Below are 72,089 nucleotides of genomic sequence, written 5' to 3' on the forward strand. Positions count from 1 at the left end.
TAAGTTCTTCATCGACCATAAATTTTAATTGTGTAATACTGTAGAGAAATCAAAAGTAATTCCCATGGAACTAAAAGGGCTCAGGATGTTCTTTCAGATTCTCGTTTGCTCTCCTTGGTGCTTCCCAGCCACATTGGCGCCGTTATCGTCAGCTTGTCCCCTGCAGTCTTGGAGAGATAACCCTGTATCGGCAAGATGGCATGTGAGCCCTTCAGTTAAATCAGATCCTGTAGGTTAACAACTGATAGAAAATCAGGGAATATTCTTCTATTGTGACGTCATCATTTGGAAATTCCATAGTTCTTATTATAAATGTTAACTGTTCCTCGTGACTGATATCTGTTAGCATCCAAAACAACGGAAGGATATTTACTTTTCTTAATGCGCTCCTTTATTTCGGGTTTTAGCAATTAGTTTGATCATTTCGCTCTGAATTTCCCTACTCAGTTAATGATCCGATATTTCCTTATTCGAAACTCTTCTCAAATGCTCATCCATAGTAAGATCAAATGTGGCTACATTTCAATAAGTCCAAGGAGTTTTCCATTATTTTCTGTAATTAATTTGTTGCTGGAACCACGAAAGGTGTCATTATGTTTCCCTAAATATTGAACACAATATACGATTCGTCGTAAAACTTGCGCCGATGTTCTTTTTCGGCATTTATTTGACGTTGTCAAATAGTTTGATGACTTTGTGATAATTTTGCAAGTTCAAGAAATTGCATTTGTGATGGATAACGGGACGAAGATGCTTCCTGCTCCTTTATTCGTGTGCCTCAATCACAAATCCATTAGTCAGGGTTGATCTTGATCAATTATTGGGAAACAAAAAACAATAAAAACAATATACTTTGTTATGGTTCACTGAATATAAAAACCACTTGTGTCGCACTTTTTCACTGTTCGGTTAAATGTTGTAGTAAATGATGTATGGAATTTCCTTCTCAAGGGGAAAGTTGAAGTCACTTATTTGAGTTGGCTTTTTCTTCACTAAAAAGACTTTTAACTTGCCGCTGATATTTATTGGCCACGTCCCGGGATCGCCATTAATGTTATCTTCATTCATTTTAATTATTTCTTCCACTTAGAGTAAAATTTTCTCTGTTCAAACTTCAATGTCGTTTTCATCAGACTCTGAATCATGTCCAGACCGGGCCGGGAGCGCAGTACATACACTGTAAAAAAATTCTGTAAATTTACATAGAAATTTAACAGCAAAATGCTGTTTTCATGCAATATCAGTGAGTTGCCATTTTTTACAGTGCATTGTGGGAAGACGTGTTCACTTCCGGTTAGTGGTCGAACAACAACAGTATGTCACTGTTATTTAACGGTATTATATCATATTTTTCGATTTGTGCGACGTGTATTATCACCACGAGGTAATTAGTTTCCACCTTTATCTTGTGGTGTTAAAAGAGGACCAACTGACACATATGGTTGTGTATGGTTTCAGCCTGATCTTCCTTTAGAGGAAACGGATGACTCAGCTGAGAATAAATGTCAAAAGCTGGAGGATATCTGCTCTCGCGAAGGAACAAAGGGTGGCGAGAAAGCTGAAGTAAGACAACTTTCTGCCTGCAACGAAGTCAATTAAATAGCATTCCAGCACCTTCTGTTGCAGAGGTAATGAAAAAGTGGCCATACCTTTTTCTTCAGAAAGGCCTATTTACACATTTTGAGCTTCTGACTGAGATCAATGTCCTACGTGTATTTGAACTTTCTGTCGAAGAGTGTGGGAGGAGCATTATAGAGTTTTTTAAAACCAGGCCAACTAACTCAGAAGTTAAGGCAGTTCTTTCCAAGGAGGAAGCCATTGATTCAGCCCATCTCATTGTTCAACTCGTAATGGCTCACTTTGCAGAGAATCAAGATGGGCTTATTCTTCAAGAAAATGTAAGTTTTTCTTTATATACATTATTATTAGTTCTTACTATGAACAAATATGTAGGAATGGTTCAATCAAATATGTTTTGTCGTACTTATAGGACTCATTTGACTACAAATTAGGATATTTTAATAAAGAAATTGTCTGTTTGTCTACACGGTGCAAGAAAATGGTTACCTTGAAACTACAAAGGCACCATTAAGTTAATATATAGGGCTTTGATGATTTATTGTCATAAAGCAATCTAATTCCATATAACTGAGTGAACAACCAAAAGAATCTTTTTTTTTTTTTTGTACTGTGCATCTAGAAGTCTTCCATTTTGACTTTTATTCTGTGCACTGTATACACCAACAGATATTAAATGTTGAAAATATGTATTTTGTGTCAACATTAACAAAAAGGTAAATAAAAGTTAAGAAGTATACATTTGGATAAGCTATTCTTGTTTTAATAGGTACATTGTCGAATATTATTAGCACATATGTTTTTTGGAGATGTTAATTTCTAATTCTTATCTTTACCAATAGATCTCTGCCACTTCTGCTGACCTTGAGAAGACTGGTAACCTACCTGTGACTCCTCGATTGATCCTGCTTGGTAAGTAAATGAAATATGACATGTCTGCATGTTCACTAAACAAGGATCACACTCTAGGCTGGCTGGCACAACTTTTTACCATTAGGAGAACATCCATCTTTATGTGCCTCATTCTGGCCACTGTATAAAAAAAGTTTGATTAAAGTGTAAACTGAAGAAAAATATTTTATGTGATGCCTGAATGAGTTTGTGCTGTTTAGTTTTAATATCATAACCTTAGTGGCTTGTTGGCTAAAATATTGAAACTGCAAGGTTTGTTGTCTTGGGAGATATGAATATTATATGATTTTGTCAGGGCTTGCATAATTTTCTCACTGCCTTTTCTATGTTAGCTCTCCAAGGATAATACGTAGCTTATAACATAATCTGTACACTCCTTTAAGGACCAAGTGATACTCAAGGGCAGTGGATGAAACAATGGATGGAGGGCAGAATAATCTGTGAGGGTGTGCAACCAACCTTTCTCTCTGGACTTGCTGCTTTGTTTTCACTGTATTACATCTTCAACCTGCAATATCAAGAGGAAGCAGCACCCACATTGGAATTCCTTCAAAGGTAAATTTATTTTTGTCTTTCAATAATATGGTAATAATAGTATTTTTAAAAAGTAAAGTTAAAGTTTCTGAGTCTTTTTTTTTCTGCTATTGTGGGCTGCATCAGGAGTGGGCAGGAGGAGGAGTACAGGAAGCTAATCAAAGACTTCGTTAAATGGTGCGACTCAAACCACTTACACCTTAACACCAGCAAAACCAAGGAGCTGGTGGTGGATTTTAGGAGGCCCAGGCCCCTCATGGACCCCTGTAATCATCAGAGGTGACTGTGCAGAGGGTGCAGACCTTTAAATATCTGGGAGTGCAGCTGGATGACAAATTGGACTGGACTGCAATACTGATGCTCTGTGTAAGAAAGGTCAAAGCAGAATATACTTTCTGAGAAGGTTGGCATCCTTCAACATCTGCAGCAAGATGCTGCAGATGTTCTACCAGACAGTTGTGGCGAGTGCCCTCTTCTACACGGTGGTGGCAGCATAAAGATGAAAGACGCCTCACACCTGGACAAACTTGTTAAGAAGGCAGCCTCTATTGTAGGATTAAAGTTGGACAGTTTAACATCCATGGCAGAGCGACGGGCACTAAGCAAACTCCTGTCAATCATGAAGAATCCACTGCATCCACTGAACAGGATCATCTCCAGGCAGAGGAGTAGCTTCAGTGACAGACTTTTGTCACTGTCCTGCTCCACTGACAGACTGAGGAGATCGCTCCTCCCCCACACTATGCGACTCTTCAAATCTACCTGGGGGAGTAAATGCTAACATTATTTAAAGTTATTGTCTGTTTTTACATGCATTTTTATTAGTCTTTAATTTAATATTGTTTTTTTTTGTATCAGTATACTGCTGCTGGATTATGTGAATTTCCATCCATTTTCTAACCCGCTGAATCCGAATACAGGGTCACGGGAGTCTGCTGGAGCCAATCCCAGCCAACACAGGGCACAAGGCCGGAAGCTAACCCACCGCAGGACACACACAAACACACCCACACACCAAGCACACACTAGGGCCAATTTAGAATCGCCACGTCTTTGGATTGTGGGAGGAAACCCACACAGACACGGGGAGAACATGCAAACTCCATGCAGGGAGGACCCGGGAAGCGAACCCAGGTCTCCTAACTGCGAGGCAGCAGCGCCACCGTGCCGCCTATGTGAATTTCCCCTTGGGATTAATGAAGTATCTATCTATCTATCTATCTATCTATCTATCTATCTATCTATCTATCTATCTATCTATCTATCTATCTATCTATCTATCTATCTATCTATCTATCTATCTATCTATCTATCTATCTATCTTTAAAGGTTTAAGCTGTAAGTTTGGTAACACTTCATAACATTAGCTAATGTATTAAATAACAAGGTGTTACACTACTGTGTAAATCTTTTAAGTCTTGTTTTATTATTAAAGTTTTAAGACATTGATCACAGAAAGTCTTCCCTTATTATTTTTCAGACGATTTGTTGGAATAAATCTGGAAAAAGGGACCAAGGCTGCAAAAGGAAAAGTGACATCTAAAAAGACTGGGAAAACTGTTCAAAAGAAGACCATGACAGTCAATCTGAAAGTGTCAAATCTTTTAAAAAGATTGATGGACTTTGAGTGGCACTTTATTTAAAATGTTTGTTTTTTTTTTTTTTTTTACAGTGGTTTGTATATACTGTTATATTTTGTTTTGTATTCTACTTTTTATATCCAGAAAGGGCTGGTGTTTAATAAAGCCTTTTGTTGATTTATTTTACTTATATATATTGTGTTGTTGTTTTTTTTTGTTCCTGAAGCTTGATTTAAAGCTTGTTTATTATTTAATGTCAAGTTGAGGCATTTCGAAATTGTGTTTGTTTTCTTAAGCCATCTTTGTATTTCTCCATGTTATGGGTGCTTATTTGTTGCACCATAGTTTATGCACTCAAAAACACGATGGCTTGCATTTTTTCACATTTTTTGGCACAACAAACAGCTTAACAATTAATATAATGTTAAATGGTAATAAAGAAGGACTAAAACAATAAGTTGGTCTTATTTATTTTGTTTTCCACAAATATAAAATGCAGGGTATAATAGCATTTGCAATTTAGAATAATTGGGTTGTGATTAAAATGTAAATTAACAGCTATATACTGCTAAATAACATTTGTATGCTGTAGCTAACAAAACAGCATCTTGCTGTTAATTTTAATAACAGTAACCCACCGTATTTTAACAGTGCAATGCTGGCAACCACAGCTGCCAATAGATTGCTGTTTTTTTACAGAATTTTTTTTACAGTGTATATTAATTGTAATAATCCATTTTTCTGCACTTCTTTCCCTTTTTCGGCTCTTTTCTGTGCTCCATTTTCATATTTCCTGTTTCTGTCTTTATTTCGAGTGGGACCGCCGTTCATTTTTAATGTCTTTCTATGAGTATTCGTTAACCTGTGGAATAAAACAACGAAGAAAGAACTAATTAGACCAGCGCTTACAAACGTTATTATAATAAAACACTTACCGTTCATTTAGTGCAGTTTTTTTACCTGATTTAAGAATTTATGAACATTTGAGCGTTGAAAGAGCATATATTAAAAATTCGAGGGGATTTCTCGGTTACATTCTAAGAAAAGAGATCACTCACAAAACTAGAAATTATCACTGTTTATAAATGTTTTAAGATTTATGGTAATAACTGATAAACTTACACTTACATTCTATAGCTTTTAAAACATTTGAAAACGAATATTAGTATCATCTGGACATTTGAAAGAACAAAATGTATAAAACTATTAGATGTAAGTTCAAACAAATGACCCAAAACTAAACAGACTGCTTACATGGCCGCAGCGAAAGACTTCACTGCCTCGGATTCAGCTCGTCTATCGATGTTAGTTCAGATTGTCGTCATTTCTATTCGGCCGCGCATATAAACTACTAATAGTGATCCTGGGCATCTCCAACATGGCGTGCAAGGTAGCGTCTTTTTTTATTTATTTATTTATTTTTGTTAAATATATTACAATCCGTACAAATCAATAAAGTTTTTACAAAAAGAAACATTGAGTTAAGAACAAATCGATCCCCACCCCTGAGAGAGAGAGCAAGCCGAACGGCGTGAAATTTAAGACCTGTAAACATATCTAAATTAATAAATTCTCTGCACTGTAAAAAAAATTGACTGTAAATTTACAGTAAATTACTGGCTGCTTGTTGCATTACTTTTACAGTATTTTACTGTATCATATTACAGTACATTACAATAAAATTGCCATACCACACTGTGACTTCACAGTAAACTGGGCAAGAAAATTAGATGTAGCAGTATGTTGCTGTTGAATTACAATAACTAACCATTTTCGATTTACATTAATCTACTGTATTTTTACATGCCAACTGTAAAAGTAATGCAACTCAGTAGCCAGTAATTTACTGTAAATTTACAGTTGCAATAACAACATTAAATACTGTAAAGGACATTAAAACAACCTTGATCACCCATCCTATTTACCAAATTTCCATCAAGTTAAGTTCTGAAGGTCTCTAAAGTCCCAATGTCCACCTCACTACTTGTTCACTTGTTCCTTGCATTTGTGGTTTTCTGTATGATGTTTGTACAAAATGTTTCCATCAGTGTCCCTGTAGTCAGGATTAGACTTTTATCAGTCACTTTACAACACATATAATCTTTAAAATTATTGAAAATTAATAAAGTTAAACAAAAATAAAAACAAAAATACATTATGTGTTTTGCATATTTATTCAGCAGTGTTTCTTCAAAAGTTAAATGCACAGAATACCTCAAGTACACACTTTTAAATTCAATAAAAGTCTTAACAGGCAGTTCAACTTTTTTTTTTTTTTAAATTGCACAAACAAAATGACCTAAACCTCACATACAGTAAGTATATGTACAATAAACAAAAACACATTTTTTACTGTACTGTATATCTAGTAAACAACTTGCCACATACTGTACCTCAGTGCCCGCAGTTATTATTGGCTGTCTAGTAGTCAACAGTGTATTATTTGTAAATATGTGCTACTTTCTCCAGATATGCAGACATCTGAAAGGGTCAAGTGCAGAAAAGCAATCAATAATTCTGAAAGCATGTCTCCTTTTAAAAGGTATATTTTAAGAAATTAAATTAAAGACATAAACTTCAGTGTTTAACATTTAAACAATAATGTTAAAAAACAAAAATGTAATTACAAAGCAGTGTAACATTTTTAAAGACAGCAAGATAGAAATTAAACTGAGGCAAAACAGGGGATTAAAACACTTTAAATCAATTTGAATTATTAGGAGTCCTTTCAGAAAATGTCTACATTGACATCCATTCAAAATCAATTAGTTTCCTCAAAAGTGTGCAGACTTGTTGGTTGATGTGTCCACGTTTCTTTTTTGATTTTGAGCCCGACTCTGGGTTAATACCCAAAAAACACCTGTAAACAAAATATAGAAGCTATTAGTTTTATTTGAGCTATTTCACACTGTTTTTCAAAAGACATTAAGTGCTGTTCCTTTCTACAGAATACTGATGCCTAACACTCCTCCTAAGTAGGAAAGCCAAACACAATTTCTCTGCCATTTTAACAATGTTGTGGTGATTTACTAGTCTCACTATTACCCTTGCTAGTGTTATCTACAATGTCAGTGTGTTAGTTTACCTTTGGATAAACTCCAATGTGGATGAGGCATCTTCAGGATACTGCAAGTTAAAGTTGTAATAACTTGCAAAGATTGTAGCAATACCATTGATGAAGTCATGATGTGGTCCCATGACCACTTGTCCTTCAATTGACAACATCCAGGCTTTAGGCTTCATCATGTCATCTGAAATAAAAAAGATATTCATCACGTACTTATGCAAAGAAGTGGAATTCTTAATGAACAACAGTGTGAAAGGAATGGGTCGCTAACACAGGGTCTTAGATTACAACTATTAAAGGTCTGCACGCTGTTCTTCTGGTCTTTGCAAAGTAAAGAGCAGCTGCACAGACCTTCAAAACATATATGAGAAGGTAATACAGGTTTACATACTACTAAAGTTGCTGACACTATAAGCTACATGTGTTGTTAACATTACCTTGTATAATCAAGCGGGGTGTGCTTGGTAGCATCATTGTCCTCTGAACATCAGCACCTGTGGCACATGTCTGTAAAATACAGTAATACATAACTTTAAAATATGCTGGATATATGTACAGTACAGTGTATACTGTATATTCCTTAGTGAAGAGTAAAAATGATGGCAGAAGAAAATCCCTTGACCCCAGTGATTCACAATTCTACAGTAGATTTAGCAAGGTGTGTATTTTACTAAAATTCAGTAGTCAGAGAACTGTGTGTCTACATGGGAGATTAAGAGTGTATGAATACAAGTATGAAGGTTAATATACTGTATTGTCTACCCGAGTTCCAGCATTGGCACCTGCCTTTTTTACTCTTAGTCAGGTTGAGTTGAGCCATCATATTCATCTTATTGTTTCTATCAAACTAGTTCTTCATATAGAATACTGAACATTTACTGCTATATAAAAAATCAAGCACATCCAGCACTCCTCAAGATACCATATTAATTTTCTAAAATTTCAAGGCATTAATTTTTAGAAAAATATAAAAAATAAATTCAACTCTAAAGCATTTTCAATGCCAGTTGGGTTCCTGATCTATTGTAAGCAAAACTCAGTTTTCTATCTGTAAAACAATTACTTACATCTGCTTGAAGTAGGATTGCATCCTTGGGCTCTTTAAAGTATGCCATCAGGAGGAGAAGGACACATGCAGCCTTAACTGAAACCTCTGGTTCAAACTTAGACAGGACATCCTTAATTCCTGAATGATGGCTTAGTTCCTGGCAGAACTTTATAATTGTACTGCCTTTATTGTCCAGTGCCTCTTGCAGCTTGCTGAGGATAGATATGTCTGTTAGAAGCCTAAAGTGGGAGTAAAGACATCTTTGAGAGAAAAGGAAAGGCCATTCCTTCTGAACTTGTGCAATGTGTGGTGCAGGCACTCCATTAAGGTATCGGCGCTGGAGGATATAGGTCTTCTCCATAAGAGGTTCAGCTTTCTCTGCTCCACTCATCCCTAACTCGGAGAATATTTTAAGTAGCTGCATTTTCATGTCATCTAATGATGCCTCCGTTTCTCCAGCTGGCAGTTCTACAGGACACCACCTCACACATCCATACTGATCTACAGGGCCTCTTGCCTTTCCTACTGCATTAGTGTGGGACCTTCTCACTTTGCGTCACCTTGCAAGAGTATTTTTTCTGTTTTTATATTCCACTCTTGTTTTAATTTGCTGAAGAAGAGAGTGGCAGCCCTCTCCAACCATGTCTCCTTTTTTTCCAACATCCGCAAAACTTTTTGGGTGTTCCCTTACAATTCCTCGGACTACGCTGTGACACATTGCTCTAGTTGGGTTAAGATCATGTTCAAGCATCTGATCTACCACTGCTTTCACCATATCTTTTCTGTCTCCTGGTGATGGTCTTGTTTGATTTGCCACTGCTTTTTGAATTGCTGCTGGCATCCTATTCCAATTGACTTGGAATTCTGCATACCATGGCCTGCCAGGATGTGGGGATGAAGAAACAGAGGAGTTTGAACTGCTTGAGGAGTTAGAAGATAGGATGAGTGGAGTGCTCATGGGGCTTGATGAGAGGGATGAAGAGGCAGCAGCATCCAGTTCACTTTGAACTGTTACAAGTCCTAGAGATGATAGCAAAAAAGATCAATGGAAAAAAAACAAAAAAGCAGCACACTAAATTAATTTATGATAAATTACATTCTTCCTGTTCAATATATTATATTGGTAGCCACTGAAAAGAAACAGAATGAAGGACACTAGTAAGAGAAAGACATGATTTTTCAGGTCAATGAGTTCGCCCTTCAATAATCTTTGAACTTGTGTTATTTGTTCAGCTTACCAATGGCAGTTATCAAAATAGATATTTACCATCATTTATGATTGGCCTGATGTGTTTCTCCAGATCCTTCTCTTGTACAAAAGCAAGGTCTTCCCTGCTTTCCACACCAAGCTATTCTAACCGTTCAAGAAGAGATGTTAAGGATTCATTTGAGAGGCTTGGCAAAATAGATAGCACCACTTCCCTTATGTCTTGACTCATTTTCTAAAAGAGAGTTGGGAGCAGACAGTCAAATATCAACCAATTAATTCATAAAACCCCTTGATTATTTGTTTATTATCAGTAATGCGTTATTTGCTACAATTTTATCTCTGTATGATTTTATGTTTTATTCAGGCACTAGTGAGTACTCCAAGAAGTGAAAGCATTCACAAACTACAGACTATCCCTATCTCAGTTTGATTTCAATTGAATTAGAAAATTTAACTCTTCATTTATAGGTAAATGTGCTGGAATCTTCAAAGGCAATTTCTGAATCATATCCTTCTATAATACTTTCACCACAATACAAAGATGTTATTTAAAAGACAAAGTCCTATATACATATATGTGTTCTTTAAACCAGACTCTTCCTACTCCATTATTTATCTATCCTTTCTACTTACACAATTTCTAAAAAAGAATGATGAAGAACAATTAGCAGTAGGTCACACACATTATAAGCCGGAAGTGGGTAGTAGTCAAGCAAATCATCTTGCTTTATACAAACATAATCCTTTTGGACTACTCCTAATTTACAATAGACACCTATATCTCTCAACTTCACAAAGGTATGCTTCTCTGTAACAAAGTATGCAGAATCATGGACAGTAAGGACCAGAATAATCTTCCCAACATAAAGTTCTTCATCTCTACTTCCAAGCAAAACAAACATTCCTTTCCTGTATGCTGTGCCTTTCACAGTCACTTCATTGCCTGCCACTGTAGACTGTGACTCAAAATTATAACTGGCAACAGATTCTCTGATTTTGTCATTATAATCATTCACAAAAAAACTGTGTACCCTTGTGTACCTGTACAACTGGAGGGAACAGGCTGCCTGCACTCAAGTAAGCCTTAAGAAGCTGATGTCTCTCTGCCAGTGTTTTGCACAGATTTTTAAAGTTGTGTAGCTTTCTGGCACATGTTTTGAAAAATGAGTGCTTACTTTCAAACCTTAATGTCCAAAGGCGAATAAGTGGACCAAAGTGGAGTATAAGTTCAGGATAATGGCACATATAATGATGCTTAGGTCATAAAGGGTGATTAGAAAAAAGCTTTTCCCTACTGTGTAGATATTCTTCAATTATGACTTTGAGATATGCTACTTGGCCTGCTGCAATAGCTGGTGCACAGACAAGCTCCACTACCTCTCTTAGTTGTAAAAGGAGTTGCCATACCTCGTTTTCACAGGGATCTTGAATTCTGTCACCTATCAAGAGAGGAAACAATCTAAGAAAACACCAATTTTGAACTGCATGTCCATTTAGTCATTCACTACCAGGGAAACATCTGCAGGTTTGTCATTGCCATCATTTCCTTGATATTTGAATTGGTTCTTACATCTGTTTAAATGCAAGTAAGTAAAGTGCTTCTCATGTATTAAATGACCAACAAACAAAGCAAGGTCATACGACACAATAACTTCAAACATGTCATGGGCTAGACACAGTGGGAGCCCAGGCTGGCAAACATGGAAAGAAGAAAGTTGGTTAAAAGGAGAGTCACACTTGATACCTGATACAGCAGGGTCTAACCCCTGAACATGACATTTATATGACTGTATTGTCCTCACAGCACAACACAAGTATGGTTCTTTAATAAATTTTGTTTTATCTATTTCACAGTAGCGGTAAAAACGATCAGCCCGACTGAAGTTTTCCAGAAAACCTCCAATACAATGGGATCCCAAGTTGTCTCCTGAAATGGCAATCAGAGTGCCTTTTACAAACCTGCCATCACTTATCAAAATCCCTCTCTCTTCTAGAAATTTGAGGTCCTTGATCAAAGGTTCAAAAATTTTGGTCACTCCAAAGTATTTTAAGTTCTGTTCCCTACATAAGAGAACAAGTTGCATGCGAGGTGTAGTGGATCTATTATGTGGCAAAATTTCAGCCAGGGTTAAGTATACAGCTAAAACTTTATGTTTTTTTCTCCCTGAACCAAGTGGGTTTACAACCTCAAAAAACAGTCTTTCTCTTTTGTTCTGTACTTAGAAGTTCCTTGTTATACATCTTAAGGAGATCCCCCCTGTTCATTTCATCAATTATGTCACATATAGTGGCCTCTGGAATTCCAAGTGCCTTCAATTTCTCAATCAGAATCTTAAGTAAATGTGAAAGTCCAATGTCATGGGCATTTTGAAAGTCCTTAATGATTGTTTGTATGGTACTTGCTGGTAACAATACCTTAGCTTGTAATTTCAGAAAAAGAAGTGTAATGTTTTGTAAAAACAAAGTTTCATCCACAGCCAGTGGCCTTTCTGGTTCACAATCATCCTCATCAAAAATATGTGAATCTGTCTGACTAGGAACACCAAAGGGATCCATGGGAACAGATGTATCTAGAATTGAATCATCTAGGTCCTCTGAGCCTCTATGTTTCCTTGAAATATGCGAGGCTAAACTTGACTTAACTGTAAAAATGCTCTCACAACCTTTGAATGGGTAGTTGATTTTCAGTCCTTGTTTTATGTGTGATTTTAAATGCTTTATGATAGAGGTTAAAGTATCACATGACTGAACCACACAGTTTAAAGGTGTAATGAACTGCCTGTAGTGCCGCAGAGTAGGAACTGCTTCCTTATGGTCTCTATATATGTGTGCTTTCAGAACACTGGCTTTGCGGTACATCCGAGAACACGTAGGCACACCACACTGATAATGATAATTGGGAGTGTTACTGTGCAGCTTTGTGTGTTCAATAAACTGAGTAACATTACTACAGACATACTGGCACTTACTAAATTTACAATGGAACATTGTGAATTGATAGGCAGATTTATTTAATGGCTAATAGAGTCAAAAATACTTTGCTAAGACTGCCTTTTCTAACACAAACCAGCTAACAATAACTTAAATGTGGAAAATGCAATATGGTTAGGATCCCAAAGGGAAATGTTAACACACACACACAAAAAAACTACAATATATATCTACAAAAAAAAGTTAAACCAGTAAGAAGCCATTAAAATACCATTTGAAGTCAATTTTCTATCAACCGTGCTTAAATCAATACATTTGCTTCCATGTATTACTTTTGCCTGTAGAGTTTACCATAAATTAATTTATTTATATATATATATATATATATATATATATATATATATATATATATATATATATATATATATATATATATATATATATATATATATATATATATATATCGCAGTAGGGGGCAGTAGTGCTCCCTTGAACCTTCAGGTACCACGCAAAACACCTGGTAAAATTGCCACAATAATTATATTTATTATAATAATGTGCACCAAGCACCCTCCACTCCACTATATTCATAATTCACAAATAATCAATAATAATCACAATCCTCCACTCCCAGACGCGTTGCCCTCCTACCACCCAGCTCAGCTCGTTGTCTGGGAGTTCCCAGAGTCCTTTTATTCCTCCTGACCCGGAAGTGTTTCTGCCCAACAGTTCCACAAGTCCTTATTCCTTCCGGGTCAAGGTAAACAGTACTTTTCTTCACCCCGGAAGCCCATCGCTCTTCCTGTAATGAAGTTCCTGGTCATGGTACACAAATGAGTCCATTGGCTTCCCGACAGCGACTCCCAGTGGCCCCCAAGGTATCCAGCAGGGCTGTGTATAAAAACTACATAGTCCATGAGGCCCTGCTGGAATTCGGGGCCCGTATATGCTCTCGGGAGAGCTCCGCCTGGCGGCCTGGGGGTGAGGGCCGGAGTGAAATGCCGGCAACCCACCACAGTTCCCCACCCTTAAGCGATGACAACTGGGTCAGCGCGTCGATCCCCGCGAGGGACGTCCTCCTCCAGGAGGACGCGTCATCTTGACCTTGGCTGCGTTGTTTAAACCTCCCAGAGAACCTTGGGGGAACGGTGTATCTTCTATTCCACCGCTCCCCTGTACTCCGGGAACAATCTCGCCACACGTGTCCCGGTTGCCGACAGTTGTAGCACCGCCGACGTCCTCCTGGTTGTCTCTCTTCCCGGGACCTGAAACATCTCGGGAATTCAGTCAGCTCCACCCGTTCCCCCGCTAAGGAGGGTTTTACAGCTGCCTCACAGCTCTCAACTCGTTTTCCCATCTTGTCAGGAGACCCATGCTTTACTTTGGGGATCTCCTGTTTACTCTGGGGCTTGGATACAGCTGGGGACTCTCTACGAGAAAGAGAGAGCCCCTTTGCTGTCTGTACGCCTGTTGATTTGTGTTTTTCAGGAGGCGGTGTCATTAGTGCCGCATCGCTCCGTATAACAGCACTGTTCAGCTGTACTGGTATGATTGGTGCTTCCCCCGCCCCTTCTGTCATCACGCCCCACTCTCTTGTCGGGCACACTGTGCTTTGACACCCGCTACTTATTAACTGTGGTGCCGGTTCCCACTGTGTCCCTTTATTTTGTACGATACAGGACGGGCTCACCTGTATTCCCGCATCGATCATCACTGGAGCCTCCCAACCAAAACGCTGTAGATAATCCCATATACTTTTCAGCGGTGCTTCGTCTGTCGCTCCCAACTCTTCCACTTGTTTTTTCAGTGGAATTCGGGGCCCGTATATGCTCTCGGGAGAGCTCTACCTGGCAGCCTGGGGGTGAGGGCCGGAGTGAAATGCCGGCAGACCCACCACAATATATATATATATATAAATAAAGAGGACAACACAGCGTCAAGGGTTGGGGTTTTCCGGCCCCGTATACTGTAACAAACTGAAAATTCTTTGTACAGAACAAAACACTTGGTCATAAGGATAAACAAAACTTTGCTTATGCGCCGACGACTTTACATGCGCCGTCGGCCATTTTTATACAGGAGGAGCCGGAAGTGGAGGAATGCTGGGAAGGAGGCGTGAGGGATGACGGGATTCGTGACGTCAGGGAAGATGGCGGAGGAAGGGCGGAAGTGGACGTGGTGCGGTCAGGTTATGGCGGCGTAGCGCCTTTTTTCCTGAAAGAGAAAGCAGAAAGGTTAGTACCCGCCATTCCCTACCGACAAACGTCCTTCGAAGTACTTTCGGGTCCGCCCGCCGCCTACTCGCCCATGCGTGACACGACCCCCCCCTCAGCCCAAGACCATCCGGTCGGGCGGACCTAACCGAGAGGTCGTGGACGCGGGAGAGGGCATCGGCGTTGGCCTGAAGGCCGCCGCGCGATAAGTGACCGTGAACTTATAGGGCTGCAAGTCCAGGAACCACCTGGTGACTCGCGGATTCGACTCCTTGTGAAGGGACATCCACTGAAGCGCAGCGTGATCAGTCACCAGAATGAATTCGCGACCCAACAGATAATACCGGAGATAAGTCACGGCCCACTTAATAGCCAGGGCTTCCCTCTCCACTGCCGCATACCTGGTCTCTCGGTCCAACAGTTTCCGGCTTAGGTACATCACGGGGTGTTCGACACCATCAACGCTTTGGCTCAACACGGCGCCGAGGCCTGTGTCCGAAGCGTCGGTCTGGAGGATAAAGGGTAACCCAAAATCCGGGGTCCGTAATACCGGTGTGGACGTAAGGGCCTGTTTTAGGTCACTAAATGCGTGTTCCGCTCTGTCGTTCCATACCACATGCAGGGGAGCGCCCTTCTTCGTCAAACTAGTCAAGGGTGCTGCCCTTTCGGAGAAGCGGGGCACGAACCGGCGGTAGTACCCCGCTAGCCCCAAGAAAGCCTGCACCTGTCTCTTGGTATTCGGACGGGCCATTCCAGGATGTCTTTGACTTTGGAACACTGGGGTCTCACCCGTCCTCGTCCCACAAGGTAGCCTAAATACTTGGCCTCCTTTAAGCCAAAAAAACATTTACGGGGTTAATCGGAGGCCGGCTTTAGCCAGTGTCGCGAGGACAGCCGAGAGCTGCAATAGATGTTCCTCCCAGGTGCCGGAATAGATGACGACGTCATCCAGGTAGGCGGCACTATAGGACTGGTGGGGCTTCAGCACTCTATCCACCAGACGTTGAAAGGTCGCAGGGGCCCCGTGCAGCCCAAATGGGAGGACCTTGTATTGCCAGTGTCCGCTAGGGGTGCTAAAGGCAGTTTTTTCTTTGCAGATGCCGTTAAGGGAATTTGCCAATACCCTTTGTCATATCAAGAGTAGTCAGATATCGAGCCGCACTCCAGCTCGAGGAGGTCGTCAATGCGGGCATAGGGTAGGCATCGAACTTGGAGACCTGGTTTAGACGTCTAAAGTCGTTACAGAATCTCCAAGACCCGTCCGGCTTAGGAACGAGGACAATCGGACTGGACCAGGGGCTGTGGCTCTCCTCGATGATGTCCGAGTCCAGCATCCGCTGTACCTCCAGTTCCACCTCAGCGCTGCTTTGCCTCCGGGAGTCTGTATGGCCTCTCCCGGACGACTACCCGGCTCCGTGACTATATCGTGGGCAATCAGCGCAGTCCGGCCTGGGGACTCGCGCCACCACCTCGGGATGGCGAAGATGGCCTGGGTAATCTCCTGCCGTTGTGTGGGCGTTAGCTCGTCGCCGAGGTTAAGGGCAACCGTGCTAGCGAACAGGGAGAGGGATCTATGTGTTTCGGGAGTCTCCTCCCGCTCCTTCCATGGCTTTAATAAATTAACATGATAGATCCTCTCGCTCGGTCGACGATTAGGTTGCTTGACTAAATAGTCGACGAGCCCCTTTCTTTCCTTAACCTCGTATGGCCCCAGCCAGTGAGCCAATAATTTGGAGTGGGAGGTGGGAACGAGTACCATCACTCGATCCCCCGGGCGGAACTCCCGGAGGACGGAGTTGCGGTTGTAACACCGGGCCTGCGCTGCCTGCGCACGAGTCACGTGTTCTTTGAGGAGAGGCCTGATTTTGGTGAGCCTGTCGCGCAGTTGCGCTACATATTCCAATATATTAGAGGAGGGAAGGGCCTCGGCCTCCCAACCTTCTTTTAGGACATCCAAAAGTCCCCGGGGTTGTCGCCCATATAACAATTCAAAAGGGGAGAAGCCCGTAGAGGCCTGGGGTACCTCCCGGTAGGCAAAGAGCACGAGCGGAAGAAGTTGGTCCCAATTCCTGCCATCAGCGTTGACTACCTTGCGAAGCATCTGTTTAAGCGTCTGGTTAAAACGCTCTACCAGACCGTCCGTTTGGGGGTGGTAGACAGACGTCTTCAGGTGCTTTATTCTCAGTAATCTGGCAACCTCCCTGAACGTATCTGAAGTGAAGGGAGTACCCTGGTCCGTGAGGACTTCTTTGGGGATACCCACTCGGGAGAAGAGGTTAACAAGTTCCCGTGCGATGTTTTTGGTAGTAGCGGAGCGCAGGGAACCGCCTATGGGTCGTCGTAATCAACCATGACCAATATATACTTGTGGCCCCGGTTGGAGGGCTCCAGAGGTCCTACTAAGTCGACCCCTATCCGGTCAAAGGGAACATCTATTAGGGGAATCGGGACGAGAGGAGCACGGTCCCTCCTAGGAATCTGGCGAATCTGGCAGTCTGGACAGGACTGACAGAAGCGCCGGACCTCCTCGTTGATCCCGGGCAAGTAAAACCGGAGCTTGATCCTCTCCAGTGTTTTCTCGGCCCCGAGGTGGGCGCCTAAGAGGTGTGCATGAGCCAGTTCGCATACCTCCCGCCGGAAGGTACGCGGAACTAGCAGCAACTTCCGCACCTCGCCTTCGTGAGTAGCCACCCGATACAACAGATCATTTTCCAAGACAAAGAAAGGACCCCGTGGTATGGAACTGTCCGCTTGTGAGCCGCCTGGCAGAACAATCGCATTCCGGGCAAACCGCAGGGAATCATCATTCCATTGTTCCCTCTTAAATGAGGCAGGCGTGGAGCGAAACTGGTGGTCCAGGCCGCTCAGGGGATCTAACAAAGGGCTGGGGGGATGAGCTCCTTGGTTCGTCCCTTCGCCGGTGGGAGGTCCCGGCTTAGAGCGCGTGGCCTGAGAAATCACCCCCCTTGTGCCTGCGCCATTTTGGCTTGCCTCAGTGCATGGCGTGGCGACCGCGGGAAGGGTGCCTTGTCCCTCCATAGCCAGACCCAGTGAGGCCCCAGGAGTGGTGCGTGGCTTACCGCTTTTTCTTTGCGACCAGTCTTGTCCCAGGATCACTGGAAAGGGGTTCGGGTAACACCGACCACCAGTTTGGACAAATCCCCCCTCCAGGAAAGATAGCATGCTGCGGAACGGTAAGCCCTGGTCTCTCCGTGTACACAAGTGACCCGTACATGTTTGTTTAGCCACTGTCGCGGTAAGACATAACGGCGAGCGACAATAGTTATGTTGCTGCCGGAGTCGAAGAGAGCCACCACCGAGTGCCCATTTACTAACACCACTCCCGTGTTCGGACTTGCCAAAGGGTGCGGCGGAGTACAGTACCTTTCCGCCGAAGTCCAGGTGCAGTCCATCGGCTCCATGGGGGTGTTCAGCGGGCAGGTGGGTAGCAGGTGGCCGGTCTCCCCACACTTGTAACAGCGGAGAGGCCGGCTTCTCTCGGCTCTGGGAGGTGCTTCTGCAGCTGGCCGAGAGGGCTCGGGGTGGCCGCCCGCCCCGCCGGTTCCCGCGAGCTTGCCCTTCTGCCCCCCCGGCTCGGAAGACCGCGAGCTGGCGCTCCAGGACTTCCAGGAGTCCTGGCATGTCCGTATAGGGGTGGCGCCGAACCTGCTGGGCGAGGGGGCCTGGCAGTGCGTTGACCAAGCCCTCACAGGCCACCTGTTCAACAACCTTCCGGGCTTGAGGGCCCTCGGGCCGTAGCCACCGGCCCATTTTTCCCCAGAAGTCGAAGGCCTGTGCTCGGGCCGGCTTCTCGGGGTCAAACTGCCAGCCCGCCATTCACTCGCCTGCTGGCTCGGCGTAATGCCGTAGCGCGCCAGGATCTCCTGTTTCAGGAGCTTATAGTCCGCGGCCTCCTCCTCAGGGAGGTCATAATAGGCCCGCTGCGCGGGCCCCTTTAGGTAGGGCGCCAGAAGGGACGCCCACTCGGACCGCTGCCACTCGTTCCGGTGGCCGCCTCTCAAAGATCCCTAAGTAGGACTCGATGTCGTCCGCCTCCGTCATCGGTACAAGGGACGGAGGCTTTGGACGAGGCGGTTCGGCCCTTACCCTCTCGGCATCCGCGAGTTTCGCCTTCGCGGCCTCCAGCTCCCGGGTAGTAGTAGCCTGTGCTTGCTGCAGGGACTGGATCTGGGCATTCATGCCCTGCAGCACGGTGTTGAGGTCCTGCCTTTCAGTCATAGTAGGTTGCTTCTTCAGTGCAGTTATCCTGCCGACTACGCCACTGTAAAATAAAGAGGACAACACAGCGTCAAGGGTTGGGGTTTTCCGGCCCCGTATACTGTAACAAACTGAAAATTCTTTGTACAGAACAAAACACTTGGTCATAAGGATAAACAAAACTTTGCTTATGCGCCGACGACTTTACATGCGCCGCGGCCATTTTTATACAGGAGGAGCCGGAAGTGGAGGAATGCTGGGAAGGAGGCGTGAGGGATGACGGGATTCGTGACGTCAGGGAAGATGGCGGAGGAAGGGCGGAAGTGGACGTGGTGCGGTCAGGTTATGGTGGCGTAGCGTCTTTTTTCCTGAAAGAGAAAGCAGAAAGGTTAGTACCCCGCCATTCCCTACCGACAAACGTCCTTCGAAGTACTTTGGTCCGCCCGCCGCTACTACTAGCCCATGCGTGACAATATATATATATATATATATATATTTTAAGCTATTCCTGAGCTAACATTTTTCATCACAGTTTAAAACAAAAGGACATAAACTTTATCAAAATGCACAAATTAAAACTGTTTAAAAATACATGAACTAAAACTACATGAAAAAGCTGACATTGGAACAATATGAAAACGCAGACCTAAAGCTATAAGATAAGACACGAATTAAAAAAAAATGCACAAAATGAAACGGTTTGAAAATACTAGAACTTAAATTTTATGAAAGAAATCACTAATTGCAGCTGTAAACATTAATATATATTGAAAGGCATGATTTAAAGTAGATTGAGAAATGCACAAACTGAAATTAAACGAAACTGCACGTACTCAAACAATTTGAGAAAGTACAAACTGAAAGCGCGCAGTATGTAAGTTTCTAATACACTCCGTGGTAAAGTCTTAAAATGACTGCATAACTTCCTCTCTAACAATACAAAACAGAAATTGTTATAATGATAATGGGGAAAGGCAATGAATGTTAAGTTAATTACCATTTGTATAAGTAACACATGCCGAAGTACACTACAATGCCATTTTATTCTATTTTCTTCCACTCTCTGTGCATGTAATATCCCACAATGCAATCTTCTCCAAATACAATTTTACAGTAATTTGCTGTCTTTTGACAGAAGACAGCGTATCTTACTGTGATTACAAAAAAAATTCTGAATACAGTATTTTATTGTGAAAACTTACAGTTAACACCTGTGAAATCCTGGCAATTTTTTACAGTGTGTGCTTCATGAACTTATTTTAAAATATTACTGATTAGATCCTGCCATGTTTTGAAAAAAGTCTGTACAGATCCTCTAACTGAGTATTTGATTTTTTCCAATTTCAAATAATATAAGACATCGGTTTCCCACTGACTTAAAAGAGGAGAGTTTGGGTTCTTCCAGTTTATCAGAATAATTCTGCGTGCCAATAGTGTAGTGAATGCAATCACAATTTGTTTGTCCTTCTCCATTTTAAGCCCCTCTGGAAAAACCCCAAACACAGCTGTTAATGGGTTAGGAGGGTTTGTGAGTCCAAGGCTGTCTGAAAGGTAATTAAAAATTTTCGTCCAGAATGATGTTAATTTGGTGCAGGCCCAGAACATGTGACCCAGTGAGGCTGGGACTTGATTGCAACGTTCGCAGGTTGGATCTTACCCTGGAAACATTTTGGAGAGTTTTAGTCGAGACAGATGTGTTCAATATATAATTTTGAGTTGTATAATTGTATGCTTTGCGCATATGGAGCTCGAGTGAATTCTCTGCATTGCTACTTTCCACTCCTCTTCTGATATATTAATTGAGAGATCTTTTTCCCAGTGTCCTCTTGAATCTTTGAAAGGGAGGGATTGTAAAATGATTTTATATATTGTAGAGATGGAGTTTAAGTCCTTGAGATTCAGCAATATTTTTTCCTAGGTAGCATCTTTCTAACAACCTACCTTGTTGGTTTGGTTTAAAAAGCAAGCACATTTCTCGGATAGTTACGTATGTTCATTTTTTTTACCATTTAAAACTTTTATTGTACACAGAAAAAGAAAATGACACTTTGAGATAATTTTGAGATCACTATGTCCTAAACTACGACCTGTAAACAACATAAAAAGACATTTGCTTAACCGTCATGGTATTATTTGACCTCTTATTTAATTAGTGTTCTACATAGGTAATGTATTTTCTGGTTCATTTTTAACACTGTGATTTATTTAGCGATGTTTCATTTCCTACGTCCTATTCAATTTCAGCATTTTGGCTACCGCGTTCTGAAAAGTGGTGGAAAAGGTGGCCATTCATTTAAGCGGATATGTTGGCGTAAATGCAGGACGTGTTTCAAGAGCGCCATCTGCCGCAGGATTTGACTCTTTCACTCTCTGTTTCCTTCCCGTTTACCACTCATTCCTGGGACATTATTTGATTGAGATATACTTTTTAAAGAAAGTTTAAAAAAAGAAAAGAAAATTTGCATTTACATTTGAATGTCAGTAATTCAGTAAAAATTATCCTCAGACATTTGATTTAATTTTCCTTTGAAAATATAACTCTGTTGTTGTGACTATCTGTGTATGTTCAAATAAATAAAGATATATGGAATTTTAGCATGTATTTGTTATACAGTCATTACTGTCCAGGGTTTCATACTCACTTTTTTTCAGTACTGTCATTCAAATGAAAATCGGAGTAAAATAAAACCATTTTTGCCACTACTTATATTTAATCGAACTCATTTGTTTTAGATAAATTTGAGTAAATTAATAAATTAAGTTTACTCAACAGTGCAGTATATTAAATCTACTCAAAAATACTGCTTGTAATTTGTTGCTTTAATTTTTAAAGTACTTTTAACGCATTATTTTTTACAGTGCAGTCGCTGGTACTTGTTCTGAGTGCACCATTACTGACAGCTGGTGCAGGTACCCTGCTGGTGGAGGTGCTCATTTTGGGATGTTTGGACAATCTAAGGTGACACCTCACATCGAAATAGGGGACACAGTCAGTTTAAATCAACTTGGAATTTGAAAAACTTGAGTGTTCAAATGAGTTCAAATAGTGTCACTTTAAATACACCAGTGTGTGTTTCAGTGTGTACAGGTGAACCTTTACTGGATAACATCGATATTCCATCCATTCATTTTCCAACCCACTATATCCTAACTACAGGCTCACGGGGGTTTGCTGGAGCCAAACCCAGCCAACACAGGGCACAAGGCAGGAAACAAACCCTGGGCAGGGCGCCAGCCAACCGCAGGGCACACACACCCACACACACACTACGGACAATTTAGGATTGCCAATGCACCTAACCTGCATGTCTTTGGACTGTGGGAGGAAACCAGAGTAAAAACAGGGAGAACAGGCAAACTCCATGCAGGGAGGACCCGGGAAGCAAACCCAGGACTCCTTACTGTGAAGCAGCAGTGCTACCCACTGCACCACCACGCTAACATCAATATTTTAATGTCTAAAAGTCAGGACCAAGAAGAACATGGCAGCAGTGAACTTCTTGAGGAATACACAGATACAGCCACCCCAAGGTATTCATGGAAAACTTAGGCTACCATTGTAGTTAATACTCGGATCGACTTGAGCAAAGACCTTAAAGTTGAACTTGACATGAAGGATTGTCATCAACTTTGTCAAGGAACTCTTGTCACATGGAGAGTGTTAGATTGGTTATTTTATGACAGAATAAAAGTATCTACAAAGCTTTTCTGTGCCTTGCATATTACTTCAGCCAGTGTCCAGATCGGTGTATTCATAATACTCTGAAGTACTTAATTTATTCTAAAAAACTATTGAGATCTCCTCCAGCAGGAGTTTGTGTAGTGAACCACAGAGGAATCCTCTCAGTCTGAACTCCATTTCAATGTGTCCACTTTACTGAGGAAACAGGAGTGTTCAGACCAACACCAGACAGCCAGCATCAGACAAACACTTCATGTGAAAGTTTGATGTTTTATTTGTGTGTCCACGCTGGCTGTGTGGCTGCAGGGGTCAGCAGACTGGAGAACAAGGGGCTGCAGAGATCAGCAGGGCCTCCAGGAGGACTCAACATGAAAAGCTGGTGGAGTTCATCATAAAAGATCATGGAGCAGATGATCACCTGCTGGTAACTTAGTTCAGATAACAAGTTAAACTTTATTATTGTAATATATCTAGTAGGAGAGAGCGTCATTCTGAATGTGCAGATGCCGGAGTCTCTGATTACAGAAAGTGTCTCTGTGAGTGACGTTCTCTCTGTTTCTGTGTTTGTCATCGGCTCTTATTAAAGCTCGAGGAACAGTTGAGAGGATTTCTCTAGCAGAATCAGCAGGTCTGTTCATTGATGGACCAGCAGACGGTGAGTGGGACGTCATGTGGTGTTGGGAGAGACGGTCCTTTCTGTTTCTTTTCAGCACCATTCGTCTGTTAAACATAATAACATTTTTCTTGTAGTGAATTTAGACAAGAATATAAACTAAATAGATATGAATGTAAATATTGTCACACACGCGCGAGTCGAAGACCGTGGAAGGATCTTGGCACACCTGGGAAAACATTCGCCGGCAGGGAATGGCGGGGTACTAACTTTCTCCCTATGCTTCCTTACAGGTAAAAAGACACTCCGCCACCATAAGCCGGGTTTGCCCGCACTACGCTTACTTCCGCCCTTCCTCTGCCATCTTTCATGACGTCATCGATCCCATCTTCCCTCACGGTTCCTTCCCAGCATTCCTCCACTTCCGGCTCCTCCTCCATAAAATGGCCGCTGACGCCATGATTCGGCGTCGCGCATATGAACAGTTTTGTTTATAGTTTTGACCATTTTTTTGCAGTTTATTGTGGATTGTCGACAATATACAGGGCCGGAAAACCCTAAACCTTTTTGCTTTTTGCACAAGTTCCTCGGGGTGCTGCATTTGTAACTTAGCAACTGCAGAATGGACGACATCACCCGCTATCTCCGTGTTCACCCGAGGAGGGATGTAAACAATAACAACAATGACATTGACTTACGGCCAACAGTTCGATGTCCCTGCAGCAACTGGAGATTTTAACGTTTACATGTCCCTAGTTACACCATCTTGTATTGACATAGAGAGCGACTCCTCCTCCTTTCTTATTCCCACAGGTAATTGCGTCTCTGTCCACTCTAACTGTGCTAAACCAGGGTAGTTCCACGTTAGCATCTGGGATGCTAGTTGTTAGCCAAGTTTCACTAAAACACAGCAAGCTGCATTCACTGTAGGTTCTGACATTTTTCACCAGCACAGCCAGTTCATTGATCTTATTTTGTAGTGAGTTCACATTTCCCAGGATCACAGAAGGCACCGAAGGTTTATAGCGCCACATTCTCACAAGCCGCTTGGCTTTTATCTTAGCGCAGGCTCTGTTGCCCCGATATTGTCTTCTTACCTCATCAAGTAAATAGGGAACCACACCTGCACGGGCATTTCTTGTCAGCGCTTGAAGTTGACAACTTGAATAGGTGAGTCTCGCAGTGTAAAAATTCATGTCAAGTAGTAAAAAGTGTCCAGGGAGCGATTCCACATAAAAAGAAAGTGGTAGAAGTGATCAGTGAAACAGAGAATTATAGAGAAAAAAAAGGTAAAAAGACAGTCATACAAGGAGCTGCTGAAATGGCTGCCACTCGCGGCAGCACCGGATGTAGAACTTATGTAGAAGAATTCGTGTCATCTGCATTTTTTCTTTCATTTTTATAACTGCATTGTACAGTTTTATTATTTTTTTGTACATAACAAGTAAACATATCTAACTCCATTGCATTGTTCTTTTATTTCTATATAATCTATAGAAGTGGGCGTCCTGCAGTTTTAATATTTCATCTTCAGTATATTCTCTGATCAGTCTGTTTGGTAAATTAATCTTCTCTGTTCGTTCTTTATTTCAATTCATCTGACTCATCATTATTGTTAATTGTAAATATTTCTTGACATGGTTGTACAATTTATACTGAATCATTATTAATAAACTTTTGTTTTTGGCAGTGACAATACTGAGTGTTTAGTTTCATTTGTGCTGGCCCAGTCTTCTCGTGTATTAACACAACTAGAACTGAGAGATTTGAGCAGAGCCTCCACTTTTATCATCATGGACTAGAAATGGCACACTGGACTTGCCAGTAATACCACAGGATAACACAGCTTGGAAACTGAGCATCCTGATCAATACTTTACTGTTCACTTACAAACACAGTTTACAACAATAAGGGTCTTACTTCTCTTTATTTACGAGTCACATTTTCAATAAAACTTGCATTTAAGATAAATGGAGAGTCAGAACTTTTGAAGCTCAGTATTCTAAAAAAATGACTGACAGCTAGAAGCTTGTTATTCTGAGGTCCTGACATGAAGTGTGTGTCTGTGTTTATATTTATGGACCTAATATATCAGTATCAACCTACGACATACGAGAATAAAACAAATGCCTTACCAGAAATATCATTGCCAAAATAAATTCCCGGCTGACTGAATGATTTAATGGTTCAGACTTGACAGCCTCAGTGCAGTGTGTGCTAAACTGACCAGTAAAGTGGAGTCGTCTACAGCTGTACAGGTTGTTATGTCAGGGCCGTCTGGTCAGTTCGACTAGAGTAGACACACTCGGTGGGCTCTTAATATGCCGTCTGCTTGGGTAGTCAGATAGGATGATGTCCAGCTGAACTATCTGCCATCTCTAACTTGTCACCAGTCGAGATGCTGAAGCACATCAGTGTATGCTGTACAGTTGGACACCAGGCCTCCTCCAATCTCAGAGACCCTTAAGACAGGCTGATGTGTATAGCAGACCACTAGGACCTGATGGAGTCAAATGGAGGCTCAATGAGATATGAACTACAAACTACAAACAAACATCTGTCAAGTTTCAATCTCTAAATGTAACTGTAGCAAAAAAAGTAATAGGTATTGATCCAGGCCTGGGATCTTAAGCACAGCATTTGACACCATTGATCATTCTATTTCACTGCACAGGCTAGAAAATGACGCTGGGCTCACAGGCAGTGTGCTCGCCTGGTTTAGTCCTTATTTAACAAACCGATTCCAACACGTACAGAAATGTGCTGACAGGAATCCATCATTATACACAGAAGTGAGATATGGTGTCCCACAGGCCTCAGTACTCTGATCTTTACTGTTTTCACTTTTCATGTTTCCACTGGGATCTCTCATTAGGAAACATCATGTTAATTTTCACTCGTATGGAGATGACATCTAGTTATACATTTCTTCAAAAACAAATGAAGGTTCTATGAAGATGTATTTAATTAGTTGTGATAGTGAATTAAATGAGAGAATTAGTGAATTAAACACAAATAAAACAGAGATGTTAACTGTTGGAGGGAGTGACGCTTATCACTACAATAGTTTGTCATTTAACTCAGTTGGAATCTCCATTAATTTTACTGAATCAGCCCACAATCTTGTTGTTATTTTTGACTGTAGTATGTCATTTAAAGTGCACATTTCAAACTTGTCTGAAACATGTTTCTTCCATCTTAAAAATGTTCGGAAATTAAGGTGTTTTCTAAATATGGGGGATTCTGAGAAATTAATTCATGCATTTACTGTATTTCTAGTAGGATTGACTACAAGTACAATACTTGTAATTTGCTCAAAGCACATTAAAAACTAACAAAAAAAAAACATTGTTTATATGAATCAAGAGACGTCTGAAACTAAAACATTTATCAACAGATGCCAATACGTGCTGGATTTATGAACAAAATGGACTTACAAACAGACTGCTGGAATGGAACCCGTTTGTAAGTAGAAGACCGATTGTAATGGTTTACACAGCCTTAAATAATCTCATCCACTCCTACATTTTGGAATGTCTGTCCCCTTACACTCCCAGTCATAACCGCAGATCTTCAAATGAAGGTCTACTTATAATTTCAAGATCCAATCTGAAAAGAATGGGTGAAGTGGCCTTTCGCGGTTACACACCTAAAATTTAAAATACTTTACCAAGAGAAACTCACCAGGCTAATACTGCAGAACATTAAACATAATGATAAAAACACCTTATTTTAAAATGTCTATTTCATAGCTACATTTTAGTTGTATCCGTTAGTCTATATGGACACTGGATTATCATTTTCCTCTGGGATGTGCAGTTCCCTATTAATCTGTACTGTTCTCTGCGGTCTTCTCCATTTCTTCTGTGGTGGCAATTTGCTCCACCACCTCCTGATCAACATACCACACTGCCTCGTGTTTATGGACTGAATGGCCATATAGCCATCACCATCAAAATCCTCATGTGAAGCATGTAAACCATGAGGACTGATTTAGGTACAATGTTAGCTAGAATGCCCAGAGCTGGCCGGGAAGTATTTTGGCCTTGGATCCCCTGCAGATTTTTTTTCTCTTTGTCCACACTGGTTTTTTTTGCTTTTTTTTTCTGTCCACTTGGCCATTCAACATTACCTTTATCTTTGTTACATACTGTATATTATTGTCTAATCTTGTTTTTGTTTTATATTAACTTCTTTCTTATTACATGTTGTAAAGCAGTTTGAGCTACATTGTTTATATGAAAATGTGCTATATAAATAAATGTAGATGTTGCATCAAAGAGGCTGTTTCTCCATGAAAACTGTTTGCCACATTCAGAACACCCATATGGCTTCTCTCCTTTGTGAATTTTAATGTGCATCAGAAGAGTATTTCTGTGACAGATTTGTTTACCACAATCAGAACAGCAATTCAGCTTCTCTCAGGTTAAATTCTTCCAAATTTTCTTGGTGTACTTACTATCAAAACAATAGTGAACTTCACTCTTTATTCAGGACAGTCTCATTGTACTGCCTAACTTCTCACTCTCGTAAGTGTCCCACAAGGACTCAGTGTAGAACCTGCATTGTTTCTAATAAGGCTTCTTTTTGCAGGTCATAAGGAGTTATTGTAATTTTTTAAGGTGGACCTGAATGTTTTTCTTTATCAGTCCTATTCATCCTAGAACAGCAGGCACTTCCTCCATTTTTGTTTTTCGGTCCACATTTCATTTGTCATATCTCAGACTGCACTTCTTGATATTTTATTTCTATCTTGCCTCTCCATTCTTAGGACTGAGTAATCAATATGAACTAATACTTCTGTTATCCAGGATTTCTTACATCTGCTTTTCTGGCCTCTATTTTTCAGTCAGTCAGTACTGCTGTGCTACAAGTGACCTGCACCTCCTCATTTTCCATTGTGCTGTCCGAGTTGTGGTCCAAGTGTCTTTCTGATGCTGGTAAGTTGTACTTGTTGTCAAGTTTCCAGCAAATGAGCCTGGCCACTGTGTGGTGTTGTACAGTGTAAAATCATCAGCAATCAGTACCTCGCACCCAGCATGAAGATGTGTGACTGTTTCTAGATCTTTGTGGCAGAAGTGACATTTTTTTTTTTCTATTTTTGATCTGAACCACTTTGTGTCCAAGCCACTGCTTTGTGTACCTATGATGAGGAGTACATCTTTTGGTCTCAGTTCACCCCTAATAAGCTATGCATGGATAAGTTCTGTTTCCACAGGAGTCTGTTGGAGGGGGGCAGTGTATTTACCACTTTACTTGTAGTTTCCCCAATTAGTTCTTTTTTGTTTTCATCATACTTTTTGAATTCTTTCTTCTGCTGCTTAGCATTGTACATTGTTCATCTAAGGACAAGGTGGGTGAGTTTCTGTAATTTTTTTCTCTCTTGTGTGAATTCTTTGGTGGCTCTGAAGATAGCTTTTCCGTGAAAACTGTTTACCACATTCAGAACACCAAAACGGCTTCTCTCCTGTGTGAATTGTTTGGTGGCTCTTAAGACAGCTTCTCTGTGAAAACTCTTTGCCACATTCAGAACAATCATACGGCTTCTCCCCTGTGTGGATTCTTTGGTGGCTCTGAAGATATTTTCTCTGTGAAAACTTTTTACCACATTCAGAACAGTCATACGGCTTCTCCCCTGTGTGGATTCTTTGGTGGCTCTGAAAACTGCCTATCTGTGTAAAGTTTTTGCCACAATCAGAACAGTAATATGGCTTCTGTCCTGTGTGAATTCTTTGGTGGATCAGAAGATAGCTTCTCAGTGAAAACTGTTTTCCACATTCAGAACAGCAGTGAAGTTTGATTCCTGTATAAAAGTTTAAAAGATACAAAATTTGAGTTTTAAACTAACCACTTTCATACTGACATCTTACACCACCAAATAAATATTGGCTTAATTTATGAACAAACTTTGATAAGCATAAGCAATCGTATGACTTAAGTTGCAAGTGATTAGAGAATGATTGTTCATTTTTTTCTATTTGTATTTCAACTACTCATCGCATGAGCACAATTATAGGAGCCAAGACGTTAAAATAGTAAAATAAATAGATCACACGTGACAGGCACAAATAAAAAGATTATTGTTGATTTTTTATAACTACATTACAGAATGGCATCATCATTTTGTCATCATATTCTTAAAATATTATAACATTATATAATGTTTATTACTTTCTACCTGCAATAAGTAACATCACCCATCATTACACTGGAGAGTGTCATGTCAAATATGTGAAATTAACTTTTATTAAAAAGAATGTGTCTTAATATTTGTAAACAATTAGTCCAATGCCACTCGACTCTATAATATTTTTTTAATTTGATTTAAAAATGAGGCAGAGGATAGCAAAGCAAAAACATTTTAATATACAATTAGAACAGAGTAAAACTTAAATGAATAAAACATGCAGGTCACTGAAAAGAGAGCCACCTGACCTGAAAGAGCAAAATGGACACTTGTGGCAAAATATACTTCTGTCTTCATACCACCTGGGGCAGGGGCTTTTTTGTTGCAAATTCATTAAAAAATGCATTTCTCTCTATTATAAAAGAAAAACCTGTGGAATGAATGACTAGTAGACGATACGTGATCTTCACTTTAAGATCACGAAAGACAAATAAAAGAAATGTGAGAGGAAAGAGAATGGGCAAAAAAAAAAAGTAGGATAAAGGGAAGCAGCACACAGATAAAGGTGTCTTTTCAATGCACAAAACGTAGATTTACACAATAATGGAAAATACACTATGAGAATCTGTGGACCCACAACAGTTAAAGCAATGGACAAGTGTAATATCAAAGAAAACACAATTCGGTCAGGTGTATATTTATGATGACAGAGAAACAATTAGAACCCGAGGAGCAGAGACACAAAGTAGGAAAAAGGACAGCGGCTGTAAAGTCTTTAAAAAGATCAAAGGGCAGCGCAACGGCAGGACCCAAACCCAAATACCGGGAAGGGAGCATTTGAGCGAAAGAAGGGGCAGCGTTATAAGTTCTGCAAAAAAGAATTAAACCATGCCCGGGACCGTAAATAAAAGGAACAAGTATTGTTTTTAGAACGTCACGCGAGACCAGCCAGTCACTCATCATTTAAAACAGGTTCACAGGCTTCTAACCTAGCAGTTGTTGGATTGCATCTGTCAGACAAGCATCATGTGCTCCCAGCTCTTAAAACAACGACAAGAGACAAGCAAAATGTGCAGCTCGCCAACAGCAGGAAGACAGCAGATGATACGACAGCATATCCTTAGTGTATGTTCATACGCACCTCCCCTTCACAAAGCGTATATTGCCTGCCTAAGGTAAAGTCATCCCTGATATAGGATCGCAGGAATTGTGGGAAAGAGGTGTCCTTTCATCTGATTAGCGCTATTTCAGCTGTGGAATGGCCAAATGGGGGATGCAGTTTGATGAATGAGGTATCCAGGACTTAAAATGAATCCAAAGCATACTATATGATATCATCTAATGCAAAATTCTACTCCGTACTTCTAGAATTTTTATTTTTATACTATATTGAGGATTTATTCTGTTCTATGTATTGTACTGTATTGTATTGACCCACATCTTTGTGACACCCACTGCATACCCAACCTGCCTGTAAAGGGGTCTCTCTACCTTTCCCAACTAACTTTGACCTACCTTTCCCATGACTTCTTCTATTTTTTCCCTACAAGGGTTTTTTTTTTTTTTTGGCAATTTTTTCTGGTCTTCTTGCAGGGTCAAGGCTGGGGGGCTGTCAGGAGGCAGGGCTTGTTAAAGCCCATTGTGGCACTTCTTGTGTCATGTTGGGCTATACAAAAAATAAATTGTATTGTATATCCGGTAAACCAAACATGGGGGTGGGCGAGCGAAGTGAGCAGGGGGCGGAGTCCCCTAGTAATGGATTCAATTTCTTCAGCTAAAACAGGGGCCTCATCATTTTGTTACAGTTTTGGTAAGTTAATAAAATGAAAAAACACATGAATCACTCAGAAGATGGTAGTTCAGCAGAGGAGAAAGTTCAGGGAATAAACAAAATAAACCTTATTAATTTCCAAGCAGCAGTCAGTGATATTATCTATATATCTGTATTATCACTATATTTTTGCAAGACCTGGGACATGAAGGCTAACAAATCTCATCTGTGCAGTATACGACCTCACAAATCGCTCAGTTTAGCACCAGAGAGATAGCATTTAAGATGACATTTATGATGTTCTACTATAATGACAAAATAATCTACATGATTGAAGTGGAAATTTCGAAATTGAAGTTGACATTTTGTGCTTTTTTCCCCACTGTGTGCATTTTTTTTCTCTGTACCCTAATAAGCTTTCATATGACACTCAGACGGTTGGCTACGACTCGCCTTTTCACTGCGACTTTGATATCTGAGCTTTCAAGTTTCTCCAACACGCTATGTCACTCGATCAACTTCCTTTTGTTGATTATACCAAAGTTTAATTAAACAAATAGTATGTTTTTCCTTTGTCTCCACTTGGTATTCACTGAAATTCTTTTATTTTCCCCCGTGCTTTTCCCATTGTCTTTTCACAGAAGGCTGAGCTTAAAGGTGATTAATATTGATTTGCATATTCAAAGAGGCGTAATTCTGGGAGGAGTTGGGGTGGGACAGCAGGTGCATGCACGAGCGTTACTTTTTACGCTGACTGGTATTTATGTAGAGGAAGAACGTGGAAGTTGTAACACGCACAGATTCCTGCATCTGGATTTTTGTGTGCGTAAGCACATTTCGGCTTTTGTGCTTACGTCATTTTATAGTGCAAATTCTACGCACAGCGTTATGCATGAGGCCCCTGCTCATTGAAGGAATCCCCGAGACATCATGGAACTGAAAACTTTGGAAACAATGAATTGACAAGAAATTGAAACCTGAGTAGCAGTTGGAGGAAATGTTTGGTGGAGGTCAATGCAGCTAAAGGGGCACCAGAAAGTTTCTAAAGATAAGGGGTCACAAACTGGACTGTTCCCATGTTTAAACAATGTATTCAGGAATGACAAGGGTCTAATTATTTGTTATTAGTTTAAGATGACTGTGCTTGTCTGTTTTAGGGACTTAATTGAAGATCAGAGCACAGAATTAGGAGGAATTATTGTAGAAATTAAAGGAATTCAAAAGGGTTCATAAACTTTTTTTTTTAATTTTTCTTACCAAAGACAGGCGTAGAGTGTTTTCATAATGTTACAAACAATAATGGAAGTGCAGATTCCTAACCCCTGTAAACTGTAGTAAAATTGCTGTGTTTAATATAATTTGTGCTATTTTTAAAGAAACTTAGACAAACATTCAAGACAGCACTTTTAGGCCCATAACCCTGACCCTAAAACGTACATCGATTTGTAATTTTTCACTCACTTGTTTTAGATGACATCTTAGTTGGTGGTTGAGCTTCCTCGGTTCTAGGAGATGACATTTTTTCAGTTCTCTTTCTGTCAGACTGTAATGATTCATATTTTACATTGATAGAAGACTCTGAAGATGAAGTGTGTCTGCTATGAGAAGAGACTAACCCAGTCACTGCTCCACCTTGATCTCCATAATGAAGGTCATCTTCCTTGACACTCTCCATACTCCTATAGCTGGTCACCTCACTGCTGACACACTCCTCTTTAATACTCACTGACCCCAGTTCACTGTCCTCTTCCTTAATGTCCAGACTCTCCTGTTTGGGGTGGACACCCTCCCACTCACAGTCCTCCTCCTTAACATTTACGGTCCTCTCCTCCATGATATTCAGGTGTGCCTCACACGTCTCCTCTTTCACATCCATTTAAATGTTACAGTAAATGGCACAGTTTTATCTCTCTGTGGGAAAAACAGGAATCAATTCCATTAAAACTGCATCATTCAGATATAAAGAAATTTGATTTTTATAACAGCCTGTTAGTTAAAGCTGATGTCAGGTCAGACAGTTCATAGCAATCACACAGTAACTCATCACTTTTCATGTCACATTAGCTGTAAAATTAATTAAGGAATGAAAGGAGGGTCCAACAGGCTAGAAGAAGAAGGCCATCTTGCACAGTTGTGTGTCAACAGTATTCACTACTTTGATTGAACATTCAATACTGTTAGGGTCCTGGAATTTTGTTAATAGTTAATGTTAAGGAAGGTTTATACAAGTTAGGCCTGAGGATTATGTTAAAAAACAGGGGCATATGAAGGAGGAACTTAAAATCACTGGTCAACTTGTCTAATGTAAAACTGCCCCAACCTTACAAAATCCCAAACCATTATTTAAGTAACAGCCTTCATTTACATAATCTTAGCGAGATAGAGGCAGTTGGCGTTGTGTCCCTGTAAAGATGGCCGCCTAATGTGAGACACCCAATGTCTGACTTCAACTAGCCTGCGACTCGCTAAGATCAATTTCAACAGGTTTGATTTTGTTTTAGTCTTAGGGGCAGACTGTGTGTGCAGGCAGACAACCAGTGAATGTTTCTCTGAAGTAGAAGGCAAGAGTTAAGTGAAACTGTAAGTATTGAACCTAACAAAAATAAGAGATGCTCATCTTTCTGTTGTTTCATATTTCAGATAGGAAAACAGAAGGGGAAAAAATAAAATAAAGTGTGAAGATTGCTGCTGAAGAGCTACAGCTATTAACCCTTTATACACCACAGGCATCATCATCAGCTTGCTATTGGCTGTTAGAAACAAATGCTGAGCACGACTCTGCTGAATGGTCGGCACACAATTGCTAAATGTGACAACTGTTTAAATTAACGTGGTCAGGTGATGAGATCAGCGACTGTGGTTGGCAAATCTGACATGATCCAAGACAAAAATGTTCTTCAAAACAACTGTCATTTTCAACAACTTTAAAATAATTTTCAAGTTTATCTGCTTCATTTTGTTTAAGTACACTCTACACGCATAACAAATATTTTAGTAATTAACACATTACTAAACTTCTTTTAAGCAGCAACACCCCCCAGTATTGTGAGATTGGCCTGGTGGAGGCCTTGTGTGCCTCAGTCTTTCTTAATGCTCCATTTATACTTGCTATTTATAATTTGCTATGAGATATCCTAAACGGGTGGGGGTGTAAAAGCGGTTCACCTTCATGGATATTCTAATTAAATAAAAGTGGGTCTTGTGCAGAAGAGAGTTGCCAGTCCTGACAGGGGTGCTCACCTAAGAGTGGCACATGGGGTGAACCACACAGCCTGGTTGGTTCTGTATGATAAAGTCACATGCATAAGTAGCCAAATGGACCTCAACTTCCACCTCACCACCGTGGTCCAGCACAAAAACAAACACAAATAGAAGTTATTGGGGTACAGGAAAAAAACCAGAGTATCTGTACAGAGCAGGAGCCAGCTATAGACCACCATAAGGTACACTCACATTCAAGTCCACAACCACACCAAGACAAGTTAGATTTGCCAGGCCACTAAACCTGAGCATCTTTAGAGAAGTGGAGAAAATAAGAATAAAAGAGCAGACATGGAAACTGAATAGAGACTTAAAAACAGGCTGAGATTCAAATTCATTCTGACTGAACTGTGAGGCAGTAACACAAACCTCTATTAAGTTCTCAATTACTCACTAACAGACATTACTGGTTTGGCTTTAGCACTGAAACATGGGAGTTTGTCATATTTGATACAAGTTACATAGGAAAAAAGACACATTTAAGCAAGCAATGCATTTAAAAGTTTGCATTGGGTTAAGCAGGAATGAGGCCGTGTGTGTAAATACAGATAGTGATTGCTAACCTTTACCGGTTAACATATCATTTATACTCTTAAAGGTGAGTTACTTCATGGCAGCACTGCCGTTTTCTCTCACTGTATCTCAGTATTTGTTCACATCTCGTATTCTCTAAGACTTTTCTCCACGGTCATGGACTCCAGCTCGCTTTTCATTTTTACTAATCTGACTCCTCGCTATTCTTTTAATGGTCAGCCGGTCACCACCTCCCCCAGATAGCAGCCACAAGTGGGCCACATCACGTTTAAAGCTGGCACCTCTGGTTCACTTCTGGCAGCGGCATGATGGGTATGGGCCACATGTGGCGCACAGTTGATGAATCCGCCAAATCAGCTTCTGGTACGGCATATGTGGGCCAATACTGACCATTAGCATAGTTCTGCGATTGGATGTATGACCCAGAATAGTGCAGGCTCACAGTGAGGTGTCTTTAAAATAAAATGCAATATTCACAGTTAGCATATGTCAATGTATAGGAGTCTTTTCATTTCAAAGTTGAAGATGGTATTGTTAAGGGCCGGCTAAAAACATTCGTGTAAATATCAGACTGACCACGGAGTTTTTTTATTTATTTATTTGAGAAGTGTCGTTTCTTTGTGACAAGTACAAACAAAAACAAGTCTCAAGGATGAAATATTGTGAACTTTACAAACTTTCTCCAAATTTTAAACACTATAAACGGCCGGCAGAATTTTTGACAAGTATCCAGCATCTGCCATTACACCTTTCAGCTTTTCTGTGGATTCGAATTTTCTCAAACTGTGCTTAAAAAAAAGGCAATCTCTTTGATTGACATTAGGGCCAGCCATTGAGATAACTATCGGACTGCTTCCTGACGTTCACATTTGCCAATGAGGGAACACCTTGAGTGACGAACAGTTGCCCGTTCAGGCAGAGACTGAAGTTTGTAGTTGGCTGATGGTGAAGCGGTAAGGTAATATTCAATTATTTAACATATTATTTGTTCGTTATTATTGTTCATGTTAAAATGTTTAAATTATGAAAAGCGTAACCAGTTAATTGCATAGTGTGCAAGGTGCTGTAATGTGCTTATGCTGTTATATAAGCCTTTTTAAATTGCTTTTTTTAACTTAAACAGTCATGATATCCAGATATTAAATATAATAAGCGGTGACGAAGGCCAGCAAATAACTTTAAAATGCGGCATTTATTTTAGCGCGCGACATTAACTTTTTAACTGCTTAGAAACATCGAGAGTTTTCACTCTTAGTGCGTTTAATTAACATGAGCGGAAGTGCAAACGTAAAAACCCGCGAATGTGAGTTTATTTTTGTAAAGTGAAAGCCGCGTAGTGGTGGAGGTGGCACCAAATTTTAACTGTGTTAAGGTATGTCTTGACAAATGATGAGTGCTCAATTGGAGCATTTTACAATGTTCCAATCAGAACGGAGGCAACGTTTATTTGTGCATCTCATAATGTAGTTAGTCACTGTATAAACCTTGAATCGTTACACAGTGTGTACGTTATATAAATAATATTTTCTTGTCCCTTTCTTTTGTTTTGCAGCATTGAACAGTAGTTGGGCATTGACAGGTATATTGTGGTATGTCATGGTAATATGGACAGGGCAAAATGGAATGTAAAATGCATTAATCTGAGAAAAAGGGCTATAAAGAGGGTGAATAAGCTGATAGATTCACTGGAGAATGAAAGGCAGGTTAGTCGTGGGATTGAGGTCACTCACAATGAAATACATGTGTATGAGATCCAAACTTCTCAGTTTGATTGTTCTTGTGATGATTTGGAATCCAGTCAGTCAGAGAGTGACAGTGATGATAACTTTGATTGTGGGTAGAATGATTACCAGGAAGCCCTCCAGGCAAGTTTGAGAAATTGGGCTGTTCAGTTCAGTATCCTTTAATTGCCTTATCTGCATTACTAACTATACTCAGAATTAATCTTGCTTTTTTGCCAAAAGATGCAAGGTCCTTACAATGCAATGAAGTTGAGTTGGTACCATCCAACTAGGTATCCAATGGAGTGTGTGCTTGACCACCATATAAAACTGGAGATATCCATAAGGCTATAATAAATAAAGAGCAGCCCAAATAAAACTGGAAATCATTTAAGGTTGAAGTTATGTACACAACAGGTTTGTATTTATATTTGGTATAATTATTATGTCATATCATGTCATGTCATCTTCTAACCCACTATATCCAGAAAAAGGTCAAGGGGGTCTGCTGAAGCCCATCCCAGCTACTATAGGGTGCAAGGCAGGAATAAACTCTAGACAGAACTCCAGTCCATCGCAGGGCACACGCATGCACACACTAAGGCCAATTTAGGATCTCCAAATCACCTAACCTGGGAGGAAACTGGAGCAGCCGGAGGAAACCCACACAGGGAGGACCCAGGACAGGATCCCAGGTCTCCTTACTGCAGGCAGCAGTGCTACCACTGTGACACACTGGTATAATTATATTCCTGAGTACTGTGTATCCATATTATACAGTAAATGTTCTTACATCTGGAATTTAACAGATAATTAAAGAACTGCAAGACTGAAGCTGCCAGTTGCCGAAAGACACTCAGATTTGCAGACAGCAGAAGATGAAGAAGACAATGAAATTCCAAAAAGGACAAAAAGAAGGAAAATGTAAGCCTGAAATAGTTAATATGCTTGAACTGTAGCATCACCTGCAGACTGTTGCTTGTGTTAATACAGTGAATTTTCAAGCTGTAATACTTGATCTTTTAAAGGGAAAACACTAAGTTTAATGATCCAGTTATCTCATTTAATGTATATACTGTAATTTAATTTAGTATAACTACCACAAGGCTAATTCATAAAAATTTGTCTAAATTGGTAAAACTTTTTTTCTCATAATTGTACAGTTGTATGAGGCACTTCCTCATTCTTGTATAACTGTGTATTTTTCCATAATTTCTTAATCTTTTCCCAAAAAGCAAACACAAGATTTGATAGTGATAGTGACGGTGATGTCTGGAGCAAACCCAAAAGCCATCTACCTCCACCACCCAAGATAACCCCTCCTCAAAAATGTTTAAAATCAACCACCAAGATGTCTGCTGACCATGGAGAACTTGGACGAAATACAAAATCAATGTGCAGGATGCATCAACCTGACAGACTTCAGCTACATTCAGAATGTGGAAGATGCAGTCAAGAAAAGAAAAGCCTGAGAAATGATTACAGAAATCAAAGTGCATCTACAGTGGAAGAGCACCTAACCCCAGAGTGTGTGGAAATTGCAGATACGGCGTTTAGACGCCGGTCTACCTCATAACAAAATGATGGACCAAATCAAGACATTTATGGCCGTAAGTGTTTTATCTCAGTTTCTCTTTAATATAGCTGCCTCCATGTTTGTCACTTTAAATAAAGCCCTGATAACCAGATGCAACTGTGAAGCACAACAATAATTACCCTAAATGTTTTACATTTTGAGTAAAAGAATTATGAATCTGTGCAACTTTGTGTGTGTGTGTGTGTATTTAATGTTTCTCACAGGACCCACTTTTCATTACCTTTATTCATTAATACAGCAAAATTGATTTTACCTTCTCTTTTCATCTGTTTCCTTTATTTTTCCACTTTTCATCAAGCTTGCCAATTTATAGTTTATATTTCATCCCCTTTGGTAAATGTCTCTGACAATTATGATCTGATTATGTTTGATATTCAATTTGAGGTTTTTGTACATTGTTTTAGCCATTCTTCGAAACATTCTGGTTAAGCAGGAGATGATGATGGAGCAAGTCAAAGTGATTTTAAATACCATACAAGACCTTCATGAGAAATGCTGCAGTGACAGTGGTTCAGATCCAGTGCTGGAAAAAGACATTCTTCCACTACAAGATCTCATATCCCTGCAACAGCTTGAAGGTGACCTAGCGGTTGGTGTAGATTAAAAAAAAAAAACTATTAAGGAAAACGTTTTTAATAATAACTGAAAAATATACCTTCAAACAACGACAGGCCTTAAAGTTATATTGTCTTAAATGCCCAAATAGCACTCATCAGATATGCACAAGCTGTGACGTGTAGTCAAAACTGTAGGCATAGTATAAAAAAAATATATTTTTAATTAAGTCAGAAAAGCTTTTAAATTAAATGAAGTGCTCATAACTTGACATGTCTGACCACAGATCTGGCTGCAGATAGGGATGGAGGGAGACGAGCAAGAATGGAGCGTCAGAGGAAAAACAGCTATCAAGAATCAGGTGAGCACTGTCAACCCTCAAACACATCTAGTAAGAAGTTAATTAGGAAACTGTATAATATCAAGTAACTGATCAACTGTTGATTTCTTGGCTGCAGGTGAAATGCACGTTCTTTCAAGTCATCATTGAGACCGGCCTTCTAAATCTTTGCTGAGGACAAGTTGGACTCTTACATCACCAACCTTAACTACCTCTCCACCCTCACAAATGTGAAAACTTGATCTGCCACAACCTTCGTAAAGAGATTAGTGCTCAGTCAATGTTTCTGGGTTCTAACATCAGGCACCATCTGGAACTGTGTGTAATAGTGGGTATCCAATCATGGACTTTTATAAAATTAATGTTTGTACATTTTGTTGACTGAAATTTTTTTTCACCTGTTTGATACATTCTTGTTTTGTGCTTGTTTTAAAGACTTACATTTAGGAAACCTTTCCTTGTTTGTAGATTTAAATAATTCATTGTGCAAGACAGCAGTTAAAATTAAGTTTAATATGTAAAGTAAAACTTTATTTTATAATATGTGTATCTCACCAAGTGATGTTTTTTAGGCACATACAGGCTTATTTGTTGTTTTTCCATATGTATGCTCACATGATTCATAAGAGAATTGTAATATAAAACTGTACAAATTGTCAATGTATTATAGACTTATTTTGTCATGGTGGTTTATTTGGATATGTCAGAAACGCAAGGAACTTTTTATTTGTTTTCTATATAAATGTAACATTTACTTTTATTATTGTCATGTCTACAAACTTCAGTATTAGTAATTTTGTTACTGATTATGTAATGCATTGATCTGTTTGTTGAAATGCATTGCACTGTATATGGCAATAAAATGTAATAAGTTTAAATATGCATATTTGGGTTTGTTTGTTCATATTAATGATATGCAGTAGATAGTAGTCGGACAGCATATATGGACTAATTAAATAATAGTGTAACTTATACTATATACTATGTAATACTATACTCATATAGTATATAGAATTGTATAGTATATAGTTATAATACTATATACTATTATTTACTCCATGTTTACTATTACTTATAATTATATTTAAATGAGCAAAGTGAAAATCTGCCCTGTGGCCCACATGAGGCCCAGTAAATTTTCATCTGGTTCAGTGTTGGACAGACTTCGGCAGGTTTGGCTGAGTTTTAATTTTGTTTTGGCTGGGATGCGGCATCCGGATGTGGTCCACTCTATTGCCATCAATCCATGTGGTAAGTGGGCCAGAAAGTCCTGACAGAAGTGGACCAGATGAAATTTGCTATCTGGGCCGCGACTGTCTTTGAACTGGACACCGCGGAGAGATAAAAGAGAAACAAAGGCAGAAATGAAAGCGCCGTACGTGTGAAATGAATGGCCGTCTCCCCGATGTCTCCGATTCGAGAAGGAATCGACAAAAGGAACACATGGAGAGGAATGAACAGGCGTCAGACTGGCTGCTTCGAATTAAAATTTGGGACTCAGCCACGTGAAGTGAACCGCAGATACAAATGAACAGAAACAGCACGCGGGTGGATTCACTCGAGCAAAGTTTGGCCGGGGGTTGGCCGGTATAACGAACAAGAGCTCGCCCAATTCGCGAGCGGCGATTCCACACATCCACAAAATGCATTCTTAAAATACAGAGCACTTACTGCCTCCCTCTTGAAGATGGGATTATTTCTGAACTCGTTCACTCAGCAACAGTCTTGCGTCCGTAGTGTTTCACAAAGCGAGACAATGGCAGCGTGACTACAGTAGCTGTCGCGTTGGATGACGTCATTGGGTAGCGACCATAGACGTGTATGCATAGACGTCGCATTCACTGTGTTGCCCAGGCGACACGATACGTCAGCGCGTCAGCCATATCGCGAGTGGCAAAAGTGCCATTTAAACTAATTAGGTAGACGTGAAAATCAGGTTTTCTGATGAAAAAACAACAACGTTTAAAGCAGAATCGTTTACATACAACAGATTTTGGCGAATAGTTTAAATGCAATTATTTATATCCATTTATACACAAATAATGGCAATTATTGAGACAAAACGTCCAATGTCTGAAATTCAAAATAGTAAGACTGCACCTGACACTCTGGTCTTTCTTTTAACATTGAAATGATACACTCAATGACAAAAATAAAATAAATTTTATTATATACAAATTGGCTTAATAATTTCTGAAAACATTTCACTCATTCCTCTCTCAATCTCTCTCTCTCACACACACACAAAATGTGGTTACTTAAATATATACAGGATAAATCTAAAATCCATGAAACAGAACTGTCTTACATATCTTTTTGTGTTTCCACTCTGTAATTTGAGAGTATTCAGTCTGTCAATATGGTGCAGCCTTAGTTTGTGGAAGACAAACACAACTAAAGACATGAGCATAAAATGATGGTTGACAATTTCAAACTGTGTTTCCTCAGTGTGCTCCTTGAGAAAAAACACATCTGAAGCAATCTAATGCCTGAACAAACTGACTGATCAAAGACACACTGACAGCTTGTCGTAATGTTGATTGTCGGATAACACGCTCATCAACTTTGATCACCTTGACTGGACCCTCAGAAGGAATCATCAAACATCCTTTGTTTATTAATGTGAGCGAGTGGTAGCTTTGATCATATGATGACGGTACAGCATCTGTTACCAAACTAGCATGGCACACATCACAGGACAGCTTTCTCAAAATCTGTCAAACGACAAACCCTGAGATGTAAACAAGGGCATTTTCCATGAGGCCACCAAAGCGGGTTGGTAAGTAGCTATGGTCACACACAATTGCACGGATATTTGCAAAAGGGGATGGAAATTCTTCTTCTGCTACTGCTGGTTTAGAGGACATCTCAACAGCAGACAGAGAGACAGTCTCATCCTGTGCTGCCATGTTTTCAGAAGTGCTTGGAGAGGCACCACACCGAACCATGAGACGATGGAAAATGGCCTGGAACTGACCAGTTGAAGGACAGTTATTCCAGCCCCCTAAAACACACAGGCAACACTTTTACAGATCTTTACTCTTTTTTATTTGAATTTCTTGAGAAAGAAAAAAAAAAAACTGCACTGCTAATAAGAGTTTGGCTTCATAAATTGTACAAAGTGATAGATTTACATGCTTGTCTGTCTGTCTGTCCCCACAAAGTCGACCAATCACAGCTGTCAGTCTGAGGATATTATAAAGACAATGCAATTACCATGGTAACACAGGATAGCTGTGACTGGTCACAACAAGGCACCATGTTGAATAAATAGTCATAAGCAAGCCTTTATGGAAACAGACAGATATACATACATAAATACACACAAAATTGTAAGTGGTTAAATAAATAAAACTAAATTCTAAAATACCTACCCGATGCCCTGATTGAATTAAATAGGAGCTCTAAGTGGTCTTGACTGAAGCGATAGGTGCAGATGTATCGCTGACACTGAAGCAGTTCTGGAATCATCATCATCATCATCAGGGTGTCAATGTTAATGATGAACCCTACAACAGATAGGTACCTTCAAAACAAAATGTTTTGTAAATATTATCACTGTAAACCAAGATACTTCAAGAGCGCATAATATAAGACAACAAGAAAAAATAAAACAGAACTGGCCAAGGTTGAAAATATGAACACTGCCATACATATGGCATACTGTAGGTGGCATGATGCCATACTGGCAATATGACACCTCAAAGAACTTGAAAAACAAAACCAACAAAACATCAGAGGGCAACAACATTAGAAGCAGAGAACAGAGCATCATATGAACGTATGATGCAGCATGCAGGAACAGAAAACAGAGTAGGATTAGTAATGTAATACGAGTCAAACGTTTAGGCAATTACTCTTTATGGGGCTGTTTTTATGATATAAACACAGATGGGGCTATGAAGTAAACAAAATAAATGTACACAAAGCTAAAGGAAAGGAATTCCTTCCAGCAGTCCTGAAAGAGTTCCCATATGTGCTGAGCATTGTTGTCTGTTTTGAAACATAGTTTGTTTTTATTCAGTTAAAAAAATAAATAAACACAAAATGCACGCCTAAACTTTTGACTGGTACTGTATGAAAATAAATGAAAGTATCAATAGCCATCTCTATGATATTCTGTGAATATTGTTACAGGTTGTCACACACGTGCGCATGGGAGGCAGCTAAAGGGCTTGAGTGAAGGCAGTTCGGAGGCATGCCGGGGTGTGGCAGAGTGCACTGACTCTTTTTCTCCCTTGCCTGTAGACCATCCCCGGGGGATTTCACCTGGCTCTCCTGACATCACTTCCGGGACTGAGCCAATGGAAGTCGGCCACACCAGCTCCAGTCCCTCTGATGTCACCTCCGGCTACGAACCAATGGTGGAAGACCACGTGCCAGATCCATATGACCTCACTTCCTGTCTCCCCCTTTAAAACCTGCCCCTTTTCCTTTGTTTCCTCAGTCTTGTACTGGACTCCATTGAATGCACTTCAGTGCTGATTATTTTGAGAAAACGACCTTTTGCAGCCAGGATACTATATTATACGGGTGGCTGCCCCAACTCTTTATCTGTCCATGTCTCGTTCTAGTGACAAGGTGTTTTGGTCAAAAAAATGATTTTGTCCATTTCTCCCAGCTTTGAAATAACATCATATGAACTTGATGTCATGAACTTATAAACTCATCATGAAAACAAAAGCTTCACTGTTTCCTATAACCTCTTTATTCAATGAAGGGGTGTGCCATCTTTCATCACCAAACTCCTCAAATAGTAGACATTAGAGTACAGCGGTTTGTACAAGCCCAAGCAGAACATGTGTGAGGCATCTTTATTCACTACTTCACTCCATAGCAGTGCCACTCACAATATGGCGGTGACGTTGACGTACGATTCTGCTGGTCATGAGGTGTCTAGTTATTCTATGTCTATGATCTGCGCAGTCAGCAGCCAATTTGGTGAGAAAGGTCGGGCTGCAGATCAACGACTTGGCCTTCCACCTCCCCATCCTTCCACGCCTCCTGCCTTCCACAGACCGTAGATAGAGAAGGAGAAGAGCTGCTGTACAGTTTTTCCAATTCAAAAAAAAAAAAAAAGCTGAAATCGTTTTCCGACACAGAACAATGGCACAACAGAACCAGGTATGGACTCACAGAATAAAAAGCTCAGTAAATTTAAAGAGACTTTAGATTCATTAAATAAAACTAATGAGATGTATGATTATATACTGTATAGTGAATCCAAGTGTTCTCTGTTTATCGTCATTACTGACATATCCTATTTTTAAGCCTATCGTTTTGATTATTTTTTACCCCTTGTATTATTTCTTTTTAATATTTGCCATATTATTTCATCTATATTAACTTTTTCACTTATTTATAAGATGTAATATTGAGAATCTGTAATGTTAGTGTACAATATGAAAGGTATTTATCTTTATCGTCATCATTAACATTTCTTAAATATCTTATCTAACTTGATTGTTCTGTAGTTAAGTTAGCTATTTATAAAAGCACGATATCGCTTTCTGCCAGATTAGTATTCCATATTATTTTTGTCTTGATATCCACAGTCACATTTCTCCACAAAGGCAGAGAATATAAAACCAACTTTGATTACATTGATTAAATATCAAAGTGAATCCAACTGCCCTCTTTGTAAAAAACAAAGAGACTACAGCATCCTGAGTCAAGAAGGCCACATTGTGTAACAATACTGACATTTAGATTTCTGAACTGGAACTTTTTTAAATACAGTTTAAAAAGCTGAGCTAATCCTGCATTTTTTACTATTTACAGATGAAACAAAAGATGTGTCACCAGTGGCCATTTCCATTGCTGTTTCTGTTTAAAAGTCATTGTCAACAGTTTACTACTGTATGTAAGTATTTAATATTTGTATTTGATTATTTTTTTACCCCTTGTATTAGGGCCTTCCAAGTCAGATGAATAGCCATGACTGTGGAATTGTCATGTTGATGGTGTGACCATTTCATATTGTAACTATCTTTGTGTGTCTGTCTGTATTTAATGTTGTGTCCAGGTTTCCAAAGAACCATTTTGTGGTGTCTCTGTATTTCATTCTCAAGGCCCCCTTCACTTTTAATGAGTTGTGCCACAACGTTAGTCCTCTTTTCTTTCATTGTAGTATTTGTACAGGGAAGATTATATCTGGTTGCTGGTTCCCATTTTTGTCACTTTCTACAATTTGTGTTAGATATTTGTGTTATGTTTATTTTATTATATTTGTTTTTATGTTTAATTTCAGCATGCTTTCCATAGTGGTTTTGATGTTCCAGAAACACCTACCTTTCAAAGTCCAGATATTTTAAATGAATGTTTATAATGGTTTGCATAAATGTTGTTGTAACATTAAACTCCTTTTAACAATGTGACTCTGCTCAGTCCTCTTTAGAATGACATGGCGGCTTTGAGGAAGTGCTGGTGTTGAATGTTACTTGAGAACTCCAGCACCAAGCGGTACATGAAATTTAAATTCCCTTTAATAACTTTCATTTAGTGCTTCGGTAATGTGGCAAATATACGTAGCCATATTGTAAATCAAAAACAAATGCTCAAAATGTTTACCATTATAAACTTAGTGTTTCTTTTTGAAATCACTGAAGTAGCTGCTGACATCAGGCTGAGTGAGCAAACGCCTTTCTAAGTGAAAGCCAAGAACCAAACAAAAAATGAGAAGGTACAGAAATAATGGACAGCCAGGACGGAGTCATTTATTGTGCTTATTGTTTTGGTTCTTTTTTAACATTTCCTTAGATAAATATTATTTTCTCTGTTTTCAGTAAAGACTTGGCACTACATCTGAAATTAAAAAAGAATGTCTTGCTATTCTGTTCCATAGCCCTGCGTTCTACAGGTTTCAGATCAGAAACGTCAGCCTCCCTTCTCCAACATCCAGCACAGGGCAATGATGAGCAGGTACAGAGACCTCACTTTATGAACTTCCATAGAAAGATGAATTACATCTTGTTGATGCTGGCTTTCAATGCCTATGGTATAGTGAATAAAATGTATAAAAAGACTTGTCTCAGATGCTGACTGTTAATCGTTAACCAGTAGAAGTCAAAGCCCAAAAGACTGAAAGCCTGTTTGGCGTCTTCTGACAAACTGGAGTGCTAGTACAACTCTTAAAGGCCTTAAAACATTACAAATGCATTATGTGCTGTGTTAATAATAGTGTACGGTAAGAAACATTGAAGACTTGTAGAATCTGTGATCAAAAGCAGTAATGTTAACAATGTATAACATTCAGAATATACTGCACATTATTTTTTTTTTGCTTATCTTATATTCCTTGTAAATGTGGAGGAAAAGGCTATAAGCTTTTTAATGACCACTTTTCTTTTTTTTTTTTTAATAAAACATATTACAGCAACACACAGAATCCTTCAGCATCTTACTGAGGCAGAGAAGTGGTGCACTGAGAACATTTCTGTGTTTAGGGGGCACGTCTCACTCCCTGCATTACTGTCAATGGACGGAAACGACATTAAGGAGGCCCTTCAGAAATCTGATTTGCTATCTGAATATCTACAAGAAGACAAGAGGGAATATGTCCTGAGACATCATCCTTTGTTTCACATATGAAAGACATGCATCTGTTTTAAGATAACATGATAGGAAAAAGGAAAATGACTGTGTTTTGTGAGAAAATGTAACAAACATACATGGCCCTCATTGTTCAGTTACAACCTACAATTCTTGTTCTTTATTTTAAATATTCTTTAACTTTTTTGTAGTAAATGTTGCAAACCAACTTCATCTTTATAGTCCATTGTCTCAGGTCTGCACTTCTTATTGTTATGTATTAACAGAATGTTTTATAAAGCAGGACAAGGCAACTTTTATTTTTAAAGCACATTTACAACAGCAGCCAGAACTGAACAAAGTGCTGTACAAGGAAGAGTAAAAGAAGCAGTTCAAATATACCGTATGTACACAGCACAAAACTGCAAGAATAATCAACCACTACATAAAAATACCATTAACTTAAAATACGCATACATACATATTGATAATCATGAATGTAGCAACAGCATTTTAAAAGAGAAAGAGGAATTGTGAAATCCTAATCTCCCCCACTCCAAAATTTGCCTTTTACCTTTAATGCTCTTTAATTACAGTTGTCCACAAATAAATCATATCAATATTTAAAAGAATACAAGTGTGAAATCTTCAAAAACAAAAATATTAATAATTATAATAATAATGAGCTTTTTTTATTTTATTTATTTTTATTAATTTTATTACAATCCATACAAAGCAATCAAGTTTTTACAAAAATAAAAATTGAGTTAAGAACAGATCGATCCCCACCCCTGAGAGAGAGCAAGCCAAACGGCATAAAATTTAAGGCTTTTAAACATACCTAAATTAATAAATTCTCTGTGCTTCATGAACTTATTTTAAAATATTACTGATTAGATCCTGCCATGTTTTGAAAAAGTCTGTACGGATCCTCTAACTGAGTATTTGATATTTTCCAATTTCAAATAATATAACACATCGGTTTCCCACTGACTTAAAAGAGGAGAGTTTGGGTTCTTCCAGTTTATCAGAATAAGTCTGCGTGCCAACAGTGTAGTGAATGCAATCACAATTTGTTTGTCTTTCTCCACTTTAAGACCCTCTGGAAGAACCCCAAACACAGCTGTTAATGGGTTAGGAGGGATTGTGAGTCCAAGGCTGTCTGAAGGTAATTAAAATTTTTGTCCAGAATAATGTTAATTTGGTGCAGGCCCAGAACATGTGACCTAGTGAGGCTGGGGCTTGGTTGCAACGTTCGCAGGTTGGATCATGCCCTGGAAACATTTTGGAGAGTTTTAGTCGAGACAGATGTGCTCGATATATAATTTTGAGTTGTATAATTGTATGCTTTTGTGCATATGGAGCTCAAGTGAATTCTCTGCATTGCTACTTTCCCTCCTTTTCTGATATATTAATTGAGAGATCTTTTTCCCAGTGTCCTCTTGGATCTTTGAAAGGGAGGGATTGTAAAATGATTTTATATATTGTAGAGATGGAGTCTAATTCCTTAAAATTGAGCAATATTTTTTCCAGCATGGATGAGGGTGCAAGATGAGGAAAATCTGGAAGGTTCTGTTTAACAAAGTTCCTGATTTGAAGATAGTGAAAGAAATGTGTAGCTGGAATGTTAAATTTGGAATGTAATTGTTCATAGGATGCAAAGACGTTGTCTATATAAAGATCTCTAAGCAAGTTAATTCCAAATTTTTCCAGATATTAAAAACTGCATATGTTTGTGAAGGTTGAAAGAGGTGGTTCTCTTGCAGGGGTGCCACAGATAGAAGCTTCTCCATCTTAAAATGCTTTCTACATTGGTTCCAGGTTCTAAGTGAGTGGAGCACAATTGGGTTATTAGTGTATTGCCGATAACGTGTGTTTATTGAGCAGAGCAAGGAATACAAAGAAGTACTGCAAGATTTTACTTCTATTGCGGTCCAAGCCTGTGTATGTTCTTCTATTTGTGTCCAGGTTCTTATCGCCTGTATATTTGCTGCCCAGTAATAAAACTGGAAGTTAGGTAGAGCCATGCCGCCTTCTGCCTTTTGTCTTTGTAGGGTCGCTCTTTTGATGCGTGGATGTTTTGAATTCCAAATAAATGAGGTTATTGTTGAATCTAATTGCTTAAAGAATGATTTATTAATGTATATTGGGATGTTTTGAAATAAAAAAGGAGCTTAGGAAGAATATTCATCTTAACAGTGTTAATTCTTCCAGCTAGTGTGAGATGAAGGGTTGACCATCTATGCAAGTCTTGTTTAATTTTTTCCATGCAGACGGCAAAATTTTGTTGATAAAGAGCTTTATGTTTACTTGTGATGTTTACCCGAGGTATTTAAACTGTTCTGCAATGATAAAAGGTAGGGTGTCTAATCTAATATTATATGCTTGAGAATTCACTGGAAAGAGTACACTTTTATTCAGATTAATTCTGAGACCAGAGAGCTTTTGAAATTCTGTGAGTGCTGCTAAGACTGCAGGCACAGAATTTTCTGGGTCCGAAATATACAGTACCATGTCATCTGCATATAATGAGATTTTCTGTTCCAGTCCTTCTCTGCTAATCCCCTTTATCTGATCAGTATTTCCACAATGTATTGCCAGTGGTTCAATGGCAATCGCAAACAGCAGCGGTGACAAGGGCATCCTTGTCTAGTGCCACGTTCTAGTTTAAAGTAGTCTGAGCAAATGTTGTTGATGCAAACTGAAGCTTCTGGGTTAGTATACAGTAATTTAATCCATGCACAAATGTTTGGGCCAAACCCAAACTTCTCCAATGTAGTAAAAAGGTATTTCCATTCAATCATGTCGAATCATCTGCGGGGTGAGTGTATGGGGCTTAGTAATTTTAGCTCCAAGATCATAGGTGCATGGTCAGAAATAACAATCGCAAGATTTAATCATAGGCAGGAAGTTATTGTCTATAAAGAAGTAATCAATCCTTGAGTAACAATGATGCACTGGTGAGTAGAAAGAATATGTTCTTGAATTTGGGTTTAAACACCTCCAGGGGTCTGATAAGTTGTGATCAGTTATAAACTTTGTAATTATCTTTGTGGTGTTAGATGCCATTCCCCCTGTGGAGGAAGTCCTATCTAAAAGTGGATTTAGAACACAATTGAAGTCCACCGCCATTATAACTTAATGAGAGTTCAGATTGGGAATGGATGCAAATAAATTTTGTAGAAATTCCTTATCATCAACATTAGGTGCATAAACATTTTTCAAAATCCTTTTACAGTTAGATAAGTCTCCCATGACCATTACATATCTCCCTTCAAGATCTAATACTACATCTGTTGCTACAAATGGTACAGTTCTATGTATGAGAATTCCCACCCCTCTAGTTTTCTTTGTAAAACTACAGTAGAATGGAACATTTGTCCAGTCCAGTCTTATTGCAGCCAGAACTGATCCTTGCTTAGTAAGTGGGTCTCCTGTAAAAATACTATTTTAGCGTTTAGACCTGTTAGGTGAGAGAGTACTTTCTTTCTCTTTAATTCGTGATTCAGGCCTTTAACATTCCAGCTTACAAATTTAACTGTCCCATCATGGAGACACTGATTCTGAGTTTTTGATGTCATTTTATAGTCTTAACTGGAAGTAAGACAGCTTCAGCCTTAATTTCCTATTTCCCCTAGAGTTGTTGCCATGCAGCTTATTATTACGTTGGTAATTATAATTATTAAGATTAATAGGATAGATTAGGTAAAGATCAAGCCTGCTCTCTTTCTCTGAACAGAATCTGAAGTAGTAGCGATACTGTTTGTTTTTTCAACTTTTGAAATTTAAAAATATAAACATTTTGCTCACATCTGACCCGGGTGTATCACAAAGTTCCAAAAATCAAAAAAAGTGCACAATATCAGCAATAACATTTGTTTCCTTTTTGAAATAAAATTAATATTTTGGTCACATATGACATTGGACACATCACAAAGTGTATTTATCAGATTAGCCAAGCACTATCACTGCTCTCAAAGCTCTCAGCGCACAAAGCCATGACAAGTGATAACAGCAACTAACACACATGAACACAACGACTACTGCACTCTGAGGGGACACACAAGAGGTTCGTTTAAATCACCACCTGAGTGACTGGAATCCCCCTGTGCACACCTGCCTACCGCTGCTGTTCATTAATAATCTGTGGTTCACTTCACGTGGCTGAGTCCCAAATTTTAGTTTGTAGCACCCATTCACACTGCCGGCTCCTATTCATTCCTCTCTTTGTATTTAATGTATTGTTTCCTTTTCAAATCACTGAACTTGAGTAGACAGCCATTCCACACGTACGGTGCTTTAATTTCTGGCTTTGTTTCTCCTTTGTCACTCCATGCCATCCAGTTCAAAGACAGTCACGGAAGTGGTGAATGGTTTACTAACCTAAAGGTGGCGGTACGCATACATTATATTTGGATCAAGTCTGAAGGACTGTGAAGGTACACAGAGGCTGTAAGTCCTAGCGCTACATGTTTTGTTTATTTGGTGATAACACATAACATTTTAAAATTTGCAATTGACAAATCATCAAGTATATTTATAATAATAATTCTTTACACTTACATAGTGCTTTACTTAGAACTCAAACTGCTTTGTAAACTCTGCATAAGAAGGTCCCAGGGCATGAACCCATGATTACCTCAATGTGCATCAGCACAGCTACTATTGCGTCACATGCACTGGTGAACTGTACTATGTGATATTGTGCATGATAGTTTAATATTACAAATACAGAATTTCCAAAATTAGAGAATATCAACCTTAAGTTAGACAGGTGGTCACAGTACATAGACGACTAAACCCACCTCGAGACACAAAAACACACTGCATTGTGTGTTGAATATTGCTAGGCATTCATGTTCTGTACTATTGTAGGAATTTATGGAGGAATTTCTGAAGGCTAACAAAAGGTGTCTTTCTCAGTTTGTCTCTGCGTTTCTGGTTGGGCCACTGGCTGGGCAATCAGAGGTTGCTTCTGGACTGCAGGTGGCCAGCAGACTGCCATTTTAATAGGGCAGGAGTGGAGTTTTGTTTTTCAGGCTACAAAAAAGGCATAGCAGCTCTAGAAAAGGTCCAGAAAAGAGCAACTCAGCTGATTTCAGGGCTGCAGGGGATGAGTTATGAGGAAAGATTAAAAGAGCTGAGCCTTTAGAGTTTAAGACAGTGCTTCTCAACCTGTGGGGAAGGCAACCCTAGCAGTGTGCGAAGTAACAAAAAGGGGGGCGCGAAGATGTGAAAAAAAGAAAACAAGAATCAAAAATATGAAAAAAAACACCTGTTGAAACCAAAACAAATTAACTTAAACTACATTCTGATACTAGAACAATAAATATAGAGTTAGATAAATATCGATAAAAGTAGGTGTAATAAAATATGCATCTACATTTCAAACAAACCTTGGGGGGGGGCACGATTAAAACTGTTATGAAAACTCAGGTCGCAAATACTTAAAGGTTGAGAAACGCTGGTTTAAGAAAAGGAAGATTAAGAGCAGACCTGACTGAAGTGTTTAAAATGATGAATAGTGGAGTGTGTGATATCATATCTGAGCTGATGTGACGCACTGCACATGTGCTTAATAAAGAAAATAAAATAAACTCCACTTTACGACATGGGCCAATCTGAACTGAGCGTACCGATCCACCGCTGACAGGGCTGTATTGTCAGTTCAGTTCCACATTAGTTGACCATATTGAGAATATTATAGAAATACTTTGTTGTTCTTCTAAGATTCATCATAGGCTGTGTCTTCAGGGCTTTATTAAACATCCATCCATCCATCCATACTCTTCCGCTTATCCGAGATCAGGTTGCCGGGGCAGCAGCTTGAGCAGAGATGTCCATACTTCCCTCTCCCTGGCCACTTCTTACAGCTCTTCTGGGAGAATCCCACGGCGTTCCCAGGCCAGCCGAGAGACATATTATTAAGCAGGTTACTTTTTAATGTTTTTATTACAGAACAAAGCAAATTTACACATAAAAAAGGATTAAAAAATAATACAGGGATATTGCTGGATTCAAGAACTTCAACGATTTTGGTGGCCCCATGAATATCAAATTCAAAATATAAACAATAATAAACTGTAAAATAAAACGTTATTTTTCAGAATGAAAGAAAATTTAAAGTAAGGTGGAAATGAATGTTTTTTGTATGCTTATACACTTTATTCACAATATACTTGAAAAGTGTTTTCTTGCTTTTTTCTAATTACAAAGTTTTTGATTAGGTCCTCACTTTAAGGTGCTGATAATTCATTCTGATTGAGATGGCAGGTAGGCAACTGAAGATCTCGGCTGAAAGGAGTCCCCACCATTGAGGTGGTAGGAGAAGATGGTGAGATGAAATAACATTGACAAAGGAACAAATGTACAAGGAAAAGAAAAGTGAACCCAACACCAGTCCTTGAAGCACGTCTGTAGAAATGTTCTGTCAGGAAGACAAGGAGTTAGACCAGGACACACAAAAGGATCGGTCCAAGAGGGAGGACTTGAACCTGTTCAAAGCAGAGCCGCTTATTTCAATTTAATTAGGAGAAGAGATAAGCAGGGGGTGGTGAACCATAACAAAGGCTGATGAACGGGCAAGGAGGATGAGGCCAGAGGAGGGAGAAGCAGCTCGAGCAGAACTAAGAGCATTTGTGGTGGAAAGCAGTGGAGTCTCCATAGCGGGACCCTTGGAGAAGCAACACTGAAGCAGATTTAGTTGACTATAGTCAGAGAGAGATTAAGAGAGGTGTTTGTGAACTATGAGTTCTATGAGTTCTAAGTTTGGAAGAATGGAAGAATGGTCACAGGATGGTAATTCTCAAGGGAAGATGGGAAGAGAGAGGGTTTTTGAGTATAAGGATTTAACAAGACATCCTGAAATTAGTAGAGAAGATACTGGGGGTCAGTGAGGCATTGAAAAGAGAAGAGATATAGGGGATCAAGGAAGGAGAGATGGACTGCAGAAAGGTGTGAAGCAATGGGGTCCCGAGCACATGTTTCTAAAATGTCAGAGTCATTTACAGAAGAGAAGAATGAAAGAGAAGAATGACACAGTGGAAAATCAGAAGATGTATTTGGGGTCTTTTGGTGATTTTGAAAGAGAAGCAAAATCATCAAGAGAATGACACAGGTCTTGGAGCAGAATGAGGACTTAAGAGAGACTTAAAGGTAGAGAAAAGCTTGTGGACATTTCTTTCAGAGTATGCAATTAATAAGAATGTCTGCATAGATACAGAGAAGAAAGAGAGGAGGGACCTACACTTATCCCTGATGGAATGCAAGTTTCTTATTATTCTCTCTCTCTCTCTCTCATATATATATATATATATATATATATATATATATATATATATATATATATATATATATATATATATATATATATATATATATATATATATATATATGTTTCATCTCTATATATAATCTTCATTTGGATCTTGATCTTTGTCTGCGAATGAATTAGAAGAAGCACTAGATGGCAGTAGAGACAGCTAAAACACAGGCATTGCATTAAGAATCTCCTCCAGGCTTATACTACCGAAGACTGTAGTACGCCAGTCACACCTCAAAACACAGAAATTCAAACTAAACAAATTGTTGTGCTTTAAATTAACTAATCTTTATATATAATCTTCATTTAGATCTTGATCTTTGTTTGTCCGTGAATTCCACGCATGCATAGACCACCTTCCAGTTTAATACGTTGTTGTTACTCACGGATGTCAACAATGTGCCGGAATAACGAATGGGGTGGTGGAGAGTGTTACTCTGGTTAGCTCCTGAGGCCTGGTTAGAGAAAGAGATTGCTGAAGATAAAAGGTACGTGCCTATGTAACATATGGATGAAAGAAAGACAGTGGGTAAAATGAATGACAACGTATCAGCATGTTCCGGAAATTATTATTGTTACGTTGTAGCCAGCGCGTCTCACAGTTGTACCGTGGCTTGCTCACATGTCAGTGAAGTGATCCCTATTTATGCTTTAAAGAGCCTGGATACCTACTGTATGTGTCCCCCTTTTATAACCGTTACTCCGTGTATATTGCCTTAGTCTTTGGATTGCCACAAAGCAACCTGCGAGATTGGAGAAAGGTTGAGAAGATATCATGAGAGGAAACGATAGCGTAGTCAAAATGACATGGACTGTGAACGGACAGAAGCAGAAATGCTCCCACACCACCACATAATTGCGATTCGGACAATGATTCCGAGTAGGCCGTTCCGATCGAATCAACATCCAAGAGTTTTCTTTTGTAATTTTGTTTCCCTTATAATAAATCATATTGCTGTGCGACGAAGGGCCCTGTTCACGACTGGCAGCCGCATTTAAACAGGGAGCCCTTCACAGACAACTTTAACACACGCAACATAGTGGGCGCACATGGCTAGTTATATATATCATTGCTGCACTGAAAACCAAAAAATGACACTAATAACTTTACTAAATTTTACAAGAACTACTTACAGGAATTCTTACTGTAATTTAAAAAAAACTCAGTTCATGATCACAAAAACAAACGGATCAGTGGCAGCCCCAGACAAACGCAGCTTCTCCGATGACATTATTGGTTTAATAGGCTCCTATAAAGCAGCAGGACACTGAGCCACCCAGCCTCTCTCCAGCTACAGCGTATTCTCGCTCAACAGGCACGTGACCCGAAATCGGAGACAGGCTGACGTCATCCAATGCGACGGCTCCTGAAGCCACACTGCCACAGTCTCGCTTTGTGAAACACTACAGATGCAAGGCTGTTGTTGATCGAGGCAGAATTGTGACCGAGTTCAGAAAGAATCTCTTCGGCAAGAGACAGACAGTAAGTACTTTGGAGATGCGCTTTATGGACGTGTGAGTTTTCATTCGCTCCATTAGAATCATCGCGCGCGGCGAGTTCGTGTTCGTTAGCCCTCCGCCGAACTTTGCTCGAGTGAATCCTCCTGTGGCCACGCGCGTGCCATTGCTTTTCATTCGTATCAGCGGTTCACTTCACGTGGCTGAATGCCAAATTTTAGTTCTTAGCTCCCAGTCACACTGCCGGCGCCTGTTCATTCCCCTCCGAGTGTTCTTTTGTCGTTTCCTTTGCGAATCGCCGGCATCGAGCAGACGGCCATTCCACACGTAAGACGCTTTGATTTGTGCCTTTGTTTCTCTTTTGTCACTCCGCGGCGCTCAGTTATGACAGTTGCGGGGTTGGTGACCGGCCAGCCATTTGAAGAGCAGCGAGGAGTCCCTCGGTCAACTTTGTTACCGCCTTACAGTTCTGTCAGAATGAATTTGAATCTCAGCCTGTTTTTTAGTCTCTATTCAGTTTCCATGTCTGCTCTTTTATTCTTATTTTCTCCACTTCTCTAAAGATGCTCAGGTTTAGTGGCCTGGCAAATCTAACTTGTCTTGGTGTGGTTGTGGACTTGAATGTGAGTGTACCCTATGATGGTCTATAGTTGGCTCCTGCTCTGTACAGGTACTCTGGTTTTCTTCCTTTACCCCAATAACTTCTGTTTGTGTTTGTTTTGCACTTGACCACGGTGGTGAGGTGGGCTGTGTGGGTCACCTCTTTGTGCCACTCTTATGTGGACTGTCAGGACTGGCATCTGTCTTCTGGCTAAGACACGCTTTTATTTAATTAGAATATTCATGAAGTTCAATAATGAGCTGCTTTTACTCTGCTGCCCCCCTTTAGGGTTACCGATAGCAAACTGGTCCATCAGAAGCAGAAATGGAGCGTTAAGAAAGACTGAGGCACACAAGGCCTCCACAATGCCAATCTCACAATACTGGGAGCTGCTGCTGTTTAATAGGAGTTTATAACTGTGTTAATTACTAAAATATTTGTGATGTGTGCAGAGTGTACTTAAATGAGATGAAGCTGATAAACTTGAAACTTGTTTCAAAGTTGTTGATAATGATTGTTTTGAAGAATATTTTTGTCTTGGATCATGTCAGATTTGCTAAGCACAGTCACTAATCTCGTCACCTAATCATGTTAATTTAAATGACCATTCAGCAGAGACGTGCTCAGCCCTGTTTCTAACAGCCAACAGCAGGCTGCTAATGAAGCCCATGGTGTACAAAAATTAACAGCTGTAGCTCTTCAGCAGCTATCTTCACCCTTTATTTTATTTTTTCCCCTTTTGTTTTGCTATCTGAAACACGAAACAACAGAAAGAGGATCATCTCTTATTTTTGTTAGGTTAAAAACCTGCAGTTTCTTATTCCTCTTCACTTAACTCTATGCCTTCTCCTTCAGGGAAACATTCACTGGTTGTCTGCTCTCCTGCACACACAGTCTGCCCCTAAGACTAAAAACAAAATCAAACCTGTTTAAATTTATCTTAGCGAGTCGCAGGCTAGTTGATGTCAGACATTGGGTGTCTCACATTAGGTGGCCATCTTTACAGGGACACACCGCCAACTGCCTCCATCTCGCTAAGATTATGTAAATGAAGGCTGTGATTTAAATACAGGGAGTGCAGAATTATTAGGCAAGTTGTATTTCTGAGGATTAATTTTAATATGGAACAAACACAGTGCTATCAGTCAATCCAAAATGTTAATAAACCTGAAACCTGAATGTTTCTAGCGGAAATGTGAGTGAACATCATCAGGGGAATACATATGTGCGCACAATTATTAGGCAACTATTAGTGTGCAGATTTATTATGCAACTAAAGGAAAAATGAAAATTTTCCCATCTCACTTGTTTATTTTCATCTGTTATAGTGAGAATAATAAACAAACACCTCAAAATTTACAAATAAACATCTCTGACATTTCAAAAAAAAATAAATCAATCAATCAATGACCAATATAGCCACCTTTCTTTCCAATAACAGTCATAAGCCTTTCCATTCATGGAGTCTGTCAGTTTCTTGATCTGTTGACGATCAGCTTTTTGTGGAGCAGTGACTACAGCCTCCCAGACACTCTTCAGAGAGGTGGATTGTTTTTCTCCCCCGTAAATCTAGCGTTTAAGAAGTGCCCACAAGTTCTCGATAGGGTTTAGGTCAGATGAGGAAGGGGCCATGTCATTATTCCTTCATCTTTAAGGCCTTTACTGGCTGGCGCAGTGTGAGAACTTCGATGCAAGTGATGGAGCATTGGCCTGCATAAAAATCATGGTCTTTTTCCTGTATCACTTTTTGAAGAAAGTAGGTAGGTTTGGGAGTTGATTTTGAGTTCATCTTCAATGCAAAAAGTTCCAACTAGCTCATTTTTAAAAATACCAGCTCATACCAGTACCCCACCTCCACGTTGGAGTGGAGCTCTGTGCCCATTACTGATCCACAGGTCCATCCATCTGGTCCATCAAGAGTCACTCTCATCTCATCGGTCCATAAAACCTGTCTTCAGATATTTCTTGGCCCAGTTTTGACGTTTCAACTTATGTTTCTTGTTCAGTGGTGGTTGGGTTTCAGCCCTCCTTACCTTGGCCATGTCTTTGAGCACTGAACACCTTGTACTTCTGGGCACTCCAGGTAGGTTGCAGCTCTGGAATATGAAAGTACTGGAGGATAATGGGTTCCTGGTAGCTTCACGTTTGATTCTTCTCAAATCTTTGGCAGCTAATTTGCGTCTTTTGTTCTCAACACGTTTCTTGCGACCCTGTTGACTATTTGCAACAAAATTTTTGATGGTTCTGTGATCACACACCAATATCTTAGCAATTCCAAAAGTGCTGCATCCCTCTGAAAGACTTTTTACAATTTTTGACTTTTCAGAGTCGGTTAAATCTCTTTTTTGGCACATTTTGCCTGAGGAAAACTAGCTGCCTAATAATTCTGCACACCTTGATATAGGGTGTTGATCTCCTTAGGCCACACCCTCCCTCATTACACAAATACACATCACCTGACGTGCTTAAATCCAATAAGCATTCAAATTAATACAGCTTGGAGTTGGAATATATGCATTAAAAATGATGATATGGTCAAAATACTCACTTGCCTAATAATTGTGCACACAGTGTAATGGTTTGGGATTTTGTAAGGTTGGGGCAGTTTCACATTAGACAACTTGACCAGCGATTTTAAGTTCCTCCATCATATGCCCCTGTTTTTTAAAATAATCCTGATGCCTAACTTGTATAAGCCTTCCTTAACATTAACAACATTCTGGGACCCTAACATTATTGAATGTTGAATCAAAGTAGTGAATACTGTTGACACACAACTGTTCAAGATGGCCTCCTCCTTCTTCTAAGCAGATAAGAGCTGAGGGTGTGGTGACTCCTCGGCTGGGCGTTTCTTTCCATTGTAGATCAAGAAGAGGAGATAGTTAGCAGCAGCACTCCCTCTCATCCTGGGGTGTATTTCTCATCTGAACAAATCTCTGCAGGTGATCCCTAGTCACCCATGTGTGACGACAGGTCATTTTCTAATTCTGGATTTATACACAAGCACACACAATAACAAGGTGTCATTACTTTTGTAGAAAACATCTAAAGCAGTTAAATAAATGCTGCTTAACAGGAGTTCTGAAATAAAGGATAAATGTTGAACTGACAAGTTTGATTTCACACTGGAAGCTTCAAAGCTGGTAAAAAGAAGGGGTAGATTTAGAAAATTAAAGCAAGACAAGCTTGTGACATTTGATTGTTTGATTTAGTTTGACTATTCTGTTAAATCTTGCTCTTTAGTAATATTTTTTAACCAGATAATGATGCAAATTTAAATCTTGTAATAGCAAGTGTTGCAATTCATACAGAATAGGTCTGTGATTAATTGAACTTTAAAACCATATTGTTAGAAAAACTTCTTGAAAAGAGTTTTTATTTAAATGAAAGTATCCTGAATAATCTTAGAATTCACTAATTCAACAGTATAATAATGTTTTGAATTTTAATTTTCAGTATGGATTTTAAGCAGTGTTTTTCAACTACTGGCTGAGAATGATTAGAAATGTGCACATGCTAAGATAAATCAGACAGTTCATGATATATCATTCTTTATAAACTCTGTGCTGAAACTCCCACCAAGACTGTAAACCCTACCTTGTGCTGTTGCACTGGCGGATCTCCATCCCTGCCCCACATTACATTTCAAGGCTTGCATTTTATTTTGAGATTTCTGAATACCAGTACTTCTTTAATGGGAGTGAATAGGATTTCTGTGTTTGCTGTGGTATCAAAGGGTATCCAGCATTGTAAAATTGTGTTGTATTAGTATGACATACAAAAGTTCTGATATCATAACATCCCTAATATCAACAGATGGTGCAGAGTCATAATGGTGTGTCGTAAAGGCGTGAAACACTCCCTGAGACTGTTTGTTTCATATCTGTTCACCTGGTATGAAGATTGATTACTTACTCTGCCCATGTGGTCTCAGTGAATAACTTGACTTGGCTTCTTTCTTAACTGACGAGGACATTGAAAAATGGGACTTAATTGTGTTACATTTGTATTGCACTTCTGAATTAGTTAAACCCTGTGTTCTGTACAGAGATAAAGAAGAAGATGCCAAAAATGTATCCAGCTGGCCAGAAGAGTTTAAAGAAAGAATGTCAACGTGGAGAGGATGTCTCTGAAAAGAGGAACAAAAGAAAGGGTAGGACTAACATTCAGAGACCCCGCAAAATTATAAACCGTATCAAGGTGAAAGACTGTAATCCTCAATATATGGGCCCAGATGAAGACTTAAACAGATTGGGCTCCAGTTTGGGCAGACGCTGCTCCTTGAAGGACAGTAATGCCCACAAGCCGTCAGAATCCTCGAAGACTAACACAGTGAGGCCCGAGAAGAAATTGTGTCAAAATCAAACTGGAGAAGGTATGTGTTAAAATAAAATAAGGCAGTTATTTTGTTGTAACAAAAATTTTGTTATAATGAGATTCTGTATTTGTTACTATAGTGCTTTCTTTAACTTGCGTCCAGGCATTTGCAATCATTTCCATAGCTGCTTTTGCATTAAATTTAATGAAATCCTGCCTACAAGTTATGCTGACTATAATTTTACTCAGCATTTCCTTGCAATAAAACACTTTCAGGGTGCAAATGATGCCCAAACCCAATGGCTGAGGCACTGCTGTGCAGTTGGGTGGGAGGAATTCAACGAGAACATTTTCTAAATTTGGAAGCATGTTGTGAGCAACACAGTTATCAATTAGGAGCCGAATCATTCTTTTCTTCATATTGTGAGATTTCTGAACTCTTGAGACCCTCCCAACCCACCGCCAACGACACGCTGAGGTGCTTCCCGAAGCGTGATTGCAGCATCTGTGGAAGATTGTTTGTCCGTTGCCGGGGCAGGGCAAAAATAGGCTCATAGCGCTGCAGTGAAGCGATATAGAAGCAAATCCTAAAAGATCAGGGTCGCACTATAAGTCCCTGTCTTGCACCCCAAAACACGAGGCTGAGTCTCAGTACTTTAGCAAAACCAGCTTTATTCAGCTTGAAACAGGAACGGCACACTTATTTATTGTAGCGTGATCTGCCACTCTGCTATACTCAGACACAGCAGTCAAGAATGGTCGTGGCCAAATCAGTGATCAAGTAATCATGTTGCCTGCATTTACAATGTTCCTTGCATATCACCCATCGTTATCTTTTCTGTTTGCTTTGGCGGAGACACGCAGTACAACTTTGAGCCGGCTGTTGCCCCAGCAACAGATAAAAAGTCTTCCATAAACACAGAGTTTGGAGTTCGGGACGCTCTTCTGCGTGCTGTCTAGTTGGGGGAAGGCCCAAGAGAGTTTACAAACCTCACATTTTCTTGAATGATTGGCGCATTAATGGGAATGTTTCTTGAACGAGCATCACTGAACCACATAAAAATGACTTTTTTGACGTCTTCAAATGCAGCAGTTCACATACTTTGGCAACCCGTGATTTTTCTTTTTTTGCTCCGTCTTTCAAGAAAGTTGACAGTGTTGATGGCGAAATTCCAAATTCAGTGGTAATGTAGTTCACTGGCCTAATCTGCAAAAACCAATAATGAAGTTAGCTAATGTTGATATGCTGGGAAAACAGAGATACCGTGAAATATCCTTCATCACAGTGTAAAACTGCACCCAGTTGGGGGTGCCTTGTTCTGAAGGCCTCCAACCTTTCTTGAGCCCATAACATATATATGCCTGCCTCCAATTTGCAATCAGTACAAATTAGTCATTAAATGTGAGAGGTCTTCCAGTATCGTAATGCATAAGAACATATTCTGAATAGTTCATTAAATGCTTCTTTTGTGCTGAACATCAAAGGGACAACCCTACCTCATTTTTGTTATAAGAAAGGGGCAAGTATATAGCGTTTTAAACAAATAAACATACCCCACTTCAAACTCTGTTCTATTGATAACCTGCAGCAAAATGGCCTTTTTTTGTGTTTAGCAAGAGGTAATACCCAATTTATGACAAAGGACTGTGTTAAGATAGCAGAAATGTGATTTTAAAAAAAGGTTAGGTTATGAATGAAAAACAAGAAGGCAGAAATTTAGCATCAATATTTTAAGTTAGAGAGGCTTGAATCTCTGAAATTAACTGGGGAACCTGTCGGGTTTGTATAGCAACGTAAAGAAATACTTGTTGACTCTTGAATTTAAATGTGAGTAAGAGGTGCCATCCTTCTTTGTAATCAAAGAGGATAGGATATTTGATTTCAAATGGAAGAAATTCTCTGCCTTCCTGTAACTACATACTCCATAGCTTGGTGTGTCTGTGACGTGGGAAATTATTTAGTGTAGCAGTTTTAAAATATGGAACAATTAGTAACTTTGCTAGATTGTGGTCTTGAGAGTAGGACTGGACGTGAAGCAGATATTTTGAAGTCCTACCATTTGATGTCTGATATATAATGGCAGGTCCTTCTGCAATAAATCTGAAAATCAAAAAAACATTGGGCAGAGTTCTTGTATTAGCAGTGCTCATTTCATGATGCTTAATCAGTCTCTCTTTTCCAGAAAAACTGTAGAATTTTGAATCGGTAAAGTAAAAGGAGTAAAGGGTACTTTAATATTTCTAGCCTCCTAGTGTCTGTATAAATCTATTTCTACTTCTTGTTTCTGACCTTAAGCTGGATAAATATCAATCTTATTTCTATGCAATTTATAGAAAAATACATACCTGAGCCTTTCTTTATTAATGAAATAACTGTAAAACTAATAGTTATAACTTCACTAAAGATCTAATGTCTCTGATGAACCATGGGATTTTGTGCACCGCTCCTTCTTCTTTCAGTTACTCCCATTAGGGGTCACCACAGTGGATCCTTTTCTTCCATATTTTTCTGTCCTCTGTAACTTGTTCTGTTACACCCATCACCTGCATGTCCTCTCTCACCACATCCATAAACCTTCTCTTAGGCCTTCCTTTTTTCCTCTTCACTGGCAGCTCTAGCCTAAGCATCCTTCTCCCAATATACTCTGCATCTCTCCTCTGCACATGACCAAACCAACACAATTTCGCCTCTCTGACTTTGTCTCCCAACCGTCCAGCTGACCCTCTAATGCCCTCATTTCTAATCCTGTCCATCCTCGTCACAACAAGTGCAAATCTTAGCATCTTTAACTCTGCTACCTCCAGCTCTGTCCCCTGCTTTCTGAGGTCAACATAGAGGTGGGATTACATCAGGGATCAGCTCTGAGCCCTTTCTTATTTGCAGTGGTGATGGAAAGGTTGACAGACGAGATTAGACAGGAGTCCCCATGGATTATGATGTTTGCTGATGACAGTGTGATCTGTAGGGATAGTAGGGAGCTGGTTGAGGAGACCCTGGAGAGGTGGAGATATGCTCTAGAGAGGAGAGGAATGAAGGTCAGTAGGAACGTGAGAGAATACATGTGTGTAAATGAGAGTGAGGTCAGTGGAATGGTGAGGATGCAGGGAGTAGAGCTGGCGAAAGTGGATGAGTTTAAATACGTTGGGATTGTGGATGAGAGGTGGAGAGTGCTAGGAGGGTGGAATGGGTGGAGAAGAGTGTCCGGAGTAATTTGTGACAGATGGGTATCAGCAAGAGTTTAAGGGAAGGTCTACAGGACGGTAGTCAGACCAGCTACGTTATATGGGTTGGAGACGGTGGCACTGACCAGAAAGCAGGAGACAGAGCTGGAGGTGGCAGAGTTAAAGATGTTGAGATTTGCCTTGGGTGTGACGAGGATGGATAGGATTAGAAATAAGTACATTAGAGGTTCAGATCAAGTTGTACGGTTGGGAGACATAGTTAGAGTGTTGAGATTGCGTTGGTTTGGACATGTGCAGAGGAGAGATGCTGGGTATATTGGGAGAAGGATGCTTAGGCTAGAGCTGCCAGTGAAGAGGAAAAAAGGAAGGCCTAAGGGAAGGTTTATGGATGTGGTGAGAGAGGACATGCAGTTGATGGGTCTAACAGAACAAGATGCACAGGACAGAAAGATATGGATGAAGATGATCTGCTATGGCAACCCCAAACAGGAGCAGCTGAAAGAAGTATGTAAATATACTATGTGGCTTACTGTCTAATAATTTTGATCGCCCAGGGCGGGAGTTCACACTTATTCCAATAAATTAGCTCCTCGATTAGAACAGTTATCCAAACAAGGTGGAGTGATCATAGAGACCATAACTGATGTAATGACTCCTTGGCAATGTCACTGTGCATGTAGATGTACTGGCTTTATCATCCTTGACATTTCTATATGGGGTCTTCTCTAAAAGGCCTGCAGGTCATGTAAGCCACCCTTGCTGCCCCAGTTGCTCCTTATTTTTCAAGCCATTACCAAGCCATTAATGATAGTTGCTCATTGCTTCTTCTTGGTCCATGGTAACTGCATCCAAATATGGCTTTATGTGTTTGTTAATTCAGTCTGCAAATGTTGAGATTGTTGAAGTGTTAACTACATTAGCATGCATTTCTAAAGTGGGTTGCAAAAGGCATACAGTATTTCCTCCTCGATCACGGGGGTTGCGTTCCAGAACAACCCGAGACTTCCTGGTTAACACTGCATTCAGCAGGCAGGAACTTAACTGCGTGCTCTGATTGGTTAGCTTCTCAGTCAAGAGAACTTAACTGCGTGCTCTGATTGGTTAGCTTCTCAGTCATCTGCCAATAGCGTCCCTTGTATGAAATCAACTGGGCAAACCAACTGAGGAAGCATGTACAGGAAGTAAAAAAGACACATTGTCCGCAGAACCCGCGATGCAGTGAAAAATCCGCATTATGTATTTAGTTATGCTTTCATATAAAATCTGCGATAGAGTGAAGCCGCGAAAGTCGAAGCGCGATATAGGGAGGGATTACTGTATACTGTTAAACACTGAATATTTTCTTGTTGTTCTATTTTATTTTAAATATTGGTCATTTCAAACTTTAACTCTTATTTTTATTTCTGTAGACTTTCAAGAGAATGACAACTTGTCCTCTCTTCAGGGTCTTCCACAAATTAAACAGCCTGATAAGAATGGGAAGAAACTGGCATCTGCAACAAAGAACTTGGAAACGGCCTCTCAGCACCCTAGATTTCAGCCTGTTGTGAAGCTAACAAGGATCGATGCCATCAAATCTCAAAGAGTGTACAATATAAATCCAATCCGCCAACAGTGTGTGAGAACATTTAAATACAAATTGACTTCTAAAGATAATGGAAGGATTCATGTGAGTAAGAAACCGTATCGCTGTCCTGAAGGTGGGAAACAATTCTCAGATAGTCACATGCCTAAGAAACGCAGAGAAGATAATACAGGGAAGGAGCCATACCACCGTTCTAAATGTGTTAAGAACTTTTCAAAACACAGCCATACCTCAACTCCCATTGTAGAGAAACCATATTTTTCTAAACGTGGCAAACGATTCTCACAAGTGAGCCACCTTCAGTCACACATGATTGGTCATGGAGGAAAGGGTTTATGTCGTTGTCCAGTATGTGGTAAACATTTCTTTGACAAGAGCCATCTTCTCAGACACAAAAGAATTCACACTGGAGAGAAACCATATTGTTGTTCTGAATGTGGCAAACGGTTCTCACAATCAAGCCATCTTAGCACACACATGAGAGTGCACACAGGAGAACTGCCATTTCCCTGTTCTGAATGTGGCAAACGGTTCTCACAAACAAGCCATCTTCAGACACACATGAGACTGCACACAGGAGAACAGCCATTTTCCTGTTCTGAATGTGGGAAACGGTTCTCACAAACAGGCCATCTTCAGCAACACATGAAAGTGCACACAGGAGAACGGCCATTTTCCTGTTCTAAATGTGGCAAACGATTTTCAAATAGAAGTAATCATCTGAAGCATTTAAGAGTTCACACTGGTGAGAAGCCCTATTGCTGTCCTGAATGTGGCAAAAGATTTTACGACACAAGCAATCTTCTGCGTCATGCAGGAGTCCACAATAAAGACCATCTTTAGGCCTGTTCTGAATGTGGCAAGAAATTCTCACAAAGAGGCAGTCTTCGTAAACATATAAGAACACACGTTTGATAGAGGCCGTACTCGTTTCCTGATTGTGACAAGCTATTCACTGATAAGAGCAGCTTTCATAGACACAACAGAATTCATTCTGGATTAAGGCCATATTGTTGCTCTGAATGTGGCAAGCGATTCATGCAACCGTGCAGTCTTCAGCGACACCTAAGAACTCACAGAGGAAAAAAGACATACCATTGCTCTAAGTGTGGAAAAACATTCATACAGAAAACTCCTCTTCAGGGACACATGAAAATTCATGCTAAAAAGGCAAAGTCCAAAGAGACTGTAAATAAAAAGAAAAATCAGAAATAATTCAGTCAGGTGTGGAAAGAAAATTGGAATTGCTCTGCTAGTTGGTTACACAGAAAGCATTTGAAAAAAAGTTGCAGACTCATTTAGGCAACGCTGCTTATTAATTTACTGTAAGTGGCTTTTGCACTAATGACTATTGCACATTGTACTCAGGTCTACTTTATAAGCTCTAATGTCATTTATCTTATACTTCTATACTTTTTAATATTTTATTGTACTATGAAGATGAGAGAGAAACAGTATTTTCATTCTCCTGTATGTTCTGCACATATAGTGAATTGACAGTAAAAGGCTATTTAATTTGATTTCAGTATTTCTATTATCTTTTGTCCAGAGTCCGTTTTGGTGTTCAAACTACTCTCTGGTGTGGCTGCTGCTCTTTCTATCTGAAGAGTTGGGCCAGCTGGGGTTCGATCAGCCCAGTATCGTCTAGCGGTCCCTCACAACATGAGTGTATGAATATACCGACGTATGTTTAGCATACAGCTGATGACGTGTTCATCTAATATAAATAAGGCCATATATGGACATCCTGTATTAAGTTACACAGAGAAATACCTGATACTTCAAGTCCGGAGTGACCTTGAGGGGTTGCATACTTGAATGAACTCATCCTACTTACAGCAGTCAGACAAAAATGAATATAACTGAAAAAGATAATAGAAAAAAAAAAAAGTTCTCCACTACGCCGCCACTACCCACTGTGACAACTTCTTTTCTATTCTTGCGAATGCTTCCCCTCTTTAAAGGCAAGTCAGCTTGCACCCTATTAGATTTTAGTGGCCCAACATCATTTTTTGTTGAAATGCTTTAAGTTTTTTTTTTTTCTTTTTTGGTAAAAATATATTTTAAAAAAAGTTAGAAAAGGGTCACAGTCAGCAATTGAACTTTGCACCCCTAAAGTATCAGGTCCATCTTTCGTACCAGTGAGCCAACAAAGCCAAACTGACCAATCAGATTGCTAAGAGGGACCACATACTCGCAATCGGACAGACAGTAGCTTTTTATTATTTTAACTATTGGCTAAAGAAGCGACCTTGATGGATTTAATTATCTGTTCTCGTTTGGTAAATGTCTTCTGTTCCTGTGACACAATCTGATGTTCCTCAGGTACCACACTCTGGTTTGCTGCCCTCCTCTTCTTTTAGGGGTATCTCTGTGCACAAGACACTCTCGTTCACATCAGGCCCTGGTACCACAGCCTGTTTGTGGTCTTCTGCTTCATGCAGGGGGTGTCTGGACATCACACACTTGGTTTCACATCTGGTTGTGGTCTTATTGGAGACCATGAAGAGGTTGATGGTGTGCCATCCTCTGGATTACTGAGGAGCACAGCAGCCCACTCATCTTTCTGCAGTAAGACACTCTCCTTCACACTGTAGGGGCAGCCACTCCAAGTGATCATCCTTGTGAAGTTCACCGCCCCTCTTCATAAAGTGGTGACATCAGAGGCCTGAGGTTCCTGCTGTTACACAGGACCTAAGCGTGTCTCCCAGCTTCTCACCTTAGGGACGTGATGTCATCCTCTGCTCTGTGTGACCTGTGAAGTGTCATTTCTAGCTTTCCTTTCTTTGACTACTGGACCCCAGTTATCTCAGACTGCTTCATTTTAATGGAGTCACCGTTCTGTAACATAATGTCAGTCCTTTCCATCTCTTCACTGGTGTGTTTCAGGCAGGCAGGTCATTCTTTCAAACCTGAGCTCTGCCTCATCACCACTGCAGTATCTTCATCAGCTCATCTTCCTCAGTCCACATGTGAGCTGAGATCTCACAAAGTTGCCGCACAGCCTGTCCATTAAGTGCCAGGACCAGATGCACTGCCGACTCTCCCAGGACCGTTGCTTTAGTTGTGTCACCACCTCAAATGTCACCTGATGAGCCTCCCATGCTGAACTACCGTCATGCTATGGAATCTCAGTCTGCACCTCAACACTAATAGAGAGGACATCAAAACCCTCATTAGAAATTAAACAATTTATCTGTAATGGTGTCCGAATGACATAAAAGAAAATGTGAAGGCTCACAGTGAAAAATACTTCAGGAAGTTTAAAAAATAAATTCAAACATAACAGGAATGAGGATGACAACTGGGAGACATTTTTATGTTTACAAGAAAAACTTAAAGAACCAAAAGTTACCCTGAGAGCCACAATTGTTCTTTACAGCTCCTTACTTGAGTACGTGTAGCACAGTAAATGTGACGAGTTGATGTCCTCCTCATTTATCAGCTGAGTGCCCTGCGATTCTAAACTGAGCAACTTCAGGTTCAATTCAGGCAGTTCATGGTGGGCACGGGCAGCAGGCAGGCACATCATTAGCTTAACATTTAGATTGGCACTGCCACATTGGTTCAGATGATGAGGTGACAGGAGCTGTGAGGGGGCACAGTGTAAGAGCAGACAGTGATGGACTCGAACATACATACACACACACACAGATGTTCTTGTCTAAGCTAACACTGCGTCCATCAGATTTTAATGAATTAACTTGGCGACCCTTCACCGTGGCGTGTACGTTACACACAATGACAAGTGCGGTAAACATCAGAAAGAAAACACGATCTTCATCCTCGCTATTCTTTTGTTCTACTCTTCGGAAATCTTTTCACTTTTATTTTACTTCTGGTGGACTACTTTTTAGTTTTCATTTTGGTTTGCAAAAAAACATTGGTGGAACACTGAGATGGTAGAAGGTTTAAGAACATAAGTCAGGCTGAGCCAGAATTGATTAAAGGGCATAAGGCCTGAACGTTACAGGCAGTTTGACCTCACAACACTACGTCCCATTAAATTTAGAGCTAGACAGGAGCTCAGTGTCTCTTATGCCATCCATCCCACCCAGAGACCACACTGTGGAGCAGTCTGCACCCCCACATAATATCAAAAGGGGACACAAGTAGCAACAAAGAGGAGGTTTTGCTTACAAATAAAGGCTAAATATGAGAAAGGGGAGACAGAGACCCCAAGGAGGTAGAATCCCAAACACTTAACTCTACTCCACAGCAGTAGCTCTTGTTAGCCAGGGCACTGCTGGCCAACCTACCCACACACAGCCCCCTCTCCTTCTCCATCAGCTGAGCTTCCATCCAGTCTAGTCCTTGATTTCCAGCTCATCCTGGGTCTTTTCAGATGGACCTTTAAAGCTCCAGAGCAGGTGTAGAAAGTCTGGTGCCACCCATAAGTAGTCAAATCTCACACACCTACCAGCCCAGAACTCATCAATAAAACACACTTCATCAATTCATGAGAAACGTAGCCCAACTCAACTCCAAAGTGCTCATGGCATACGACTTTCCAAATGGAGAGTATCCACAATGGGTGGCATGGTGGCACAGTGGTAGCGCTGCTGCCTCACAGTGAGGAGAACTGGGTTTGCTTCCCGTGGTCTCCCTGCATGGAGTTTGCATGTTCTCCTCGTGTCTGCGTGGGTTTCCTCCCACGGTCCAAAGACATGCAGGTTAGGTGCATTGGCGATCCTAACGTGTCCCTAGTATGTGTGTGCCCGGTGTGTGCCCTGCGGTGGGCTGGCACCCTGCCCTGGGTTTGTTTCCTGCCTTGCACCCTGTGCTGGCTGGGATTGGCTCCAGCAGAACCCTGTGACCCTGTGTTAGGATATGTTGGGCTGGATGATGGTTGGAGTATCCACAATGCACCAGGGCCAAGAACAATGAAGTCCAGCAGCCGCTTTGCTTTATGATTTCCCCAGCTTGGACCTTACTGGAGTAAAATCTTCACTTATGTATCCACCATGTGCTAACCGTGATCTGTTATATAGTGCCTTTCATGTCTGTGATGGACCTTCTTAACACACATATCTCATCATACTATTACATGTGTGTTATACACAAAGACAAGTGTGGTGAACATCAGCCTGACAACACCTGTCTCATTCTCCTTATTGTCTTCTACTCTTCACAGAGTTTATTTAACTTTTATTTCAGTTCTGGTCCACTAAATTATAATTTGAACAAGCTTGGTTTTAGTTTCACTTGGTGAAAAGAACATTGGTGGAGATGGCAGAAGGTTTAAGAACAGAAGAGTAGTAATATGTCAGGCATGTTCTGTCAAAATTGAATCCAAATTTGATTGATGAGATTAAACCATGCCCCTTTTTAATCGAAGACCGGAAGTCCCGCCCCACCCACCATCTGTTGTTTGTTGACCTTTGATGACCTTTCCGGAAGTCCCCTCCCCCACCACCGGTTGTTTTGTTGACCTTTGATGACCTTGATCCGGGCTCCTGTTGATTGATGACAGGAAGTCCCCACCCCCACCCATCGGTTGTTTGTTGACCTTTAGCCCTGCCATCTGTTTTCCCCTGGAAGCTGTCAAGGGCAATTTGATGGATGCCCCCCACCCCTTGAACCCCCACCACCCTGCCCCCCCTGCTTGGCCACCTGCCTTGCCCCATCTCACTAGGGTAAGTTCAGACATGCCCAAGGGCTGCCTAGGCCCCCCTTGAACCCATCACCAATCCCCACCACTTCCCAGCCCCCAACCCTCTTCCAAAGACAAGTTCAGGCATGTTGCAGCCGGACCCTACTACTGTGCACAGAGCCTTTCAATTTAATTACAAGTGACATTTATATTTTTCCTTTCAGTCAGCTTGCTACAAGAATATCTATTGGAAATTGAATGTTAATGAAAAATCAGGTAAACTGCAAACACCCGTCTGTTAAACTCGTAATTCACTCGTAGTGTTTGACTTTCACGTGTCTTTTTATTTTCTTTCCTTCTTTTCCTAGGACATCCCTGCTAGTTCAGTAGACTGTGGAGTAGACACGTTGATGGTGTTTGAATATGAACTGTAGGCTTTATGTGACTTTACATTTGTGTTTCGATTGTGTAGGAGTTCAGTACTTTATCTCTTCTCCTCTCTCAGTCTGCTCTTTATCTGACCAGGGGGGACCCTTTGATTTTACTTCTCTCAGTCTTTTAAAGATGCTGATGATATTTGTTTTCTTCATGTGTGTCATACTTTTAACTGGCATTCATTTACCGTACCCTCCACTATTACTGACACACCTTGTAAAAATTATTATGAAGCATTAGAAAAAAATATATATATTAAAAATATTGATTACTTGATGAGGGTTTTGTTTTTCTTTGATTTAAAAGTCAGATGTTTCTAATTTTTTCAGTTCAAACTGAGGGCTCTTCAGCAAACTGTGATTTTTCTCTACACCCTTCTCACTAATTTTTACAAGGGGTGCCACTAATAGTGGAGGGCACTGCAGATATCCTCTTTATCTCAGGATGACATGCCAGCCATTAGAACGTGGAGAGCTGCTCGTATGGCTGGTAAACATTTACTATTTCCTTTTTTATGTAAACTCTTTCTCTTCAATTTCCTGTGCCAGCTCCTCTGCTCTGTTTAGCGGGTGCC

The 72,089-nt window shown here is 40.1% G+C and overlaps 2 protein-coding genes and 1 pseudogene across 2 annotated transcripts; 1 reads left to right on the forward strand and 2 right to left on the reverse strand.

The window, feature by feature from the left end:
- Window positions 1-7,229: 7,229 nt before the first annotated feature.
- Window positions 7,230-20,510, reverse strand: LOC120534745 (annotated as a pseudogene).
- A 7,163-nt stretch (window positions 20,511-27,673) lies between these two features.
- LOC120533546 (zinc finger protein 135-like) lies at window positions 27,674-41,271 on the reverse strand. Its single transcript, XM_039760480.1, has 3 exons — window positions 41,164-41,271; window positions 32,946-33,395; window positions 27,674-29,389 (listed from the first exon to the last, which is right to left on the reverse strand). Exons 2-3 carry the CDS (start codon window positions 33,358-33,360, stop codon window positions 28,929-28,931), a joined length of 876 nt encoding a protein of 291 aa, XP_039616414.1. The 5' UTR covers window positions 33,361-33,395; window positions 41,164-41,271; the 3' UTR covers window positions 27,674-28,928.
- Window positions 41,272-55,692: 14,421 nt separating this feature from the next.
- On the forward strand, window positions 55,693-67,377 carry LOC120533560 (gastrula zinc finger protein XlCGF57.1-like). The gene is made up of 3 exons (XM_039760506.1): window positions 55,693-55,826; window positions 60,451-60,777; window positions 65,312-67,377. Exons 2-3 carry the CDS (start codon window positions 60,465-60,467, stop codon window positions 66,328-66,330), a joined length of 1,332 nt encoding a protein of 443 aa, XP_039616440.1. The 5' UTR covers window positions 55,693-55,826; window positions 60,451-60,464; the 3' UTR covers window positions 66,331-67,377.
- The last annotated feature ends 4,712 nt before the right edge of the window (window positions 67,378-72,089 follow it).

The sequence above is a fragment of the Polypterus senegalus genome, chromosome 8 (assembly GCF_016835505.1).
Source record: "Polypterus senegalus isolate Bchr_013 chromosome 8, ASM1683550v1, whole genome shotgun sequence".
NCBI lineage: Eukaryota > Metazoa > Chordata > Cladistia > Polypteriformes > Polypteridae > Polypterus > Polypterus senegalus.

What these genes read in the sequence shown, in the direction of transcription:
- LOC120533546 (XM_039760480.1), bottom strand. Translation starts at nt 33,360, where the DNA reads ATGGATGTGAAAGAGGAGACGTGTGAGGCACACCTGAATATCATGGAG. An exon ending in TAAGATGTCATCTAAAACAA is followed by an intron (nt 29,390 to 32,945) that starts GTGAGTGAAAAA and finishes ACTTTTATACAG; the next exon opens with GAATCAAACTTCACTGCTGT.
- LOC120533560 (XM_039760506.1), top strand. Translation starts at nt 60,465, where the DNA reads ATGCCAAAAATGTATCCAGCTGGCCAGAAGAGTTTAAAGAAAGAATGT. An exon ending in TCAAAATCAAACTGGAGAAG is followed by an intron (nt 60,778 to 65,311) that starts GTATGTGTTAAA and finishes TTATTTCTGTAG; the next exon opens with ACTTTCAAGAGAATGACAAC.